Here is a 72,089-nt window from a genome sequence, read left to right on the forward strand (position 1 = left end):
TAACTGCATTTGAAAGTCACAGGCATATTGAACAATAAACAATTTATGGAAGGAGCCCAGAAAAAATGTTTTTTAAAAAATTGAAAAGCATAGCTTCTGACAAGTATTCTTTATTCATGAGTACAGTAGGATTTTCAACAAACACAAAAATACAAAATAAAATGCCAGTTTGACATACACATTTCTCTTTGAGGCTTAGCCAAAAAAAAAAAATCAAGGTAGATATAAGGTTAATTGTAAAGTTCAATTCTATGATCGTTTCTACACTAACTGAGAGAGCAGAAGTCAGGATTCTGTGAAACTGTACACGATCCAAAATCACTGACAGTTGACTAGGGAAGTGTTTTGGCCTGACTTGAACAGAGGTGAGCACAGGGCTGTAGCGTTTCAATTTTCAAAAAGCTAAGGAAGTGACGTCAGTCCAGGTGCCCAAGCTTGGAAGCTTCTCTTGTCCCTCTTCCCTCGTGGCTCCTCTCTACCTGTCCTGAGCTGCTGCTGGGCCACACTCCCCAGACCAGACCTGGGCTCACTTTCAGCTGCCTACGCAGACCACCTCAGTACTCCCTGACCTGTTCCCTTAGAACTCCTGTGAGTTTACAAATGTGCGCGTGTGGGGCCGAGGTGGCGCAGGACAGGGTCGGGGTGGGAAGAAGGTCAGCCCCAGAAGTGTTTGCCGCTGTAGCACAGCCCCAGACCTAACAGACCCCCAACTGCTTGGCTCCGCCCAAAACAAAAGTGCCACCTCTCTAACCATCTGTCTGGTCCCAAGGCAAACGGGAATATGAATTGTTTCCAGGGATTCTATGCCTGCAAAGTGAATCGCAGCAGTCAACGCTACAGTGAGGGGGATGGGGTGCCACCGGCGAACCTGAAGTAAGGATTTGCCTGGGAGCAGCACATTGCGTCCTATCTCTTCCCTCCCCCTCTCCGCACGTGGCCTCCCTCCAGGACGATCTAGCATTTTCTCAATATAATTTTGAGTGGGAAACTCCTTACATAGCCCTTCAGAAAAACTTGGAGAAATTCGTAGACAAAATTCTCTTCTTCCTTTTCAGGTGGATGTGTTGATAATGTTTTCTTAAAATTCCTGATGAGCTTTTAGCCAGTTATCACTGTCGCCGGCCCCCCCAACCCCGGGTCCTACGCATCTACAGGACCCCGCAGTTTCATTGGCTGACGGCTGGAGCGACACAGGTGCCCCAGTGTCCTCGCCTGGCGAGGTTTGCCGCGTGCTCCTATGCACGTCCCACTGGCAGCAGCTCTCCCCCGGCTATTATTTCATTGGCCTATGGGAACACTTCAGGTCTCAATACGTGTTTTTAAATAAGAGTATGACTGGCTGTGCCCCCCAAAAGTCACTTCCCTGACTCTCACTCATAGGAATGGCTTCTGCCACAGCCTCACTCACGTCGCATCTGCTTCTGGAGGAAGCCACACTTCTGTTGAGCTGTCTCTGGTCCTGCTTCCCTAGAGATGGCTCAACACCTCTCTTCCTGAGTGAGGCTTCAAACACGTGGCCCTCGATTTCACTGCCCGCCCCCCAGGACTCTGCTGTTCTCCCCTGAACTAAATGGCATGTGCGCACCACGTGGATGGTGTTTTCACCAGAGGCAGCAGGTTCCCAGGCAGCTGTTTCCTCTCCTCTCCTCCGACTGTGTCATACCTTCTTCAAGGCAGACACAGGCCGTGTCCCTTTTCTATGGCACAGAGGTCCCCGCTCTGGATGGTGGCCGCTCACGGGTGCCAATGGCCTGATGCTTTAGGCCCCCCTCAGGCAGTCCACTGTGCCAGCTCGATGCTGGAACATCCTAAGTGCACACCCCCAGCAGTGTGTTGTCTGATGGACACAGCCACAGACAGATGAGAACCCCCGATCGTCAGTGCCCTCTGGAGAAAGGCGGGGCTGCAAAGGTGGCAGACGAGGGGCCAGAGGGCAGAGCCAGAGCTAAGAGAGGAAGACGGGGTTAGAAGGGGTGAGAAGGGGCAGGAAGGCAGAGCTGTGCAGAAGGGAAAAGCTTTTTAAAAATATGAATAACTACATTTTATGTTTACTTCTTAGAACCTAAAGGGAGCTTCGTGATACGCTGGGAAAAGTAAACGTATTTTTAAATGGCATTTAGGCTGTGCTTTGAAAGTTGAAGCCCAGCCTATGTGGGCTGAAATGCATGCCCTGTGAGTAGCTGTGAGAAACACGGAAATTACCAGAACTGACCATGATCTCCATCTCTGAATTCCAGTGCCGAGCGCCATTCTGGCAAATCTGTTCTCTGTGCCCCACAAGCTAAAAGATCTTCTGTTTGACTTTCACCATCTGCCTCCTCCTAACAAATCCAACCCAAGTTCAAAGTGAACAGGTGGATGGACGCCCTGGGGTCTGGCACTTTCCTGGGGAAAACTAGAGAAGTTCGTTATCTGTGAGCAGTTTGCAACACTTACTTACGAGTTGAACCGCACAGTCGTTCTCTGAATATGCCTTCCCAGGGTGAGAGGTATGAATATCAGACACTCAGGAAATAGGCTAATTTAGAAGGAATTCAAGTCCTTAACAAATGTTTCCTACACTTTCCGTAATGACTGCACTGTTTTTGCCATTTAAAGAAGCATGCCCCTTTCACGGTCATTAGCATGCATCTCTTTTTATTCATTGCTGCTCGGTACAGTGACAACTGTTTTTACGTGGATATCTACAGATTCAGCACCCAGAGGCTCTGCACTGAGAATTAGAACACACTCATTCAGACAACATCTCCCCAAACCAACTAAACACGAGATGCAGCAACCTCCCACATTCGGCCAAGTGCTATATAAATTCCTACACTGCCACATGTGTGTGATAAAAGAAGAATAAACTATATCAAAATGGGACATTTTGGTCAATCTCATTGTAGCTTGCTGCCATGTAACACAAGCTGAAGACTTACATGATGACTAGAGAGAATCGGGACAAAGGTGGTGTATCAGTCCGCAGAGACTGGGAGTTCGAACAACAGGAATTTATTTCCTCTCGGTTCTGGAGACTGGAAGTCCAAGGTTAAGTTGTGAACAGCGTGGGTGTCTACTGAGGCTCTCTCCTTGGGTTAATGTGGCCCCTTCTCTATGCGCACTCACGTGATTTATTTGTGTGTGCGTGGGAGAAAGGAGGGAAGGGGAGGGAGGAGAGGAAGAGACGGAGGAAGGGGAAGGGGAGAAGATGGGAGCGGAGGAAGGGAAAGGCAGAGGGAGAGATCTGGTATCTCTGCTTACGAGGATACTGACACTAATCCTATCAGATCAGGGCCCCACCCTTATGACCTCACTTCACCTTCATTCCCTCGTTATTCCAAATATAGCCCCAATGGGGGTTAGGGCTTCCACGTAAGAATTTAAGGAGGATGAGGGACACAACACACTCAGTCCATAATGGTGACATTTCAACCCATAAAACTATTAAGGTGTTTTTCACGCTTAGCCTGACGCAAGCCCTAAGGAACCCCTAAATGCTGGGAGGACCCACTGACTTTACCGGTGGTCACACAGTGGCTGCCTGACCAAGGCTGGGTTTTGGGGCCCCATGCCACTGTCCCTGCCTGTACAGTATGGTGCTCCCCACCCTCCCCTCTGCCCTGGCAAAGTGTCTGTGCTGCTTAAGTGGCTGCCGCTTTTCACGTTTTTTAGCAAAGTCTGCTGCTGTCTCGTCTTCAGAAGTATCAAAGAAAATCGAGGTTTTTCTCTCCATTCTTCTGCTTTATGTTCTGGTCCATGTTATTTTTGTTTAAATTAGTGGCACAAAATCACTACTGGTCTCCAAGGCTTCACTCTCTTTGAGCAAGACTCGACTCGCCATAACAATCCCCTTGGTTCCGGAACCGGAATCCCGAGGGGCTTGAGTCGATGTGTCCGGGCAGTCACGCCAACGGAGCTGAACCTGCAGGGCTCTTTCTCTCCAGCATGCACGCCCTGAGCCTGTTACGCACTGGGAAGAGAAAGGGTGCCAAGCCAGGGCTCAAGGCCATTGCTGTGCGCAGTGGTCAGGGTGGTATCTGCTGTAACAAAAACGACCAACATCAGTGCTTTAACACGCTGCTATTTCTTGCTCACAGCGCAGCTCGCCTTCATGGCAAGTGGTCCTTCTGAGCGTTTTCCCTCTGAGTGGTGTGTTCACAATTCAGGCTGAGGCATCTGTGGCTCTGCCGCCCGGAGGAAGGGCAGACCGTCTGCTTGAGGTCAGCAGCAGAGCAAAGATGGAAAGTACAGAAGGCCTTCAGAGTGTTCTATGGTTACTAACAAACATGGTGTCCACTCCTTCCCTCTGCCTTTACTGACCAGGACCCTGCCATAGGGCCCCAAGCTCACAGCAAGAGTGCCGGGGAAAGGCCCTCTTCCTGTGTGCCGAGGAAATGGGGCTCATTAGTGCCTGGCCAGTCTCCAACTCGGCTCAAAAAACTTTTCTGCACTGGCAAGAAACACCTTGGTGCTTAGGTGGGCTCATCTGGCTTGGTGGCACTGGGGATGGGGGAGTGGGGGTGGGAGACCACCAAATAATTCTCAGGAATTCCACTTTAGCTGTAACATGAAATGCAAACTCTTTAACAAATCCCAGGGGACATAACAGAGCAGTGCTGTATCATGGTCAAGAGCACTCTCTCGGGGGTCAGACACTCTGGATCCAGGCAGTGCTGCTGATCCCAGGATCATACACTGTGCAAGCCCAGTGCACATGGGTGCACTTCCGTGGACATGGGTGTCACTCTCCCCATCTGATGACCAGCTCCTGCAGCACCGGTCAGGGGTTAGCAACCAGACGCTGGCGTCTGCCTGGCTTTCCGTCACTGTTCCTGACTCTCCCTGAGCAAGGTACTTAAATTCCTGGGCAAGTTCGCTCATTTGAGAAGTGGAGGTAATAATGCTGATCTCAAAGGATTTCCATTTGATTATCTACAGAAAGCATTCTGTGCCTTCCCTGACACACAGGAAGCCCACAGTAAATGCTAACTCCAATTACTACAAGAAGAAAATCGGACTATGCATAGTTTGTGTCTGTACTACCACTAGCCAATGAAGATAACTGCAAAATCAAATTTTAGAGGAACAGCTTTTAGGTGATATGAGAGAGTTTAAAAAACAGCAGGTGTGGGATGCCTAAAGCGATATACAAACTGTGAGACTCTGGCCAAGGAACTCAGTGTCCTTCTCTAAAATATATGCCTATCTCCTGTGTCACAAGGCTGGTGTCATGACCTGTGTCACAAGGTAACATGTGGCGGCGTCGGGCAGAGGCCCTGGGACCCTGGGGCTCTCAGGGCACGTTGAGGAACCGCTCCTCTCTAAATGGCCCCACGCTGGAAAGCAGCATTCAAACTACACAAGTGAGAACAAGCCACCTTAGAAAGACAGGCTGTCAGAGAATACATGATTATAGTTCCAAGCAGATGCTGATTAGGGTGACCTTTGATCTGTGACCTTTGTCATTCCCCAATCCCACTTGACAACAGCTTCTCTGATGCCTCTGGCCAAACAGTAACCACCGAGAAGATTCAAGGTCTCTTCATTCAGCAACTTACAGCCCATGTCCTAATAAGCCCTAAGGAATGGAGGGCGTGGAGAGTTACCCAATACACAAACAGGCCTCTCTCCCTCCAGCTGCCCTGTCTGTCTGTGACAGGAACTGGTATTACCCTGTCAAGCAGGCCAAGCATGCTTGACTCTGAGCTGTGGTGACACACAGGAGATACAAGGAATTCCTGATTATCCAGATCAGTAGCGGTGGCCCCCGGGGACACATGCAAAACCCCGGGGTCGCAGATGGGAAGAGCCCTGTGATCAAGCAAGGAAGAAATGCGCATCGACGGAGCTTCCTGATTCTCGATGACAAAGAAACGGAGAGTTTTGCCTCCGAGATAACTGTGTGCCTGGTATCTCTCTCTTTTCACTATTTCTGGGGGCTTCACAACGACACTTGTACTAATTATTTTGCCATTCTGTACTAGACCGCCGTCTCATGTCTGTGACTGTTCCGTCAGATTCCTGGAGGCTCATCACAATAATGTTCAACAATGACGATTTCCCTGATCCGAACGTGAGAGATAATAATTACCTGAACTGCAGAGCCACTCAGCTGCCTCTCAGAGTTAAACCAACTCTAATTATTGCTTATTAGTACTGGCCAGGCTGCAGAGGAGGAGGCGGGGGTTGAAGTTCTGAGAGACATCCAGCACACATCATGGGTGGGAGGGTGGGAGAAGCCAGGGCGGCCACCGTCTTCCCTTGAGGAGGGCCCATTCCTTATTTTAAAACTGTGCCCTTCCTCTGTGGGGGTGGGGCGCAGGTGGTGTTGCAATGACATTTTTTTTATCTTAAATGGTGATAATACTAGATGATTGGCTGAAGGTATTTAATATTCTTATTTGGCAAAACCAAAAGTTATCAACCCTAAGTGCCCCCTTTCTCTGTTTTGACTAGTCCTTAAAATCTCAAAATCAGGAACTCTTCCCTGTAACACCCCAGCACAAAATTTCCAGGTGGCCAGGGCTCCTCATCATTTCACAAGGTACTGGTTCCATTTATAGAAGCTCTCGTTAAAATGTACTCATTTTATTGATCCCAAATCTGCTTTCACATATTTGCAATCCTACTTTGGTCCTCTAGTGCTGCAGGAAATAATTTGTACCCTTTGTCACAACAGCTCTTCAAACATGTCAACTAAGGTGGCGTGGCCTCCCAGGTGGCCTCTGTCCTGGGAATGCACATGGGGTGCCCATGGTTTCTACTCCATGGTGACCCCTCCCCCCGCCAATAGTCGCTCCCTCACTTAAGGGTCTGACACATCAATTTCCAACTTAGAAAGTTCACTGAATGATGGAGAGAACAAAGCCCCAACTCTTTACACTGCCTTGGCTCCCCACCACCTGCCTCCAAACCACGCTTTCTCTCCCGCGGTGTTCCCATTCGGAAAACGTGCACCGGCGCACTTCCTGGGCTCCGCTCACCCACCCACTTCCGTGGACGTGGGTGTCGCTCTCCCCATCTGACGGGGAGACTTTTCTGACCCTGGGCCTTTGCTCCTCTACATGCTGATGTCTGGCCCTCTAAGTCTGACCACTGTCCAAAGCCCACCTTCTCTACCAAACCTTGTCAAATTCAAGGCTTTGCATTATTCACTTCTCCACCCCCTAGCTTCTCATTGAATGGGCTTTCTGTTGCAACAGTGGCACTAATGACGTATCGACTTGTGTTCCCATCGGTGTCAGGAGGACATTACAAGATCTGCAATTGCAGAGACTTGCTCTTAAATACCCTATAGTGTCGCCGCAGTGCTATGGGCACAGTTTGATGTTCATTAACATTTTGCTCAGTCGAATTAAATGCACACAACCTATGACATGCCCTTTGGCCAGGATTCCCCAAGTTTGCCGACTCAAGCCCCTTCTGGATCTCTCTTGAGCTCAACCCACACTGTCCAATAAAAACAGTTACCACTACTGTCACATGGCGCTTCCGTTTCAAACTCACATGCGTGAATGTGAAATAAACTTCACCATCCAGTTTCTCGGGCTCACATTTCCTCAGCCACAGGTGACCAGGAAGGGCACAGTGGAACGTTAGCATCACTGCAGACAGTTCTGTCAGAAAACACAGGTCTAGACACTATCCCAGCAGCAAAATACCGCCGTCTGTGTGGCGTGATGAGCCACTTCCCACTGCTGGCAATCAGCAGGCGAGCCTTTGGCTAATTCAACTCCCCAGGGCTTTTTTGAATGAACAGCTTTCAGGCTAGACTTCCCTCGTACTGCACTTGGGCAACTACTCTGGGGGAGCTAAAGAGAATTTCCCCGCGTTAGACCCCAGCACATTTACTCTTCTCTACAGTAGCTCATCTGTACGGCTTATTGAGCTCTTTAATTTTTACTCTGGGCACATCTTGGGCTATGCTGTCCTCGGGTTGGGTCGCCTATGCCTGTGTATGTACTTCTGACTCCCCATTAGTTGTTGCCTAAAATGTTGTCTACAAAGCGGGTGACTATACAACTTGTCATCCAATCCAGGAGACTTTTCAGAATGAAATGAAATGCTGTAAGAAAAATATGCGAGATGCGGGCACTAACCGGGACTAAGGCTAAACCAGGATGGATGGAATTTTTTTCACAAAAGGTCACACCCAGAGCTACTGCCCATCAATAAAGAATTAAGGCTGAGCTAGGCAAAAGTCTGTTAATATGCTGATTAAAGTCTGTCTAATTTGGGGCTATGTTATTCCATTTAATTCATGGGACTATCCTGAGAAATAAATATGTTAAGTTCAAATTATCTCACTGTTTTCAACATTCAGTAATTAAACCAACATGGAATTTTTTGTATAAGAAGAAAATACAAATGAAAGTAAAATTTGTTTGTCCTATCTTATTGTTACATAAGGACTCCAGAGGGTCACGAAGAACTGCCTCAAATGTGATTGGCTAACAATGACTTCGGGCTTCACTTTAAGATTCAAACAAAAGGAAAAAACACATGTAGCAATTTTGCTTGGCAAGTTATTCAACATGTATTACTTTCTTTGTGAAAATATCAATTTGGAAGAAATCTACAGCTTACAGTAAGTATTCACTATCACTCGCCTTACATCTATGGCCACTGGGCCAACAAAATCTTGGTAAAATCCCAACCCATGGACCATAGGCCCTGTTTTTTAAAAAGAGTAAAGACAAAATCAAGTGGAGGCTTGAAGAATGAAGAAGGTGATGAAGCACCCGCAGCCCACATAAAAGTAAAATAGAGATTTACGTGGAGGTCTGTTTTCATGGATGTTAGAGAGATATATAAATAAATTTAGGCAAAAATTAGACAAAATATCCCAACGTTGCTCAAAGTGGTGGCCTAAGATGGAAGGAAAGAAATGAAGGACGAAATCAGACTGAAACCCAAGGAAAGAGACCAAGTGTGGACTCCACTTCCAACTGGCCCAGGAGCCCTGGTCAGGTCCTTCTTAAATCTGAACTTATTTCTTCATTAAGAAACAATTCTTGGCCCCAGAATGGCCTGGGGAGGAGTAGGCAGTGGCCCCACCCCTCAAATGTATGTGAGGCAGTGGAGAGACTTGAACCCAAGACTTCTCTAGTTTTAAAATTCTATAATGCTACATGTAAGTTTAGAAGTAAGTACTCAAGGCTTTTATCCATTGATAATGGAGTTCTCATATATAATTAAAATGAACTTTTTTTGGATGTGTCTTCACAATGTGTAGCAATTGTATACAATGCATCTTTTCTACCTTTAGGATGTAAGACATTTTTAGGACACTACATAAATATTATTCCATATATGCCTTATTTTTTCATGTTTTTCTCATGCAGATCCTTTTTCCTTAAACTTGAAACTAAATATCGGTAACTAGGTCTTTACAAGTGAAACATTACTACTCCAATAAAATATTCGTTTTATTAATAAATTGAAGATTATATTGTCTCTTAAAAATACTGATTTTCCTCTGCGGCCAAGATAAACAGGGAAAAACAACTTTATAATCCAGAATTTCTGGGCTGAATATGTGTTATTTTATTTTGGTCTTTATTTTAATTCCCAAGCTAATGGCAATTCACAGCCAGTTAAGAACCCCAATATGATCAATTTTCCAAGTCCTCTGTTTGTCATTAGGATGATCCTTAAGGCAGGTGGCCTTCAATTAGCTTGGTGACAGCGCTGGCTAATGTTTTAATGATCCCTAGTAAGGAAGACAAAAGAGAGAAAAAAGTCAGATGGAGGGAGATTTACAATGGTGAGGATAAGCTGGATCAGGCAGGGAGACCGTGCATAACCACCAATTAACTCTCGCCATTTCAACATCTGCGAGCTGAAAGGGGCTACCCAGGCATCCCGGCACTGCTTCCATGTCCTGGAAGTACTTGCTACAAAGAGTAGCCCCTAATCCTATATTCCCAGACACACAGGAACTTGTCAAACAGCCCAGCTATTAAACTATGGCAACATCTAATTTTTGAAGGCAGAACTACACCGAAATACTTGTGAAGTGAATGGGAAGAACATCATCCCTTTGACTGTTCTCTCTGCTTCCATCTTGCCTCTCTGCTGTGTAATTTACATACAGCAAGCAGAATGCTCTCTGGGAATGAACTAGATTATATCGCTCTTGCTTAAAACCTTCTAAAGGCTTCCTGTTGCAATTAGAATAAAATGCAAAAATTCTTTACCATGGCAAATAAACTCCCCACAATCTGGTCCCTGACCACTTACACTTCTCGCTGCATGAAGTAGAAACCCAGCTACAATAGCTTAAATGTAACACAAACAAGCAAAAGATTTAACACTTTACCCTTAACCAAATTTATTTTTTTCCCACGTAACAGTCGAGAGGTTGAGGGCTAGTACAGCTGCCCAACACAGTCATCAAGAAACCAAATGCTCTCTGGCCTCCTGCTCTGCCATCCTCAACATGTGGCTTTTGTCCTCATAGTTGCAGAATAGCTGCTCTCTCCCAGCACTATGTCTATATTCCAGGCCATCGGAAGAGAAATAACAAAGGATGAAAGCACAGCCTCAGATGTCAGCTGAGTCTACTCCTTTTAATCAGGAAAACAATTGTTTTCCCAGCATCTCCACGCAAGCAGTCTTCATCTCATTGTTGAAGACAATGCCCCAAGGCTCTTGCAGCTTGAGAAAACCAAGTGTTGCGGTTTCTTGTTACTTCATTTCCTGATCTTTCGCTCCATTCTCCAGGCTCCAGCCACCCTAGCCCCTCTGTCCCTCCAGCTCCCCTTCTTCGTTCCTACCTCTCGATCTCAGCACTTGTGGTTCCCTTTTCCTGGACCTCTTTTCCCCAAAGGGCTGCATGGATCCTGCCCTCACCTCAGTCAAGAGGCAGCTCCTAAAGACAACATATCTGTCTGCTCATCAGACACAGCCCCCATCCCATCTGCAGTCTCTCTCTACTCTTATCTCGTTCCATTTTTGTTGTTGTCTCTTTACTTTCTTCGTAGCATTTCTTCATATTTGAAATAGTTTACTGTTTCTGTGCTTTGTTCCTACCTGCGTCACCAGACTACAACCTCCTAATGCGGAGGGAAGTTCCCTGTCTTCCCTGCGACACAGGAGGGGCTGAGTTAACCCTGTGATGACGACTTGAAGGTGGATCACCGGTTTCCCTGACCTAGCCGGGGTCTGGGGCCCTCCTCCTCACTGCATTCTTCTTCACTTGTCCTTGCCTCTGAAATGACGGGCTGCTGCTTGGTTCCGTCTGAATTCTTCACTACATTTCATGTTTCCTCAAATTTCCATATCGTTTAGTCGGCTTCTATAAGCATGATTTCCTTGGTCATCGAATATATGTGAGGCAGTGATTTCCAATCATTTGACTTGCAGTCACTTACTAATTGTTGTAAATACTTGTGCCAGGAACAGTTTTTTCACGTTTTCTGCATCCTAGGGGCCATTATTCAAAATTTGTCTTGTGCCCCTTCTTTCTTAAAGTCCAAGAACATACATTAGAGAATCCCTTATGAAGTAAACTTTAAACATTCACACTCTACTGTGAGACAAATCTCTAAGTCTTTGAATACAAATATTTCTGACCATCTGGTTTTTGTTCTGATTCAAACTGGGTAGATGCAGGAGACAACCTTACTATGACTTCCCGGCTCCACCTCTGTCTTGCGTTCCCCATGATACTTTCTGCAGAGCATAATAGAAGGACTGCCTTTTCCTTAACCCTAAGATTCAACATTCATTATGCTCAAAGCGTGTACAGATTTTTTCTTGGTGTAGATTTTTTCCTTTATATTCATTTGTCCTGCTGCAGGGACAAAAAGCTAGGAGAACAAGAAAGAAAAAAGAATGCACCAGGCTTAGAAATCCTTTTCCCTTTCCCTCACGAGCATAGATGAGTCCCTTTTCATGACCAATCTTCTAAGAATTCATTTTCTTTCTTTTCTCACTGCACTGAACAAGGGTGGGGAGCATGCAGTATCTGGGTAAAGAAGTAAAAATAGTGCTAAGCCAGGATATGTCCTTCTTGAGAAGCCTGAGTCATGGTACATTTTAAAAAATCATCAAATTATGCCATCCTGGGAGGTTCTACAGAGACCGAAACATTTGGATACACCGAGGACAGTTCAATGTGTGTGAAAACAAGGGCTGTTGCCATCGGTGAACCAACACTGATCTTTCTGGCCCTGAGTTCTAGTCCCTGGTAGTCCCACGCCATCCATCCACCACTATGGCTGCTTCTATGACAGCTCAGCTGTAGGTGCTGGGCTGCCGGGACAATGCCCTGGCTTTGCTAGTGCGCCCCGACTCCATCCCTGTGCACAGGGAGACGGCAAACACCGGAAACTGTCCCTTGAGCAAGATAAACTCTTCCAATCTATTATGGAATAATCATCAGCAACATTCCAAAGAAAAGAGTGGCTGTCAAATTTTCACATATCCAAGGATCACTGGAGAGCTTGTCGAAAATGCAGTAACTCGTTCCTTCCACTCTACTTGCCCCGAATAAGGGTGACAACCTGGATTAGCTGGGTGAAGTGAACAACAGCCTACACTAAGACGGTATTCAGTAGGCGGGGTGTGGAACCTGGGAACCTTCATGTAGCAAGCTCCTCAGGTGCTTTAGATATCAACGCTCTGTGGGCTGCACTTGGAGACCAGGTGCCCCAAACTATTGGGTGAAAACGGTGGGTGTGGCTCATGCCTTGACAAATTAAGCCATTCTCCAAAATTGATAATAATAGACATTAGATTGCTGAATGGAAAAAAAGGAAAAAGCATGCACGTGTGTATGAATGAATGAATGAATGAATGTCCTGTGGACTAATGTTTACAGAGGGAACGCAAACTGAAAGAAACACAGCCCGCCCTGGAAGTGCTCCATCTCCCAAACGCTGCACAAGCAGCCACGCCCCCAGTGGTGGGCGGAGATGGAGCAGCTCAGGGCAGGCCCTGCGGAGGGTTGGGCTGATTCGCTGAACATCGTGGCGGTGCCACGTGCAGTGGAGACAGGTGGTCTGTGCTCTGCCCCGTAGTACTGAGGCCTCAGAAAGGAAATGACACTTGGAGAATGAATAAGAAAGTACCTGGTGACAAAGGGGGGAACTTTGCAGGAAGAAGGAACAGAGTGCCAAAGCACAGCTGGGCCAAAGGGTCCAGCCCTTTTCTAATTCTGTTTGTCCTGAGGGGTGTGAGGAGAGAGATGGCAGGAGACCATTTCCCGCCTCGAGTTGCCATCAAAACCGCGAATGTTTTCCTGCTCTCACAACTTTCTCCCGTGTCAGCTGCAGTTGCAGAAGTCGTACTGCGTTTGCCACACTCGTGTCAGCAATGTGGTGGTTACCACGATTTCTGCCTCAGGATTTCCAAGCACATAAATCTCAGCCTGGGTCCTCCACACTGCATCACTAAAATGGACAATTAATCTGATTACTATCCAGGTAGACTATTTCCCTGAATGTCACTAACATGCCCCATTTGGTCAGACAAATACATACTTCAATGAGTTTGCAAAAGCAACCCCCACTCACTGTTTCCCATTGCTACGTAGTTACCTGTCGTCTGGGCCAGAAGTGTGGCAGTAGCAAAGGTGGAGAAGGAGGGGTCGGGGGAGCTGGGGAAGAGGTGCCCGCACGTACTCAGGGAACCCCCATGCTTCACACATTCCAGTGCCGGCACTGCAGTGAATGAAATTTTAACCGTCTTTCTACAAGATTTTACGGTGCTTTATTTTCCATCAGTGGGGTTTTTTCCTGTAAGTTCACTTTACCAGTTTTTTTTTCTTTTCTTGATTATAGAGAAAGGGGAGGGAAGGGAGAAAGAGAGGGAGAGAAACATCGATGTGAGTAACATTTCCAGTTGCCTCCTGAACACACCCCCATTGGGGACCAAACCCAAGAACCAGGCATGTTCCCCAACCGGAATCATCCAACCTGCGACCTTTTGGTCTGCAGGACGACAGCCAGCCAAGCCACACCAGCCGGGCTACCTGATTTTGGCCTACGAATTTTATAATCTAAGTTAACAATTTTCAACCAGCAGGCTGTGGAAATTTTTATAATATGCCAAATCTGGCCTTTAGTCAGGAGCACTGGCCTCTTTTCCTTTACGTGTCAAACAAATGACAACGACCAACACAACAGCAGCCCTCTGGTGTGAATGAATGAAAATTACACCTTTTGTTGTCAGCTCGGCAAAAAAATGTATTTTTTGGTGAGCTGCAGAAATCCAGTCATCAGCTTACGCATGCTGTGAGATGAAGAAGGTGGAAAATCGCTGGTCTGAGTCAATTAGCTTCCTGAAATCCACACAGAGGTAGAATTTAACAACTATTGAGCTAAGAACAGAAAATAATAAATTTTAAAAATAGACCTTTCTGATCAGCCATTTGTTCGTTACAGTAATCAAACCAGAAGAACCCTCAGGGGCCCCCTAAGTGCCAGCTAGTACCTTTCCTTGACCAGCTAAGGGTAGAAATTGTAAGTGTTCATAAACATTTATAGCAAGTTGACAGAGAAATATTTTGTCTGTTAAATCTAAAGATGAATTTGAAATCTGGGCTTGGATTTTGAATTTTTTCCCATCTTGTTTTCTATTGTCACTTTCATTGTGTTTTATGTAGGCATCAGAATGCAATAGATTGGATAACAACGCCAGCCAATCTGTCAGCACAGATGGTTCGGCGTCCCCGGTCCGAGGTAACCCTCAGAACTGTAATAATAATCACAATATTAACTTACAGTTGCCTGGGCCTTCGTGTTTCTCAAACATCCCCTCAGCAGCATGCTCTTGGTAGCAACCTTGCTACTTATTCGTCTCCATTTCACAGAAGAAATTAGTCTCCAGAGAGGCTGGTGAGTTTCCCAAAGGTCACACACCAGTCGGAGGCAGACCCAGAGCCAGGGCCACAGCCCCTTACTCCCAGAAGGGTGTCTTCTCTCCTATCACAACTCAGAGCTCTCTCTTAAAAGTAAAATTACAGGAAATTTAAGAAAATCTACCAATATTAGGAAGAAATGTTTTAAAATTTTTCTAGGGCATGGTTCAGTCTAGTGTCTAAAAATTCTTTTCCATGTATGGATCGTTTTAATGTTGTCCATAACACACACCTCTCTCCTATTATAAAGAAGGGGGAAACGGAGACCTAAAAATATGAGTGCTATTTATCCACAAGGCCAATGCTAACTGGTGTTACATCTCAGGGCCCAGTGTCCCTTCTGCTTGTAACTACCACCTCTTATTCATTCGCTCAACACACAAGTTCACCGAGTCCCTGCTGGACGCAGAGAGCTATCTTAAGAGCTAATGATACAAACAAAATCCCAGCATCCTGCATCTAACATTCTAACGGGACAGACAAATAGATAATAAGCGTAAAAATCAGTGGATGAAACATGCACTGTGCAGATAAACAGAGAAGGGAGGGGGCATGAGAGCCAGGGCGGCAGCAACTTTTAGAGGAATCGGTACACATCACGGACTATCTTTGCTCCCATATCATTATTTCTATTACACACGCATTGTAATTTACTTATTCAAAGTTTCTCAAAAATGTCATCACTTTTAGCCAGTGATGGAGGTACTTCAGGGACAAAATCTTAGTTCAGTAACCATCACAGAAGGCGGAGCTTCTGAGGCCAGCGACTTGGAAGACTGGATGGCCCTGGAGAAGCTCTGTGTCCTGCTCCCCGTCGTCCAAGGACAGGAAGGGAGGAGAGCAGGTGCACCTTTCACGATTCATTAACGTGTGTTAATCCTGCTCTCCCGACACGCCCAGAGCTGGGCTTGAACTGCAGAGAAAACATAAAGCGGGTATTTGGCCTCGCCTTTGGGGAGTTCCCAAGCTAGCCTGTGTGATGAAAAAGAGCATACTTAAAACACCCCCAGAGTCACCTGGGAGAAGGTAAGCAGTAATGGCTGTAGGATGGAGCAGGGTTCGGGGCCCGTGGAGAAGTGTGTTTACAGAAGCCCTGAGTGTGACTCTTTATCGGACAGCATACTTTTCATGGGACCCAAAATTCTCCTACTAAGCAACTCTCCCCTCCAACAAATGATAAAGTAACAGGCATGCTACAATACCATCCTTTCCACTGTAGCTAAGTTACAGGGTGGGGCAAGGAGAGGACTCTCAACAATCAGGTCTAAGACTGAGAAAAGAGAAATACGAGGCTAGAAAAATAAAAACATATTCCTTGAACGTATTTGGTATGATTTTAACTAAGAAATGAAAAGTCATGCTTCAGTACATTTTAACTATTTTTGTTCTCTGGATGAAAGGATGCAAATTTGGATCATTTGTGTGGCTTAAAGTGATGCTTATTTTCTGGGCTTGTGCCACATGTCATGGAGAAAATACCGTATTTTGCCATGTATAATGCACTTCTGTGTATAATGTACACCCATGTTTCTGGCCCAAACTTTCAGAAAAAAATCTTTTAATTTTTTAATTCAATTTTTATTTTAGTTAGAAACAAAACCGATTATCACATTCCATAGTATTATTCTGCATATGGACATCATTATTGCTTTCTGGGGTTACACTTTTAACACATAAGTAAAAGAATTAAAAACATTTACATACAGAATTAGTACTACCCATACCTAATGTACATCCTTATTTTCCCCTCAAAAGTTTGGGGGGAAAAGTGCATATTATACATGGCAAAACATGGTAACTTACTGTGGATTTGTGAAGAAGGTCTATAAAATTTTATTTTCTTTTACTTAAAACAAGAGTCAGGGAATGCGTCCCACAGGATGGTAGTAACAGCTTCTTATTACATCAGAGCTGATGATCCCTTACGGAGGAGGAATCGGCCTTCTGTGGCGTGTACCTTCATGACCTAAATGAAATGCGATGGACCATCCTTCCCTGAGTTGTTCTGTATGTTGGTTTTTTAATAGACAGAGGAAAACCAAGTACCAGTGAAGCGCATCTTCACACAGGGTAGGGCTGCTGCCATCACACTGCACAGTGCCAAAGCGAGACTGCGTTAGAACTGAACTCCAGTCCAGCTAAGCAATGACCACCTGTAATTCAGTGAATTCCAACTTCTTAAATCCTATGTGAAATGGGTCAACTATTAGGCAAAAACAAAACAAAATAAAAACGAAAACATGCTAAAGCTAAAGCTACGGGAATGTTCTAAATAGCTAAGCTAGAGTTGAGGTTTTATACCTTGAACTTAAAACATTTAAGTTATTCTTATTCTAATTGGGAAAGAAATCCCGCTTTATTAACTAGCAAAGGCTGTGCTTCCAGAGTGCTCTGTCTCCCCTTCCAGGACATGTAACTTCCTATCTAGAAATGACTTCCTTTCACATCTGCCTCCTGCCCCAATAGATCATAAGTACGCGCCTTGTGAGCAGGATGCGTGTTTCATTCCCCTTTGCTTCGCGTGGAGAAGGTGACTGACAGCCTCTGCGAGTGAACCACCAGGGCCCTTACCCTGACTGCTGTGGAGCCTTCAGAGAGGTCTGTGGACGGAGGGCCAGCCATCCTGGCAAAAGCCGCCACTGAGCTGGGGTGCACACAGATCCCTGGGGTTCCCTCTCGGGACTGTACCACTGTCTGCCACTATATTAACTGGCCCCAGATACTAGGGGGTTTTCAGCTCCTGTTCCAAGTTTTAGCTATTCTTAATACACGGGGAAACCAGACCGGCACACCTTTTTTTTTTCCCCAGATACCTTAGCATAGTAATGGGTTTCCATGGATATTTCCAGGAGTAAAAAGGGTCCACTGACTAAAAATACGAGCTTTAATGAAAGAATTTTGTGAACTCTCTGCTGGGAGCTCAGAACCACCCTCCCTTCTTTAACTTATTTTTTGGTTCTCAAGTACAAATCAGAGAGATGAGGTTGTTGATTGTATAGTTGAGATGTTGTATTTTCCAAACCTAAACACTCTTGTCGGTGTAGTAGATTTACAGATTCCTGGAAATCGAGTCCCTTCGCAGGTAAATGTTTTCTGGGGACTCGTGGACTCGATATACTTGTAAGCTACTGAACCAGGGACAGTCACATTTCAGGGTGACACGATGTTTGGCCACACGCTTGAGATCACCCATCTGCGGTGTTTTTACAAAACAGGATTGACCTTTGAGGATGTATGTATCTAAAATGTTTAAGTATTTAAAACTTGTCAGGGGGAAAAAACTTTTTGGTACAAATATTAGAATTTTGTTGTTATAACTTGTTTTTAAAAACATCACTTTTAATACTGTATACTTTAAACCACTTATGGCTTTCATACGCACAGACTCAATAATCACGGTGACCATCCACAAATGTAGGCTACTGTGTGATCTTTAGCAATTAATCTGCAACACTAACTTCTCCACTTTCACTTGGTTCTGAAACTGGCCTCCTGAATTCTCTTATCCACGATATTATTCATTTCTTGTGTAAATGTCAGGGGCCAGCGAAAAATAAACTCACATTCTGCCGTTTGCGTGAAGCAAGGAATCTAAACCAACATCGTTAGTGGAGTCAGCATTTGTGGTGAGCACTGCAAACACTGAGGATGCTTTTGAAAGTGGAATGAAAAGGCTTGTGCTTCCCTTATGGCCTTCTGTTGACCGTTTCACGTTTCCTTCGACTTTATTAAAGTTATGTCGTGAAGAAAATTCAATGTTTGCAATATGAATGTGGCATTTTTCTCCAAGATATACATTGAAGAATTGAATATGGCCATAAAATCTTGTGTTTTTATAACAGGTATTTGATATTTTTAAAGAATACAAGCTGGTATGAGTTATAAAAATCATAGGGCTTGTATTTCCTAATTCTAAATGTGAAATTAGTCTGTAAGTAGATAGCATCTCTAGGTTACGTGTGCCTTAATTATAATTTTAAAACATTTGTTACACAGCTTATTCTAGAACAATTTGAGTGCTACCTGGAGATTTATGATATTGTGGCACAGAAACCACTTTTCATAATTTTTCTAATTTCATTCCCAGCAGCGAAACCAAGCAGAGACAGTACAACAAAATCCCTTTTTGTATGGTTGTATTTTACCTGAAAATTACCTACTAACCGTGACTTTATACAATGCTAAATTACTATGAAAAAAACCCTGGAATTACAGAGGCGTCTTGTAGGAATACAGAATGACTATTTTAGGAGGCAAACAGGCCACGACAATTTCTAATTCTGAGTAGACACGCAGGCATCCGCTGTGTGACTGAAGAGTCACTTCCAGGACTGTCATTTCAGAGAACAGGAAGAGGAAAACGGGCCTATTGTGTGCCGTAGTATAAAGGGCTCCTCTGGCCTTTTGAGAAAAGGTACACATCTGTGAAACAGTCTCTGTTATGTACAGCAAAGGAATGTCCTAAAGAGCTTGCTATTCTTAAGAAAGTGAGAAGAGAAGACGCATGACGCGTTCCTTTAAAAATGTTTTACATATTCTCTGAAGTAGCAGACAGGGAAAAATCAGCCCCAAAGTGTTGCGCCTTCAAGAGATAAAACCAGGACCAAAGGAAGCCAAGCAGAATCCCAAGGAAATCAGATTTCATACCTAAGAGAATTTAAACTCATTCATTGTATAGTGTGTCTATGGCTAAGGTAACAAATGACTACTTAGCAGCTTAAAACAACACACACTGGCTTAGGGCCTGTAGTTCAGAAGTTCTGAATGGGTCCCGTGGCCCCACACTGAGGCATCAGCAGGGCTGCAGGCGTTCCTCTCGGGAGACTCTGGAGAATGTGCTCCCTGGCCTCTTCCAGCTTCTGGAGGCCGCCTGCATCCTTGGCCCACGGCCCCTTCCACCTCCAAAGTCAGCCATGGCAGGTCCAGTCTTTCTCACACTGCATCTCCCTACGACTCTTCCGCCTCACTGTTCCACATTTAAAGGGCCTGTGTAAGTTTGCTAAGGCTGCCAAAGCCCCACAGGCTGGTGGCCTGAACAACAGCAGAAACGCAGTCTGTCAGACTGGAAGCTGTAAGTCCCAGACCCGATGTTGGCGAAGTCTGCTCCGCCAGGGCTGTGGGGAAGGATCCACTCTGGGCCCCTCTCCCCGTGTCTTCATATCACCCTCTACACCTGTCTGTATCCAAATCTCCTACTGTTTTGTTTTTTAAGTTTTTATGTATTTATTTTTAGAGAGAGAGGAAGGGAAGGAGAAAGAGAGGGAGAGAAACATCTATGTATGGTTGCCTCTCACATGCTCCCTTACTGGGGACATGGCCTGCAACCCAGGCATGTGCCCTGACTGGGAATCGAACTAGCGACCCTTGGGTTCGAAGGCCAGTGTTCAATCTATCGAGCTACACCAGCCAGGGCTAAGTCTCTTGTTATAAAGAGACTCGGCAAGTTCAGTTAGAGCACACTTTAATGACCTCATTTGAACTTCATTACCTCTGCAAAGATCCTATTTCTAAATAAGATCACATAGTGAGGTAATGGGGGGACTTCAGCATATGAATTTGGGGGGTGGGGGTGCAGGTCACTCCATAACAGGACGCTGTGATCATGTTGGGCCTACCTGAATAATCCAGGGTTCTCTCCTTAGGGCCAGCTGAGAACCACCTGAACCCCACCTGCTTCCTTACCTTCCCCTTGCATTAAAACATGCCCTGTGCTGGGGGTAAGGACCAGATGCCCGGGGGGGGGGGGGGGGTGATTTTACAGATCATGCTCACTCTCCCTTTTTTATTTATTATCAAGTGTTTATTAGGGAATCTGGTATACCAGCTAAATGTTGATGCCTCACTTATTTTAAATAATTACAAGTGGTGACCATCACAAAACTGCAATTTCGGTGAAGGATAAAGCATCTGTTCAATGTAAACAGGGGTAAAATATGTTTAGGGTTAAATAGATAATTCTAACAATTATAAAGATAGATGCCGCCCTGGCTGGTGTAGCTCAGTGGATTGAGCACGGGCCTGAGAACCACACGATCGCAGTTCAATTCCCAGTCAGGGCACATGCCTGGATTGCAGGCCAATTCCCAGCAGGGGACCCATGAGAGGCAACCATACATTGATATTTCTCTCCTTCTCTCCTTCCTTTCCTCTCTAAAGATAAATAAATAAAGTCTTTAAAAAAAAAGATAGATGTGATATAGGCAACAGACATAATACTTTTAAAAACAACTAAAAGTTTAAATGTGTGGATATAGCAAATAATCTTAGAAGATTACTTTATGTTTTATATTGATATTGTTTATATCTAAAAAGCAGACATTAAAAGAGATATTACATTAATATCACATATCATGTCTCTTAACAACAAATTAGTAACCATCTGCATTTAATGTGTAAGTACACTATTTAACAAATATTATTTCCAAAATCATTCTTGTGGGGAAGAAGGAAAACATTTCCCCGGATGACAAAAAGGAGGTAAAATTTACAACCAACATGTAGAATTTACATACAGCCATCCTGGAAAAAATAAAATAGAAACTAGTTCTTTTTCAGAAACAATAAGTTTCAAGTTAGGTGGGAGTTCTATATATACAACTTGATTTTTCCATTCTACTCATCCTGTAGAATAGCTGTGCCTCACAATTAAGAATTAAAAACCTAATTTCTACTAACTAATCATTTTACTGGAACTGAGACAGAAAATACAGTTTATAGGAAATGTTCTACAGAAACTATAATTTGGGGTTAGGATTCACACCAAAGAGCAGAGGAGAAAAGCAAAGCAGCACCACTTACTATGTGGACCTACTATGCGTGAGATAGACACATATGCTCCAAACAGCAATGCAAAATGTGGAAGCCGAGGCTCAGAGACGGTGTGGGGGTTACCCAAGCTCAAGCACCTGGCAGGGGCAGCCCTGGAATTTGAACTTGGGTTCTCTGACCGCAAACCTCATGTTGTACTTCATGCTGCTTCCCTCAGTCTGGAAAAGACAGACCACAAGGATGTCCAGTCTCTTCACTCCTAGAATATTTTTTACATGGGAGTATATAACTCTGTACAATAAACACTACATTTCCATATTCCCTTAAAAATATCCAGCTTATATGTTAATGGTTATAGGCTGAGCCTAGCAGTTTTCGGTAATATATTTTAAAAGGGATTTGTAGCCTGTGTTTCCACTTCCATTTCCGAAAGCCGTGTTACACAGGACTTGTGCTCTCAGCAGCACAGTGAAAACGTTACGGGTGCCTGATCCGCGGTTTTGTCCGCTCGCGTTTCTCAGCAAGTCCTGCGTGCTGAGGATCAACCCCACCAAGCCGCTCCTCCTGAGCCTGGTGCATCTTGTTCGCAAGGATGCTCTCAAGTTGATGGGCGGCTCACTCCCTGGCACATCCTTTTCCAAAATGGATTTCAGGTGTCATTGATTTAGTCAGTTATTCAAACTCTTTAAACGTGCGGACAACAATGCTTTAGGTCCAGGCAGATACAACCCCTACTGAATGTAGGATAATTTTCATAAGTGATGTTATATGATCACCATACCACTCCAGTGTTCTTTTTCTTCCCAGTACTGGCTACTCCAACAGTAAATCAGTGTCAAAAGTACCTTGTTTAAAAAGGATGATCATTCAACGACAGATTAATTTTTAACCTGAAAACCATAATCAAGACATTCTTTTAAAATAACAGTAGAATTTTCTCCACCTAGAAAAAAATTAGACAAAGCAGTTAGCTCCAGCAGTAATTATTGATGGGTAATAAAATGTATTAAACACCAAAACCACTGCCCTTTTAATATAATTCTTTTTTTAAAAATTTTCATTGAATGTCTTGGGGTGACAATTGGTAAATAAAATCATATAGGTTTGCTCTGGCCTGTGTGGCTCAGTGGATTAAGCACCAGCCTGTGAATCAAAAGGTCACTAGTTCAATTCCTGGTCAGGGCACATGCCTGACTTGTGGGCCAGGTCCATTGCTGGGGGTATGTGAGAGGCAACTAATAGATGTTTTTGTCCCTCCCTTCCCCTCTTTTCCCTCTCTCTAAAAATAAGTAAAATCTTTTAAAAAGCTATATAGGTTTCAAGTGTGCCACTCTACAACACATCATCTGTATATTGTATTGTGTGTTCATTATCCTAAGTCAAGTCTCCGTCGGTCACCATTCATCCCTCCCTGACCCTCTTCTCACTCCTCCCACCCCCATAGGGCTATGACCTCAGATGAGATCTTGTGGATTAAGAATAAATTTTAAGCCCTGGCTGGTGTGGCTCAGTGGATTGAGTGCTGGCCTGCAAACCAAAGGGTCAGTGGTTCAATTCCCAGTCAGAGCACATGCCTGGGTTACAGGCCAGGTCCCAGGAACGGGAAAGAGAGAAGGAACTGATTGCTATTTCTCTTGCACATTGATGTTTCTCTCCCTCTCTTTCTCTTTCCCTTCCCCTCTCTAAAAATAAATAAAATCATTTCTTTAAAAAAGGAATGAATTTTAGGACTAAGAAATATTCATTAAAAAAGAAGATCATCTTTCCTTGCATTTGTTTTCTATGTTTGAAAAAATGGAAATTAGTAACCTACAATGAACCTGTTATATTTGTGCACTTCCCACAAATCAAAGCGTTTTCCATCATAACCAAGGAGGCTGAGCATCAAGGCAATATTTCTTCATTCAGGCTACTTGGTTTGTTTTTGGTTTTTGTTTCCTACTGAAAAAATACTGACTGGCAATGAAGTGATGTCTGTCTTGTTACTGGTGTCTATTGGGATCACTCTACCCCTCTTTGAGCTTGCTCTCCATAGCACTAGAGCCTTGCATGTACTGAGTTGAGGAGGCTAGACTCAGGGAAATGAGGTCACATGTATTTCGTAATCTATTTATATGCATGGATATAACATACCTTTCCTTGGATACAAGAGGAAAAAAAACTTCTTTTTAATAGAACTAAAGAGAAAAATGAGGTATTTTCTTTCCAAAAATACCCTTGCCCTGTGTGTCGTTACACAATAATGATTGACATCCACCCAGAGGGCTTAGTCTCAGGGAAGGGTAATAAATGGCCAAAAGCAAAGAGCTCATTAGGAGTTAGAAAGCAATGACTTTTTATATCCTACAGCTAAATGTGTGACAAATATGATAATTGGCCTTACATTTTCCCAACAGTCTCCCTTCTTCCATTACCTAACAGGAATGCACACCCCTGCCAGTCAGCAGGTGTTGCAGACGGTTCCAGTAGGGGAAGGCGACCTGTAAATGGCTTGGTTGGTCAGAAAGGTACTGACTTCGAGAACAATATTTCAATCCCGGTCATTCCCTCCTCATACGTGAAGGTCATGTTCTTAAAAACCCCCGCGGGAGTAAAGTTACAGCTGAGAAACTACCACTGCAGAAAAATGAGGTTGGAGGTCACAGTCAAGAACGAATCTATAAAAGCCCTTCTCCTTCACTTATTAAATAACAGTGCACGTGCTTGTGTAAGCGGTGCACACTAAACAAAGGTAATGACGAAGATGTTTCACCCATTTCAAACTCTGAAATAACGGGAAATGTCACACTGTCAGCACCCCTGCCAGTGAAGGCTGGGCACCGGCCGCACGTCTGTATAACTGGTAACGCCCACCAGAGTGGAGCCTCTGAGAGTCGAAAGGTGGTCTGCTCCAAACAGCTCTTTCAGAGGTCATTGTTTCAGTCTGAAAAACCGTAAAGCTTTAAGTCTCATGCTTTGAACAGAAACGGTCACTAAAATTACGACTATTTACAAAAAGGTATGTAGAAGTACATTCATGTGTATTAGTATTTCACCAAATCGAACTCCTTGTTGGAGTGGAGGGTTTTCATATTCTTGGGTTCGTTTTTCAAAACACTATGAAGAGACCAATTAGCATTTTACACCAATTTATCTACCCACCCTTTTTAAAACCCATGAAAAATATTCTGTTTAAACCATTTCTAAGTCCTTTCAGGCTTTTTATAATAAATTCTTGGGAGCTTGAATACTTCGGCTTCTGGTTGTGTAATCAAGGGTTACTGTGCCCTCCCAGTTTCGGGCTGAAGTCACCAGGGTCCTGTCCACACAGAGCGAGCACCATGGGAAGACATGGGTCTTTGCATTTTGTGCAGGGTGCACTTCCCTGTCTGTCCACTCTGTGTGCATCTTATTTCATTATTTATCAGTTTTTCCCCACTGAATTTAGGTGTCTTTAGCAATACTTAGGTGATTTTAATGTAGGCCTTTGTAAAGACAGCAAACACATTAGATTAACTGGGAATGATTAAACCCATAGTACAGGATAAATACTGTATAATTTATTAACAAATATTTATAAATAAACATAAATCAAGTAATAAATAAGTTGGTCAAACCAATAAATACTTCCTTTGACTTTGTAAACTCCCTTTGTTCAACAGGAACAAGGAAATAGACTGTGGCCCCAAATCAGGCCCACAGTCAGCAGGAAGTAATTACCTGTTGACTTAAGAAAAGTACCTGTGGAAAATATGACTCACTTGATTGTTTAGGGAGCCAAAAAATGCACATAAACGTATTTTAGTTTTTGACCTGAATGCCAAATACCATACACTGATAGAGTATGTATTTTAATTCAATGAAGTTCTGGCATGCAGTTCTAGCTTGCAAATATTTTTAACAGAAGCTTCATAACAACACAGTGACAACTGCCCTCTGTCCTTAAAATAGAGTAGGGCCACCAAGACTCTGCGGGCCGATCATGAGGTGTGAAGTCAGCTCACCCCAAGACTATTCCAGTAGATCCTTTCACACCTCAAAGGAATGCTCGGATCTATACATAGCTATTTGTTCTTTATCCTGATTTGTAAGCGCAGCATATATACATATCTCGAAAATCTCCTTGGAGGTGTAGTTTTTTTATGGAGCAAATAATTTCCTTCCAGACAATTATTTGTAGAAGTGGTACTTGGTACACCCATCATATTCCACTGGAGAGAACAGAGTCTCATTGCCACATTTCACTGCAAAGGAGTGTGGGAAATGCAGTTTGAGTCTCCAACAGGGCAATCGTGTACCCAGATAAAATCTTAAGTGGACCCGGAGGAGAACAACACTGAGAGGTAACGAGCAGGTGTTCATTTGAGCACTTGCTCCTTACCTGTGTCTACACTCTGACTCTGAACCTTGAGGGAGGATCTGTTACTTCTCACCCCAGAGATCTGCACATATTAGGCCTCATACTAGGTTTTAATTAAACTGAGTCTAATCTCAACAAAAAATGGGCTAACTTATTGCACATTTTGGAAACTGAGGTCTTACTTTAAGGAAGGGTCTGAGAAAGCAGGAGTGATGTGTATCTCTTGCCAGTTTGTACCAATTGAGGATGTCCGTGTGGGGATCTGGGCACCTACTCCTTTGATACCCCTCCTTCTGTGGGGACCCTTAGGGCTACCAGAACAGAACTCTGTTTACATCAGAAAGGACGACAATGCTAAATAGTGGATTGCTCGACACGAATTTATTCTACCAGCCTCAGATTAAATACTCTCACGAGTATTCAAAATTAAATCTTGCACATTAGGATTATGAAATAGCTTCATTTTCAAAATATGTTGACATTGGTTAGCTAGTGCATCAGAGCTCTTCAGAAAAAAAGAACAGAAGGAGAGAGACAGGGACAGAGAACATGAGAAATTGCCTAAGATGGCCATGGAGACTGGGAAGTGCTGAATCTTCACCTGGCAGCCCCAACTGGGGTGGCTCAGTAGATTGAGTGAAGGCTACAAACCAAAGGGTCGCCAGTTTGATTCCCAGTCAGGGCACATGCCTGGGTTGCAGGCCAGGCCTCCAGTATGGGGTGTGCAGAAGGCAACCACACATTGATATTTCTCTCCCTTTCTTTCTCCTTCTCTTCTCTTCTCTCTAAAAATGAATGGAAATCTTTAAAATAAAATAAAATCTTCACTTGGCAAACTGGAGACCTAGCAGAACCAACAGTGTGAGCTCTAGTCTGAGTTCCAGTCTGAAGGCAGACCGACATCCCAGCTCAAAGACAGTCTGGCAGTGAGGGGAGCCCCCCCGCCTCAGTCTTTGTTCTATGCAGCCCTCAGTGGACTGGACACCAACCCACATTGGGAAAGGCCCTTAGCTTTCCTCAGTCCATGGGTTCAAATGTCAGTCTCATCTGGAAACACCTTCATAGACACCCCAGAATAATGTTTAACCACGTATCGGGCACCATGTAGTCCAGTCAATTTCACACATAAAATTAACCAGCATGGCTGATGACTGTCCTAATTCTCTTAAGTAAAACCTGTGAATTAGATCAAGTATGACAAAAATATCAGGTAGATAATGAGAAAAATAGTTGTGCTTTTTTTTACTTTCTAAAGAACTGGCATTTGTCACTTCACTTTAGGTGTGACTTGGGATATATTTTAAGGAAACAGCCACACTCCAAGCAGAATTAATATGAAACTCTCAGGGCTACTCACCAGGAATAGAATATATATGCAAATAGTCAGAGAGAGAACATGTAGCAATTTAAGAAGATCTTGGGATAAATTTGGATGGTGGCCTTTTTTTCTTCCCTCAGTAGTTTTCCCATAGTATTAAAGACTTTCTGAGGTAGCTATATGAATGTGACATAGAATAAAAATTCAGAAATAACACCCACAATTAGGTTTTTTCCTTTACAAAATAATTTGCAGGCTTTTAGGCTATGTGTCTCTTGAAATGATGTATAAAAATGATAATGATTCAAACAGTGTAACAGACAATCAGTTCAGATAATTATGGCACAAGAGCAGACATCTTTTATTCCAACTGGCTATTTTAATTGATCAGAGAAGCCTAAAAGCAATTTCTACTTAATTTTTTCTGGGTATATATAATTTTAGCAGACTTGAGGCATCATTATGCTCCCTTAAAATTTTTGTTAAGGCTCTTTGGGAAATTGTAATGTAAAAATTTTAATAGCTTTATCAAGGACAATCAAGCCTTAAAACCCCTTCATAATATTGCATTGGTTTCCCAATTTCAAGATACAGAACATACAAACTTAGCAACTTTTCTCTCTATATTATTCAGGCTCACGGTGAAGCTTAATAGGAGTAAGGAAAGACCTACAAAAATATTCTTTAGGCCCCAAAAGACAGAATGTCTGTTATGAAGTGATAGTTTCACTGCTGTAAGACATTTCCCAGGACGCCTCCCAAAGATACTAAGGTTTCAGTGTGCATTAGTAGCTAATATCAGAGGGCAAACCCAGCCTGCAAACTGGACTTGAGATTTATTTCTCTCCCTCTTCTAGGGTCTTTGTACATAAAACAGTGACCATTGGCAGGGTCCTAGTGTGACCTGCAGACAACCCAGGTTTTTGCTTAAATGAGAGTAACTATTAACTGAGAAAGCTGCCAAAGGGGAGAAGATTGCACTCGGATTTTAATGTCACGGACCACTCCCAATCAGACTCCAGGCCTTGTGTCTGCTCTCCGTCTGCTGCTGGACTGAGGCAACGAGCAAAGTGCCTCTAACGACTGCCGGCTCCCAGCCCGTGCAGGCTCGCAGCCCGTGCAGGCTCGCAGCCCGTGCAGCCAGAGCATCCTCGTCAGCATCAGTGATGCAGGCCGACAAGCGATGTTTCTCTCAGAGCATCGGTTCTGACAAGGCTGTCGATTTGGAGCTGCTGCCGCTGTGGGTTCAGGGAAGTAGGAAGTGGCTGCAGGCCAAGAAAAACCCCTACAGGGGGCTTCTGGGGAGGAGGGTCAGCGTCCTGACGACAGGTCTTCTCGGGTTTCTCCACAGTTAGCTTTGAACTTGCAAAATCTGAAGTGAAATCAAACTCTATTTCCATCACTTAGTGCCATAAAGAAGTAAACACAGCAATTTCGGGCATCGAACTGCGATCGAGGACAGAAAGGGGGGGGAGCGTGTCCCCAACTGAATGTGTGTGATAAATGCCTTGGCGACATTAATGGGGAAAGCACTGGAAAAGTGAGGCCTCTGAGGAATAGACGACAAGGTATCAGCTGCTACTGCTTTTTTGTTGTTGTTCCCACAAGTGGAAGCTAAAGTTATTTCACGTTTCACAGTGAATTTCTGCAAATTTTTTTTGGTAAGTGAGCAAGACTCAGGCTCAGGAAGAATCAGAACGGAAGTATTCCTTGGTCAGTAGCATGTATTGCCAAAGTCAGATAAACAAGTTCTGATTTTGAAAAGCAATTATTCTGAGGAAAGGATACAGCCATCCCTCTTTTCAGTGTGATGAACAATGTGTTTACTGTAAAATGCAATTAGCCTTAAAGTTATTAATGTAATTAAACTAAATTACTTTTCAAAGGAAGAAATTAAAATATCAGCGAGTTACCAGTCCTGCCAAGAGGACCTGGAGCCGCGACAGGAGGCCGAGGGGCGCAGTGGCATGTGCGCTCATCCGTGAGGCGCCGTCGGTGACTCAGGCCTCACGGGAGCAGAGCCAGGACCCCAGAGCAGGAGCTATGACCGCATCGTCTAATCTCGGGGGGCGCACCTTATGTTAAGGGCTCTCCAGAAGGATCATTTGGGCAGAGAAGAAAATGAAAAATAGTGTTGCTCTATTCACAAGTATAGAGGATTGGGGAACAGGTCTCTTCATTTTTCTCGCAGAACCTCCAAGCAATGTGGCTGGAGCAATACTGCTGCCTTGCTCTGACTGCCTTCTTCAAATACAGAGCTGTCTCTCTAGTTGTCGGGAGTAAATAAAAGTACCTTGCTACAAAGACCAAAAGCATATTAGACATTCACCAAGCACGTTCAATGCTCTTTATCAGAAAATAGGGTTCGGAGTTCTCAGCAGAGAGAAAGGAGGAAGAAGGCCTTGCCACCCCGATTCCCAACCCTCCTGTTACCGAAATTCTTTACAGTGCATGCAGCAGAAAACCCAGCCTAATGTGGATTAAGAAGAAACAGAGAACGGCTTTTCCTTTATAGCTGGACACCCTGAAGCACGACCAGCTTTAGGTGCAGTGTGGTCCAGAAGGCCCCCAACGTGTCACTGATTCACACCCCCGCGCTCTGCTCTCGTGCGGTCTGTGTCCTCGGGCCCACCCCCTCAGAGCAGCAACGATGGCTGCAGCAGCTTCAGAACCCAGAGCCACTACCACATACCCGGTAGAAGGAGAATGTCTGCAGGTCTCTGAGAAGGGCGAGGAGGTGGATCACAGGCAGGAGGCCCCTGCAAAGGTCTATGGGCATCTTACTGACTCTCATACCCTGGGCCACAGACACTCTGTGCTGCCTATGTGACTATGTTGGGCCTCCTTGAATAATCCAGGGTTCTCTCCTTAAGGCCAGCTGAGAACTACCTGAACTCCTTGGTAGCAGAATCTTGACAGTGTCTGAGTGTGGGGCAGCAGCGGGCTCGGGGAGTGGGCTGGCTCCTCGGTCCAAATCGTGAACCACAGCTGAACTAAGTCAGCCATGGTAACACGACAACTTTCCCCAGTGACTGGTTTAGGACGGAGGCAATGCTGGTGTACAGACCCTCCAGAGAAGTCTCCCGAAGGCCTGTGGAGAAGTTCTTCCTCCTTAATAACAGAGTGAAATTCAGGTGGACATCTCTATTCCGTCTCTCTGAGTCTGGATGTTGTAGAAAGAAGTGAGACTGGAAGTGTGGCAACCGCCTTGTAAACATGAGAACCTTAGAAAGGCTGACCCAGACTGTGTCGAGTCCTAGGAAAAGCTTGGAGCCACTTCTTCCAGAAATTGTGTTGAGGGACCTGGGGGGGACCACCTGTTTTTTATGACACTTTTAGCCAGATATTCTGTTACGTGCAGCCCAAAGCATCCCAGCTGACAAAATCAGTTCTGAGGGGTCAGGAGAGGGATGTGATGGTGATCTCAAGGCTTACCTATGTGGGGGCAGGGAGAGGGGGTGGACGAGCCCCAGGAGGAGAGCCCTGCTGAGAGAGCAGAGAGGGGTCCTGTGGGCGGAGGTGTGCGTGATTTCAAGAACGGCAAAGGGAAGTCTGGGCGTTGGAGAGGCAATCCAGCAAAGCCCGATGCACGTGACAACCCACCTCCACCAGAAACGCTGGTCCAGGCGCTCATGAGGAACCTTGGAGGCCCATTAACTGAAATGCAGTCAGATTGCAGACCCTCCCCGTTTGTAGATGTCTGCTGAGCCCTTCTTCCCAGATGTCCCACAAGTTCATCACAACCAAATGTTTACAATAAGACTCACCTTCCCCCTCAAAAGTCATTCCACCTTTCACATTCCCCAGCTCAGAGCATAACATCCCTCACCGATTCAAATACACCAGAAAGTGCAAAGCCAGTCTTGTCCCTTCTTTCACTGCCTTCTCCAATGAGGGTCATAACCCCTCCATACCCAGAGGGCCGGTCTCTCAGCTTCGCCTCTTGCTCAACACCCCCACTGCCTTGCCCCAGTCAGCGTCTTATGCCCACCGCAACAATGTCCTGTTGGACTTCTGGATCAGACACATGCACCTTCAATCCATCATCTCATTGCTGTGAGAATTACAAATATCACTGACTAATGTTTAAAATGACCCTTCAGAAATTTATTAAATCATTCCTAACATAAAGCTTCAGACCACTGTGTCCCCTAAATCCATACTTTGAAACACTTCTAAGTACACCAGTCACTAAGCCCTCAATAGGCAAGATTACGTAAAGAGAAACAATGTTTGCTAAATTGAAACAATGTTTGCTAACAGTGAAATACCTGGGGCCAAAGAGTGGAATGAGAGAGGGCTTTGCTAAATGAACACTGGTCACATCCTTTTACCTCTCACCGCCCACCTTCCTTCATCTACAGGGGCGGGGGGGACAGCCCCCTCTTTGAGAGCTGACAGGAACTTTAAATGAGGTAACAGCGGGTAAGTAGCTAATGTAGAATGATAGTAAAGTCTCAACAAATCACTGCTATTATTGCTCTTCTTACGAGGCACCTACAAAATACTGGATTTACTTCCTTATCCAAAATTAAGACTATTGCAGAGAGTCAAAAAAATAGAACTCCACACATTCCACTGCACATATGTACATTAAACTGAAAACAACTGAACAAACAAGACAGACAAACAAACAAAAACTAATACACACAGACAGCAGTGTGGGGGTTACCAGAGGGGAACGGGGGTAGAGGGTGGGGAGCAAATGGTACAGGAGGTCACACATATGGTGAAGGAGGGAGATTTGACTTTGGGTGGTAAACACAATGTAATATGCAGATGATGTACTGGAGATGTGTACACTCGAAACCTATACAGTTTTATGAGCCAACGTCACCCCAACAAATGTAGTTTTTAAAAGTCCGCAGATTCACGTACTAATGATCATACATTTCTCTCATAAGAGAGAACCCTGGGTTTGTACTTGGTGACGACACACAACTGTAATAAGCTTTTTTGGTCTGATTTCCCAAGTTCACATCAGATGAGCAGCAGCAAGTTGAAAGGCAGGAAGAGTGACATGATAATGGAGAAAAACAGGCGATGACAGGAGAGAAGGAGTTACGGAGGCGCCTTAACACTCAGGTGTAAGACCTCACAGTGCACAGTGCTAGGCACAGTCCCAAGCAGCCCAGAGAGGTCCGGAAGGACAGTACAGAGCAAGAGCTTCCTGCAGAGGGAGGCTGAAGGCACAGACCGTGAGCCCTGCTGCAGGGGCCCGAGCCCGGCTCTCCTGCTAGGCAGGGGATGGGTCCAAAAAAGTTTCTCAACCTCTCTGTGCCTGTTTCCTCTCTGCAAAATGAGGAGGATCACTGTGTCTATGTCACAGGTGCGTGGAAGGGCATGTAGAAGTAAATCCCTTCATGCTGCTGTAGGGCCCTTAGTGCCCGACCCACGGGAGCAGCCACAGAAGCGCTCACTTTCGTTCTGACCGCACAGTATCACCAACCGTGCTGAGAGGAAGGACTGAGTCACCCAGTATTATACCCACATCCCCCATCTTCAAAGAGAAGTGGCAATCCCTTTGAGAATTAGTTCAATCAAAAATATTACATTCTTAAAACAGTCTGGGGCTTCTGGTAGAAATGTTAGGAGTCTGAAATATGTATCTGGAATTCCACTGAGAGTAACAGGAAAATGAGATACTCCATCTAGGTTCAGAAGTTTTAAGTAGATGTTGTTTTCAGTATATTAAAAGAAGACTTTTCCCCCCTCGCCTTCAGAATTGAAGAGGGACACAGGGAGAAAGGCAAGACAGGCTCTTTTGAAAGGAGCTCCTGAGCAGGACCATGGGAGGGCCCAGCCCAAGTGGATGTTCCCCGGCTGGGAAGCCCAAGCACGATTCAGATGCTTCTAAGTGACGGAGGGGCCTCAGCCCAGGGGTGTGTGGGACTGCCAGATCTCAGAACTAGGCTCCCCACCTCGACCATAAATGTGTCACCGCGGCATCTCCATTCTGGAAGGAAACCACAAAACGAACCTCTTATTTCTCTTTCCTTAACGGAGAGAAGCAGGGGCAGTGTGGTTCTTGCCTTTTTGTAAAGAACGCATGAAAACTGCCTACTAAATTTTTGTCAGTATGTTGTCTCAGGCTAGTTGGTATCTTTACTTCAGAAATTTTTTTAAATTAGGAAATCACTCAGAAAATGCTTCACTCAATTTTCAGTCCAAAAGCAGATGAAAAGCATTTATCATCATCATTCATAACTTTGTCATTGTATCTCATCAGGAGAAAGGAATTAAGTTGTCCTGATTAATGGTCTTGATTCAATCTAATTTTGACAATTACTTAAGATGGTCTTCAATTTCAATCTTTGAAATAAATCTTCTGAAAGTGGAAAAAATGCCAGCCCTCTGCCAAAAAAAACAAAACAAAACAGAAGAGTCAGCAGCTCTCTCCAGAGTGCCATCTTTTTGCATTTAACCACTCCCACCTACTCGCAGGACATCCGACCAAGGGGTAGCTATGCCTTACTGAGATGCTGGCTTTGTTTTCTTCTAGAATCTTCAGGGTTCTCCCAGCATTCATGACTTAACTCCAAAGAAGCAATGGTTTACATTGGTGAGTTCTAGCTGGAGGATTATTAAAAGACCCACATAAATATTTATCCTTTAAAAAAATAACTAGAAGCAAATCATATTTGAGAGCACATTTGAGAATAATCCACCAAAGCCAAATACTTTATCCCATCAGTATGAGAATCTGTTAGCAGGCAAACAACAAATTCAATATGGTTTCTCAGTAGATACTAAAGACAGATTTCTTAAAAGTCTGACCTTTTCTAGACTAGTAAAAATAAATAGTTCACTGGACTGAACACCTACTATGTGCCAGGCCCATGTTCTGGTTTCAATACATCATCTCCTTCGCCCATCGCATTGCCCCATCCAGGGGATGGCATCACACAGCCCTGCTTAAAAAGTAAGGCTCAGAGGCACCAAACTTGCCGAAGACATAGTTTCCAAACCAGGACTTTAGGACCAGGACCAGTATATCAGGACTTTAATTCACCGCAGTATACTACTTTCACACCTAGTTAAAAATATATGTATATATATTTTATATATGGCAATATGTATACATATGGCAACAGTCTTACTCTGGTGAACTGTATTTACCTTAGGCCAATGGGCAGTATCATATTACTGGCAAACAAGAAACCAATGCTTAAGAACATTAAGATCCCCCTCATAAAAGACATCAACACTTTATAAAGAAAATACAAGCAGATAAGTATGTGAAAAAAGTCAACTTTACTAGCATAACTTTTAAATTTATGAAATAGCAAACACTGCAGATGTAACCCTACTTTTTGCTGTCCTGGAACGTTACTGTAGAAGGGTGACATCTAACTTCTCTGGACAGAAACTTACCAATAATTATAAAGACCCCTAGCTATTCCATACCTTTGTTGAAATCATTTCTATATCATACATTTATCCTAAGGGAACAATCAGAAATTTGGACAATATTTTTTATGAAAAGATTTTTTTTGAAATGTTATATCTTACTTTGAAAAAAATTGGAACCAGCAAAATGGTTAAATTAGTTTTAGCTACTCCCTATGACAGAATATTAAGTTAACTTCTAAGATGTTTCAACATTCACTTAACTTAAAAATGATCTGTATCAAGACATCTAAAGCATATGAAAAAGGAGAGACTGTGTATTACATGGTCCCAGGCAGGTGACTCAGTGCCGAAAGAAAAGAGGGAAATTAAATACATTGAGAGGCTGAGAGCAGCTATTCCATGTGGCGGCGAGTGGCTGGCTTTGATGCTGACCTTCCCGCGTCTCTGCACTTCCCGAAGTCTCTACATGGAGCCTGTGCCACTTTCGCACTCATAAAAAATACTGGAAAAACAAGAGGGTCTCAACCAATGGTGTCTGTAGGTGAAAAGTATGAGGCCATCTCAACTGCTCTCAGCAAAAGGCTCCACTGTTAGTGATCCGTCTCCACCCACACTTGTGTTCAGTTTTCACAAAGGAAGCCGCCCCGTCACAGTGCTGGTCCCCGGCAGGGTGAATGCACACCGGGGACCCTCGGTGTGGTCCCCACAGCAGGCGCGCCCTCCCGCTGGCCTGGAGGTCTGGAGTCGGGCTTTCCTCATGTACCACAGACCATCGGTCCTGCCAAAAGAAGCAGGAACGAGGGGTGGGGACCCGAGGCAAAAACCTGCCACGGTTTGTGCTCAGAGTGTAAGCAACACACCTTTTCCGTGTAAAGGCAAAACTGTCGCCCGCCTTCTAGCACCGACAATGTGTTCCCAACTCAACCTCTACTCACCCACTAGGAAACACCAGAATGAGGGATTGCAGATTCTGAACTCTGACTGTCTTAGGGCAATGGACCAATGAAATGATTCTTTTCCATTTTAACTTTTCTGCATTTTTCACTTATTGAGCATATATTACTTTTATAACAGAAAAATAACCCCAAACCTTTAGAGTGTGCACTATTCTCTGCCCTTGCAGAAACTAAAACCTGACAGCTCGCTACCCGACCACATACAGAGCTACAGTCGCAGCACACAGCTTTCAGGGAGCTCCCAGGGGCGGGAGAAGATGAACTTCCTCCAGGAAGGAAGAGAAGCCACGAGGCTGAGTGATCCTCACGGGCAGCAGTTGTGAAAGGGGCCTTGAAGGATGTGCAGTGTTCCTATCTCATCAAGAAAAGCACCCAAGGAGGAGGTCAGCAGGACACCCCTTGGGAGTTCGCCAGGGGCAGGGCGGCTAACCCGAGGTACCACCCTTTGCCCAGGTGGCACCCCGACCGTCACCCTCCTCTGCCCAATGATCAATCTTGATTAACTCGTAGCTCCTCAGCACCTGTTTGGGTTGAAATCGAAGTCTTACTGTGATATGTTTCATATTAAGTAAGGCACTATGCTTTATCCATCTCAATGTGAAGATTATCTTAAAATTGAAACTGATTTCAAAATTAAACAGATTTAAGTGTTCAGTCAGCTCCTTGGATTGGCATCAGAGATTTCTGTTGAGAAAATATAATGGTTCCTCAAAGCTCATTATTTATTAGCAATTTGATTAAAGGTTCTGTGATTTAGCTAATTCGGATGTAGAACAATATTCAGGAAAACATGTTCTAGTGGTTTTACGACATATGTGAAAATGCGCTCTACAATAATACACAGTAGCAGTATTTTATTTTCAGTTTTTCTTTTATTTATTTACTTTTTTATTGCTGTATCAGTGCAATTGTGTTCATTTTCACCCCACCATGCCCCCCGGACAAGGGTTTGATCTTCAAAACATATAAAGAACTCACACAACTCCACTCAGGGAAGACGAACAACCCTGTCAAAAAATGGGCAAAGGACTTGAACAGACACTTCTCCAAGGAGAACATGCAGAGGGCACAGTAGTAGCTCCCAGCAGAAATCATTTCAGAGAGTTGAACCATGGACTCCACCAAATCAACACAAAGCCAGTCAGGGGAAACCACGTGATCAAGACAGAAGGATGGCAGGACAAGGACCAGAAGATGAGCTCCAGCCCCACCCAGCCCCTCCCTTTACTGGCCCAGAGCTTACAGCCAGTGGAGGGCTCTGAACCACAGCATCTGTGAGGTAGACCCAAGAGTGCCGCACAGACCTTCCTTCACCAGACTGTTAAAATCCCACCAGAAGGCGCAGGGCACCAGTTATTGTTAAACACCTTAGGAGTCATCTTCTTAGGTTTCTCAACTTCGCTCCCAGAAGCCCCACTCTCGGGCCCCTGACAATAAGCAAGGAAGAGTGGGAACAAGACGAGGACATTGCTGCAGGGGGACAGGGGGCATGCTCACGCCCACCCCGCTTTCCGTCTGAGCGGTCCCAGACTGCCTGCTGTGCACGCTGGGCTCCAGGAAGGCTTCCGTTTGAAGCACAAGCCTAATGGTTCGAAAGAACTGAGGCCCACCGGTCTGTTCCAAGCGCCGTACTTTATACTAAGGAAGGAAAGTAAAACCCGGAGAAGTCAAATAACTTCCCCATGGAAGTTATTTGTGGCCAGACAGACAGTTAAACCCACACCCTCTGTGTCTGAGCCCAGCGCCCCGTCTCCTGTACCACATGCAACATTAAACGCTGTGCCACCAGGGAAGCGCCAAGAGGCAGTGCAGGTCCACACTGGAGACGGGGCGTCACTGGCGCAGTGGGGAGATTTGGCTCGCAACCCAAAACTGGAGTTCATTCCCATCTTGTACATTTATTCCATAAACACTCAGCGTCGGAAAAGTGCCCATTGTTCTAAGCACTGGTTTCAACATTGTACAAAATTCAGTTTCAAACAAAGAAGTTATGACACCCAAGTGTCATGATGGAATAAAGCATTCTGTTCTTGCCCGAATCAATGAATAATAGGCAGAGTATTATAAATTTAAGGGTTGCCCATCCAAAAGCACCTCTTTAATTTCAGGAGTGAGATAAACACTAATCCGCTTGTATCCAGGCCCACCCTCATCAAATTTCCTCTTTTAATCTGTCCTCCTACCCAAAGCTAACACGGTGACCTGTGTTCACGCTGCCTGTGAGGCACACCCCACCGGCTCTCACCATGAAGGATGTGGAACCTGCAGACACCGCCTTCCCTTCTGCACAGGGATTTCTCCCTTTCTGGGGGTCATTCTGCAACGCGCTCTAGCGTCTCCCATATTGAACACAGAGCAGAAACCTTCTTTGCCCCTTAACTAACTGCCACCCACTCTCCTTTCTTCATCTGAAAGCCAGTGTTTTGGGAAGTGCTGGCTACAACTTCTGTGGCCTTCCCTCCCTCACCCCACCCACATCGAGGGTCACAGGCAAGTGCACGGCCTCTCCCCTCCAGAATGCGAGACGGGGGATCCCGTCCAGCCCCGCTGGACCCCAGCACCCAGAACAGTGCCTACCACATGCTGTGTGAATAATTCATCCACAGCCATATAATGATTTCGTGAGCAACATATAGCTTGCCAATTTCACATATACATCTGAAGGACAGATCACAATATATGCTAAATTTTATTTAATCCCAAATTAAATTATTCCAACCACTGAAAAAAATCGTAATGGCTCATAATGCTATAGTTAATCTATCAATACAATTTAATCCCTACCAAAATCAAATGTTTTTTAATAACTTGGAAAAAAATCTACAATCTGTTTTGGAGAATAAATATTTTTAAAAGATTTTATTTATTTATCTTTAAAGGGGAAGGGAAGGAGAGAGGGAGAGAAACATCAATGTATGGTTGCTTCTCGTGTGCCCTGTATTGGAAACTGGCGGGCAACCCAGGCATGTGCCCTGACTGGAAATTGTGTTGCAAAATAACAGTAATTAAAACAGTGTGAATCTGGCATAGGATGAGCGATCAGAAACAAAATACGAAGTTCAAAACTGAGCTCAAATATAATTCACGATTTTGTAAATAAAAAAGACTGCATTTCAAATAAGCGAAGGAAAGATTGGTTATTCAATCAAAAGTCTTGGGACAACTGCCTAGGTACTTGCTAAATAAGAAAGTAACCCTTGCTCACTCTTCATATCAAATTCCAAATAAGTTCATAATAGAAAATAAAGTACTGGAAAAATCATGTACGGCCTTGGGAGTAAGAAAGGCCTTTTAAGTATATCAACAAAGCTAGAATCATAAAGAAGGACACTGACTAATGACAGACACAACTGCCTAAAAGTGAAAAAATATCCATGGTAGAAATAAAACAAAACACATTAGAAAACCCTGTGAAGGAGATAAAAAGGCAAACAAAAAACAATCACACATTTCTGCACTGTACACATGTGGTAAATGGCTACAAAGGAGGGATGTTAAATCAAGAGAGAAAAAACATCCCAATAGATGAATGGGCAAAGTAATTCACATATGAATAGGTATAAATGATCAGTAAATGTGAAAAGATAGCCAGTATCATTAGGAATCAAAATAACAATATTAAACCTCTTTTACCTATTATTTTAGCCAGCCAAAATTAAAAGTGTTGGCAACACACTGAGTTGGCAAGGAGACGGGGAACCAGATTCTCATGCACTATTACGAAAGAGTAAACCGATGCGAAGTTCCTGGGAGTTCGCTGGCACCTCATGTAAAGTACCCATTAAGGGAACAGCCAAACATAAAGGGTGTTCTTTGCAGAGTCACTTATAACGGAAAAACAAGGTTCGTCAATAGGAGATTATTGAATATGTCATCATGGATCTCTACAGGGATCTATGGAGACCTCATTATGTAGACCTACATTTTTGAAATACAGAAAGATCTCCACTATATGTCAAGTGGGAAGAGCAGATTGCAGAACTATTCCAGCTCCTAAATATTTAAATCACTCCTATCTTTCCCCTTCATCATTACTCTGGCACAAGCTCACATCCTCTCCTCCTTGGCCCTGGCTTCCTCCAGGTCCTTCCTCCAGTGGAACTGCATCCGCAGGACAGTGTCAGAATGCACAGACCTGATTCTGAACCCTTACCACCAGAGCTGGCCCCTGCTTGAGCGCCCAGCGCTCTCCAGCTCGGTGCAGGTTTCCCCAGCCACGGGGACTCCCTTCGGTTCTGTTCCTCCACTGTGGCAGCCTCAGTCCCTGGTCCCCAACCAGAGCCTTCCTGCCCGGCCCGCACTCCATCCCCATACTGTGCCTGCCCATGCCTCTGCTTCTTACACTCTTGGCTAAGACACCGTTTTCTCAGAAAAGTCTCCCCTGACCACACCCCCGAGGTCGGCGCCCCCTCTGTACACCTCCACAGGTGTGCTCTGTGTAGTCTGGACACCTCTCTCCTTGACCACTCTGTCGTAACTTGTGATTACACTCGTGGCTACATCACTACGACCCATGTCTCTCCACAGGCTGAGGACAGGACCATGCCCGTTTCACTCATCACTATATATCACATGCACATTACACGCAATTTACAGACAGCCATGTGGCACGCACTGAAATACCGCATGAGCGAAGGGAGGGAGGGCAGACAGAAGGGAGAGGACGCAGATTCAGGACTCTGCTACTTGAACATCAATAACAAGACCAGGCACTAAAATAACTTCTTGATTATTACAATAAATAATGTGTGTATATCTGCAGATTCTGAACCACAGTAAACAGACTTCCCCCCAAGATGATATACAGCAGGCAAACAGGCACACGAAAAGCTGTTCCACAGCACATGCCACGAGGGAAGAGCAAGTGAAGACCACAAGGAGACACCACTGCACACTACCAGAGTGGCCGAAATCCCGCACACTGACCCGCCGTATGCCGACGGGGCATGCAGAGCAACAGAGCGCGTTCGCTGCTGGCAAGGATGTGAGATGGAGCCGCCACCTGGAAGACAGTTTGGTGGTTTCTTCACACTAAATATTCTCCAATCATATGATCTATCATTTGCCCTCCTTCATAGTTACCAAAAAAGTTGAAACTTTGGTCCAAACAGAAACCTGCACACAGATGTTTATAACAGCATTGTTCAGGATTGTCAAAAGTTGGAAGCAACCACAATGTCTTTCAGTAGGTGATGGATAAACTGTGGTTTGTCCAGATAATATAATATTATTCGGCACTAAAAAGAAATGTGCTGTCAAGCCATAAAAAGACACTATAGAAACTTAAATGCATATTATGAATGAAAGAATCCAGTCTGGAAAGGCTGCGTACTGTCTGATTCTAACTCCGTACCTGACATTCTGGAAAAGGCAAAACTATGAACACATGTGGCTGTAAAGTTTGGGGAGGGGAGCCCAGGGGATTCCCAGAGCAGTAAAACTCTTCCATACGACACTCTAATGATGGATACGTGCTATTATACATTTGTCCGTATAACGTACAAAACTAAGAGTGAACCTGAACTTAGATTACGGACTTGAGCTGATAATTATGTGTCACTGTAGGTTCATCAATTATAGCAAATTCACCACTCTGGTGAAGAATAGTGGGGGAGGCTATGTATGGGTGGAGGCAGGAGGTATATGGGAAATGCCAGAACTCTGATCAACATCGTTGTGAACTTAAAACTGCTCTAAAACACCACACCTGTCAGAATGGCCATCATCAATAAATCAACAAACAGCAAGTGCTGGTGAGGTTGTGGAGAAAAGGGAGCCCTAGTGCACTGTTGGTGGGAATACAGACTGCAGCCACTGTGGAAAGCAGGATGGAATGTCCTCAGAAAAGCAAAAGCGGAACTGCCTTGTGACCCTGTGATTCTGCTGCTGGGAATATACTGCAAGAATCGTGAATCAGCAATTCAAAAGAACCCATTCATAGCAGCACTATTTACAATAGCCAAGTGCTGGGAATAGCCTAAGTGCTCACCAATAGGTGCGTGGCTCAAAAACCTGGTACATTTACACAATGGGACACCATGCAGCAGAAAGAAAGAAGGAGCTCTACCTTCTGCAACAGCATGGATGGAACTGGAGAGCATTGTGCTAAGTGAAATAAGCCAGGCAGTGAAAGACAAATACATGACCTCACCTATAAGAGGAATCTAAGAAACAAAATGAACTAACGAACAAAATAGAACCAGAGGCATGGAAATATGGAACAGACTGACAGTGGCCAGAGGTGAGGGGGGAGGGGAATACCAGTGGAAAGGAGGGGAAGGGTCTAGTCAAGGAACATGTGTGAATGACCCACGGACACGGACAACAGGGTGGGAATTGACTGCGGGAGCAGGGGGTGGGATAGGCAGAGGGCAGAGGGGAAAACTGGGGCAACTGTAACAGAATAACAAAAAATGATTAAAATAGCCTCTAAAAAGGGGGTAGTGAGATATTTTTTCTACTGTTTATCCTTCCCAACTCAGAGGGTCAGTGGTGCCTTGTCCAGTCATTGTTCCTCCCTGCCACACACGAGGTGGCAGCTTCACCTCCGGGGGCGGGGCCACAGTCTGATGCCAAGAATCAAACATGCCTCTAAGCCAGAGCTGATTTCATATTGTCAGTATAACAAAGCCAGTTCCATTTTCTATTTGCATATAGTAAATCAGAAATTCTGTTAAACTGATGAGTCACACCTTCTACTTCTCACTCCTTCTACAGTCCCTAAGACAGTTCCACTTTTGGGGGAAATTTCACGGTAAACCAAAAGCGGGGAGACTCCCTTGCTCTTCATCCCCTCTCTCTTCTTCCGGCTCCCCCACACCAGACACCGCAGTGCCACCCAGTCCGCCCCCACTGCCTGCGCAACTCAAGACAGACACTCTGCTCCCCACGCTTATCGAGTTCCGTTCCCTGAATTCGGACTCAGCACTGGATTGTTCACATTTGGAGCTGCATCAGCAATAATCGGTGTTAGTCCGTCAGTGCAGCGGAGCATCCGGCCAATGAGTGCAGCCCAGCCCACTTCTCCACTAGGCAACCCGACCTCTCACAGGAAGACGAAAGACGCTAAGGGAGAAGACGACCGTGGTTCGAGGTGGCGAGTGGTTTCACTTCTAAAGCAGTCAAGAAATTCTGTGCATTTTGGCATCAAATTTAAAATGTGTACAACTGCAGATCGGCACCTGAGGATGGTGGGTGGTTGAAGATTTAAAGTCAATATTTAGTCAACAGCTCAATCACTTTGTTAGATATAAATGTCTCTGGCTTCTTTCAAACATCATTTTCCACTGTGTTCACAAGCTCATGTGATCTTTTTCCTGACCAGTTATGTAGAAGTAATTTTTAACTAATACGTTTCAAAGACATTTGACATAGTAGAAACGAGGTCTGCAAGTGTGTTTACATATGCTGAGTAATTGCACGAGGGGACTTACAGTTGGCAGACCTTCGGCAGATCATTTGACATCACTGGAAATGAGATTCCTGACCTGTATAATTAAAAAAAAAGTAATTAGCCCCAAGGTCCCACTCCCCTTTTCAAATGATCTCTGCGTTTATGTGACAGTCTGCTCGTGTCCCACAGCACTGTCAGATCCTACCTGTGTTTTAGATACCTGAATTGTCTGTACTCTCTCCACTCCTACACACCCAGTCCGCGAAGCCAGGCATTTTATTTTGTTCATCTGTGTATTGCTATACCTAATAATGCCCAGGTGCTCAGGACAGATATTGAGTTAAATGGGAGTGGTCAGGAGAGGGCAGGACTTCAGAACTTGCTTGGAAATAGGGCTGTTACAGATACAATTAGTTAAGATGAGCTCATACTGGAACAGGTTGGCTCCCATCCAATTTGACTGCTATCCTTATAAAAAGGGGTAAATCCGTACACACACACAGAGGACAGGAGGTGAAGATGAAGGCAGTATCAGGGCCATGCTTCTACACATCAAGAAACACCAAAGACTGCCAACGGAACACCAGAGGCTCAGGGAGAGTCACGGAACAGTCTCCCTCGCGGCCCTCGGAAGGAAGCAACTTGGCCAACATCTCGATCCTGAATTTCTCGCCTCCAGAGCTGTGAGACAATACAACAACTTTCTGTTGGGTAGGCCATCGGGTTTCTGGTCCTCATCAGGGCAGCCCGGGCAAACCAGTACACTCACCGGCTGTTGGGGAAACAACCCCCGCACCGGGGCCTCCATAGGTGTTCACACCAATTGCCACCAGAAGCCCAGGGTCACTTGGCCATTGTCACCAACATCCTCCTCTTCACACAGATTGTGCCTCTGACCACGCCCCCGCCGGCCTGTCCGCCCCCTCTCACTAGGCTGCAGGCTTCAGTGTGCTTCACCTCTGCCCAGAAGGCTGCTTCCACCTCCTCGATGTGATGGAAACCCAAGCTCTCTCAGGAGGAAAACTGCTCTCTGGAGCCTGCAACCACCTCAAGTGGAGGTGGTTCTGTGATTCACATCCCTCATGACTCAAGGCCAAGACTTTTTATCCAAGTCTAATTCTTCCTTCCTCCAGGCAGACCCTCCTGCTTCTTTAAGGGCCACACCACACCCACTAGCTTCCGGTAGCTGCTGTCATTGCCCTGCTCACTGATTCAGCAGAGCGAGCTGGTCTGAGGAGGAGGTGCCGGGCCAGCTGCCTGGGGCTGAGAACCAGCTCTGACACCAGCAACGCCCTGGCGGCAAGCTGCTCCAGCTCTGTGGGCCCCATTTTCTACCCCTGTGAAACGGGAGTGATGATAATGCGTAAAAGCTCTTAGAATAGCACCAGGCCGTTCTAAGTGCTGATTAAATACTAGCTAGTGTTTCATCAGTTTTAACTCAAGGGATAGCTCATGAAAGGATCTGCAAATCTCTCTGCTGACTGAAGTTTTTCAATGTTCAAAAACAAAACCAGCCCTGGCTGGTGTGGTTCAGTGGATTGAGCACCAGAATGTGAACCAAATGGTCGCCAGTCCAATTCCCAGTCAGGGCACATGCCTGGGTTGAGGGCCAGGTCCTCAGCAGGGGCCACTCAAGAGGCAACCACACATTGATATTTCTCTCCCTCTCTTTCTCTCTCCATTCCCCTGTCCAAAAAATAAATAAAATCTTTTTTAAAAAGTAAAGAAAAAGCAGAAATGTATTAAGAAGATATAAAATGATGCTTAAAGATGAGCCACTGCTATGAATTTAAGATTAGCTGCCATATCTACAAAGCATTCTTGTACTGCTTGCTTCGTGGGCTTTAAGGCTCCTGCATATGTACTTTTCGCTTTGCTTTGCTAACCCTCTATCCACTTCAGGTCGCTATAAAGAACTCACTGGCATGGGGAGCTGGCCCAGCACTACTCAAATGGAAAAGAGATTATTCTGTTAGAAAATGGAAATGAGTTAGAAGGCTGTGCTTGGTATGGGGAGATCCAGCCTACACTGGTGTGTCCTCGGTGGCCGCACTCCCCATCCCAGGAGGGCAAGAAGGCCTCCTTGGCTTCCTGACGGGGGAGAAGTACCATTTCCTGAGACCCCATCCGTTATCAGCTCTTGAGGAGAGCGGGGCTGTCAATGGGCTACTGAGAATCCATTTACTTGTGTGTTTATACAGTGCATCTGCAACTTAGTCAAGCCGGGGGGATATGAAGCTTCTATCCACACAGCCAATGGAATGAATACAGAACACAGATGCATTTTGTTATGACCAACCAGTCAGAGCCCGGCCCTGTAATCATTCAGCACTCACTGTTAATTCCTGTTGGGTCCTCAACAAGATTCACCAGGAGACGCATCCTATGCAGTAGAGCACCTGAGGCGTCTTTGGTGATTGATGTGCCTAACGTCCACAGAGCCCGCTGGATGCCATGACATACTCAAGGAGCCTAACTTCTAACACCTCCCTCTTTTCTGCTTTCCTTGGGTCCCTGCCCCAATTTAAAAGTTTCTATGGCTATAGGGCCATGTATAGAAATGCTATCTCCCTGTCACACTTGATTTTGTCCCAATACCATAATTCGTCTCATACAGGCAGCTCAATCCAGCATTTCCTCACCAGCCCAAAATTTCATCGGGTTTTCTTCAGCTCACTGGATCAAAAATATATTGCCACATCATTTTCTCCACTGGAAAACATACTATCATTATTTTCCTGATGGAAATCGGGCTTCCTCCCTTGCACACCGCTCATCTGTCCTAGCGATGCCGCTCTGAGCCTGCCTAAAATTGCTCCTCATTCCAATAAACTGATATATTGAAATGGGAAAAGATTGGTTTCAGTCTCAAAGATCAATTTATGATAATCTTAAATAAGCCTTGTTCAAATTGAGTCTACTGAAAATTGCATACTTTGGTTTATGCTGTAAGGAATACAATTAAGCTAAGGCAAAGCTGGTTATGACTCACGTATAACGAAATGAAAATAGCATCATCATTAAACACCAAATAAAGCTATTGATTCTGAGTCTTATTCTGTCAGTTTTCATTGAACTGTATTTTCCCCCCTTAAGTTCTTAATTATGCAGTTCATGCTGAATGTTTATTTGTATGCGCAGAATGGGATAATGTTCTCTTCCTCCTTACCTTAGTGTCTAAAAATAATAAGCCTATTGAGAACAGAAAAGTCTTTGTTGGTCTTAATTAAGGCAAAACACCTGCTTTTATCCTGGGAGCTGTATGTGTTGCTGCACTGTGAATTACCAAGTGAGGGGACAACAGGGCCACTTCCTGTTGCATGTCCCTGTCCCCAACCTGTGGTCTCAGCCTCTTTCCAAATCCTATCAGAGGAGGGAAGCGTGACATCACACCACCCAACAGAGAAGACCCAGGGGCCTCTCCAGCCTGCTAATGAGCATTAACTCCGCCTAGATGGTCAAGTCCAGACAGGACAAAGGGAAGTAGTTGCTATTTAGCACGGGGATGGCGTGGGGGGATACCGTTAGTGAGATAATAGTCTAAAAAATTCCTTCTTCAGTTACCTTGTGAAAGATTTCAAGGCCAAAGTCAGACTCTCTTTCCTGATATGTGCCACATAACTCAGAGTCTGTGCAAGTGGAAACGAACCCAGACACAGAGTGAAGCGTAGGAGGCTAGAGGTAGAGGGAACCTGCTACCCTAATGCAACTCCTTTATTTCAAAACAAGCAAAGCAAACAAAGCCTCTCCTATTCTCTCTTCCCATAAGGCCATTTCTAAAGTGTTTTTGCTGGATTCACTCATCACTCTAATACCAATACCATTGTACTTCTAAGATAGTTTTGTTCAGAAGTTATCAAATGATAATGGGCAAAGAGCAAGTTACTTACCTTGGAGCAAAGGATTAAAGCAAAAGCATGTGTTTTCAGCTAGGAAGATAGCCCAGTGGAAACCTAGCCTGGTGCAGAAATTCGGGGATTGAGAATCGGGATGTCCTGGGCTCAGTCACTGATGCCCCAGTGACATTCCAAACGAGTTGGGGGAATGAAGACTAAAAGTTAATCATCACCATTCGGAAGCCCAGAGTCCAGGGCCCGAGTCAGGGGAACAGAAGTGGCTGCCATCTGAGGAACTAGCCTTGGGCTGAGGACATCTGTCAGCCCGGAGGAGCGGCTGGCCCTCCCTGGACTGCCTCCTAACTCTGGCAGGTCGGACTTGGACTTGGCTTCCCCTGCAGCTGTGTCTCCACTGCCCGAGCTAAGAGAGAAACTGTCCTGGAATCAGAAGAGGCACTTACCATTCTTGTACCCGTCTTACCCACGCTGCAACTCACCTGCCAATATTTCCTGGTACAGTGTGCTGCCAGGCATTCTAATACGCTTACTCCCATTCCGTTTCCTCTTTACTCCCAACCTCTCCTTCCACAGAAGACAGGGGAAAAGAAATGCCCAAGAAATGAGAAGGGGGAAGCAGGATGGGCCGAGGACACTCACATGCATTGAGCTCCTTCTATGTTATAGGCACTGCTTGGTATTTTACATACCAAGTAGTATTTTTTTTTGTAAAACACCTTGGTATTTTACAGTGACTGGTTCTGTTTTGTTTTTGTTTTTCACATCAGTGATCGGGATTTTTTGTTTTGTTTTTACTATTGGTTTATATTTAGGATTATGGGGAAACAGGGCAATGTTGTTGAGATACTAGACAACCAAGAGTTAAATATAAATGCAGGGACATGGGTCCACACATTTTATAACATTCCTGACTCAGATTCTATAGTAAAAGGGAACTACTAAGTCTATAAATAACATTGATTTTCTATGTTCATTTTTCTTATTGTTACAAACTAATGCTTATGCCACAGTAACATCTATTTCAAATCAATTTCTTGCAAATGTCTTACACAATTATATATTTTAAATTAATATATTAAACAGCATGTTTGGGCAATCTATTTTTTTCATTCCACACAAATCTGTAGAGACCCAAGAAGTTTATGAAGGAGATAAAACTGTCATTTATGGAGCTTCTCCTTCAGAGGGCCTAGGAAACTTTTCCTTCCCTGTTCCAAATGGGAAACCACAAAACAAGAACATTATAACAATCCTTGGCAAAAATTCACACGAAAACTGCCTGCCAACATTTTCATTAAGGAGAACAGGTTGGCCTGTCAAACGTAATTGAGAGAATATTGACCGAAGTTTGGTTTGTCTAAGGGGCCGTCGACGGAACGTGACGAGGCCTTCTAGACGAGGCCTCTCCCGTTGCCCCCTGGGTACCCTGTGAAGAGGAACATCCTCCCTCACCTTGCCTGCCGAGAGCTGAAGCAGTTCAACCAAAACACCGGGCTGGATCTGACCGCCATGCTCCATGGAAGCGAAAGCTGCTGGTGTTGAAGGAACTTTTGAAGACAGACACTAAAGAGATCGCCATGCCTCTGGGGACCCAGCAGGATGCCCCTGCTGGAGAATGGGATCAGGCCTCACCCTGGCAGTAGCTCAGGCTTCAACAAAAGCTTGGATAAGATTTGCTGAAGTACTTCCTAATGAAGGAAGACAGAAGTTTACCTGCCAGCACACAGGTAACTGACTTCCTGAGATTAAAAACCAACATATATTCAAGAAAAAAAAGCAGAACTCAGCTCACCAAAATATCCATGAACCACATCCCTTGATTCCTTAACATCCTCCTCTTCATGAGCCAGGTTTGCTTGTGGCCTAGACTCCCTGACTGCAGAATAAGTGCCACACGAGCAACCTGCTCAACAGTACTCCAGTGATGTAAGGTTCATTTGAACTGTTAACAGACAATAGGAGTCCAGCTACCTGTCTAGGTAATGGTCCAGGAAGAGTACCATTAGCAAATGATTTAGCAAATCCTGTTTATCTCTTATAAGAAAGAAGTAATGCGTGTGACAGAGGAGTGGAAACCAATGACGAACTGCATGTGAAAAGAATGTACCCCTCGGGCTGGGGTATTCTATGTTTCGATATTGAAAGGTGAACACTCTTTGCATCAGAAAAGTTATTCTTAGTTGTTGGCAGAGTAAATCCATGCTATCCTGCATCCTGAAGCAGTTCGGCTGAATCTAATTAGAACATCTGCAGATTGATGCAGCGTTCTGTATATTAAAGTCCCTACCCATGTGAAATAAGTATTTCTCCCCAAACCTTTATTCTTACCCATCTTAGCGTTAATCAGACTAATATGGTAGAAATTTTAACAACCACTTTTATGATCCTAGGATGAATGGTACAATACAAATCTAAAATACCAAGACCTTCTAAATAGTGTCCGTGTGCACTGGATTTCAGAGCCTTCCTACTGGCCATCAATTCTGGCTTAGAGAAACAGAAGCAACTATGAAGTCAGTCATTTGCTTCCTGTTACTAGTTTTTCAGAGCTCTCCGAGGTGATGCACACATTCCTGGGACGTTGAGGAAAAGCTCTTTGGTCTGGACGTCTCTTGACAGAGAAGTCACTGACTCATTAGGCAATTAGACCAAAAAAAAAGTCAATTTGTTTATGCAACTTAGAAAAATTACTCAGTTACTCAGACTCATAGAAAATGGGTGTTTTTGCTAAAGTTAACTTTCATATACTCCCACCCTCATGGTGAGCAATCCCACCCCCTCCCTTGGGTAACAATGCACCTAGATGCTTAAATTCACATAAGGACTGTTGTACCTGAACCAGCTTCTACGTCAGATCGGGCTCACCTCAAGCTGATGAGTCATTTCCACCTTAGCCTTATAACAGCCCAGGGTGTCACCAGTTGGTCCTAAAATCCACTTGAATTTTCTCAGGCTGAGAGGCAGCAGAGTTGTCAAGTGGCCGAACCCTGGACTCAGGCAGCCCCGCTGGCGCTGCAGCCTCCTCGCTCTCCTGGTGTGGGCAGTTATCAGGCCTCCTTGAAGTTTAAACTCTTCTTGCGTAATATGAAGATACTAATATTTATCTTTGCACGTGATTATACAGACTAAATGAATAGCGTGACTAACAGATGTCAATAAGAAGAGCTGAAATATAGAGATGGGGACATGAGACAGGAGTGTGCAAAAGACAGACCCTTTTTCTTGGTAATTCAAAAAATGTAGTATTTGTTTAATTTTAGAAAGAAGGCATTGGCCACACTCAAAATACTGTTAGAAACTAACTCCATCATCTTCCAGTCCCACGACCCCTTAAAGCAGTGAGTCCCCACGCGCATGCCTGGGCCAGCAGCAGCCACAGCGGCTCCTGTGCCCCACCCCGGGCCCACTAGACCAGAAGCTCGGAGGGTGGGGCCCAGACCCCCGTGTAAAGCAAGCCCTCCANATTCAAAAAATGTAGTATTTGTTTAATTTTAGAAAGAAGGCATTGGCCACACTCAAAATACTGTTAGAAACTAACTCCATCATCTTCCAGTCCCACGACCCCTTAAAGCAGTGAGTCCCCACGCGCATGCCTGGGCCAGCAGCAGCCACAGCGGCTCCTGTGCCCCACCCCGGGCCCACTAGACCAGAAGCTCGGAGGGTGGGCCCCAGAGACCCCTGTGAAGCAAGCCCTCCAACAGGGGCTCAGGTTTGAGAAACACTGTTGTCGGCCTCCCTTCCAAGGTCAGCATAACCCTGAGGCCTCCTCTGTGACCATGTGAAGTTCACAGCAGATTTGCTAAATGATCCCAATCCCCACTCCTGCTCTTTCGGCAGGACCAGCCAATGTCCACCTGGTCAGCTAGTCAATGCTACAATTCAGATGGCCCCAGTGTGTGCAGAATTAACAGGAAAGGTTTCCTGAAATATTTGAGTATTCTTTTAAAAACACTGCAGATTCTCCTATTTGGAAAAACAAGTATTTGCACCAATTTTTATTCAAGTGTGAAGGTGTACTGAATTCATATACTGCTTCCTCCATATAATTTTATGTTCATTAAATACAAACACTACTAAAACTAGTTTAAGACTTTTACAAGTTGAAGAGCAATGTGGTAAAATCAGATGTGTGCATATGAATATATGTATATGCGTAATATGTGTGTGTATTTATTTACAGATACATGTGTGTATACATCTTCTTTACAAAGCTATCCTAACCACTGATCATGTCTATCTCATTCATCCATTCACTTGCTCATTCCACAAATACGGATCAAGCACCTCTGAGGCTCCAGGCACTGTTCTAAACGTGGGTGGTTGAGCTGCAAACAGAACAGATACGCAGAGAGGTGGAGGAGTAGTCTCTTCCCCCTTGAGTTTGCACTGCAATGGAGGGAAACGCCCTATTTAAAAAAAGTCAACAGCCCTGGCAGGTGTAGCTCAATGGACTGAGCACCCGTCTGTGAACCAAAGGGTCACCAGTTTGATTCCCAGTCAGGGCACGTGCCTGGGTTGTAGGCCAGATATGTCCCCACAACCCCAGGTAGGGGGCATGCAAGAGGCAACCACACACTGATATTTCTCTCCCTCTCTTTCTCCCTCCCTTCTCTCTCTAAAAATAAATAAATAAAATATTTTTTAAAAACTCAAAAAATCAGTAAATACAATAATTACAGATCGTGTTAAGTACTCTGCAAGATATAAACAGGCTGACGTGATCAAGATGCCCTGGAAAGGGTGGCTTCCTTAGACAAGGCAGAGCACGGCCCCTTTAGGGAGATTATATCTGAGCTCCCTCTAGAAGACTGGAGGGAACCTCTGACATGAAGAAGGGGAGGAAGTTGGAGCGTTTCGGGCTGAGGCTAGTTACAGTAAGTAACAGCTTGGTGTTGTTCACGGCATGAAAGACAGCTGTAGGGAGCCAGTGGAGCATGAATGTTGGGGAAATACAGGGACCAGCACAAAGAGCGCCCTTTTTATTACAAAATCTTTTACTACAAAATCATACGCATGTACTTCTGTAACATAACAATATCACACTCAAGCACACTGTGTGACGTTTTGGGTAAAATGTTCAATTAAAACGGTAAATTACTACATCCATATTACTACCCTACCAACCACATTCAAACAAGCCCTACTTCTTCCAGACCCCATATAATTAAAAACAAAATCTTCTCCGGATCCAGAAAGCTCTCCACAAACACAGGAGAGAAAGAAAACAATTTTATTGTTGAATAAGCATTAAGCCAGATGCGCTACCCACTACAGGCAATCCCTTGAGAGAACAAAGACCGAAAGACACCTTGCCCTCTTCTATAGCCAAGCAGGCACAGCCCTGTGCTACGATCAACAGTAACCAGTCAACTAAGAGGACCTGACAGACCATTTGTCTCACACAGTTTCTCCTGAATTTACTTAGTTGTTGGGGTGACCACCTGGGTTAGCTCATTGGCTTTTTCCAAAAGAAAAATAACCTTCTCTTTCCGACAAGCTTGGAGTGAGGCCCCGCTGAAATGAAGCTCCTCCCCTCCCACAGAGACCGGGAGGGACGGGCTCTGTCCTCCTTGGAGAGACAGGTCCCAGTCCTTGAGAAAGACATTCTAGGTCCTAAAGCTGACAAGAGTATTTAAGAGTATTCAGTACACATCATTTTAAAAGACAGTAATTGCAATCTGTCCCTTCCCAGGCAAGGATGCCTTTTCAGGGAGACAAAATGCTACTGCTTTTCACTATAAACTCATGCAATGCCCTCAAAGTGCTTTGAGCGTTTTGAAATAATTGCTTGGAAATGTTTCATCAGTACATGATTTTGTCATCAAAAACAATGCAAGTCTCCCTCACGCTTCTCACTATGGGGACGTGAGGTCCCACGGTGCTTCTGAGACAGCCCTCTCTCCCCTGCGCTTCCCCAGATGTGAGGAGTTTGACTTTTAGTCCCATTTGTTTATTTTCTTTTATCCCCTTGCTCAAGCAGATATATCAGAAAAAATATATATACCTAAGAGAATGGTCAGATTTTACTGCCTACATTTTCTTCTAGGAGTTTTACGGCTTCAAGTCTTACATTTGTCTTTACCACATTTTGAATTTATTCTTGAATGTGGAGTACGAAGGTGGTCTAGTTTTGTATTTTTTGCATATAGCTGTCCAATTTCCCCAATGCCATTTACTGCCTAGACGGTCCTTACCCCACTGTATGTTCTTCCCTTCTTTGTCATGCATTAACTGACCATAAAGGCGTGGGTTTATTTCTGGGCTCTCTATTCTGTTCCATTGATCTATGTCTGTTTTCATGCAAGTACCAGGCTGTTTTGATTATTATAGTCTTGTAGTATAGTTTGATATCAGGTAGCATGATTCCTTCAACTTTGTTCTTCATTCTCAAGATCACTGTGGCTAAGAGCCTGACTTTTAGAGGAACAGGCAACTCATTCTGTCTTTGCTGGCCTGACCCTAGGGAAGACTGCTTTAGTATGTGGCTGTGCTGAGGAGAGGACAGCAGATGCACAAGACCCTTTAAGGAAGCATTTGGACTCAGCAGTCACATTGTCTGGATTCGCAGCCTGGTCCAGCCACTCACTAGCTATATGGACTTGGCCAAGTTGTGCACCTCCTCGAGCCCCGGCTTTTCATTAGAGAGTAGGGGTTGACCAGAGCCTCCCCAATAGTGGTGCTGAGGGGATTTAATGAGCCAAGGAACAGCGAGCTTCCAGAACAGAGCTGAATACAGGCTGGCTCCCGCTATCCTGTTCTCCTAGTGGTGGGAAGTTCCTTAGTCCCTGGTTTCAGAATTGTCCTGCTCCTGGGTCACCCGTTATGTTGTCCTTCGTTAAGGCAGGAGTTGTCACTGAAACATGCATATCTCCTAATATTAGCACATTAAACCGAACTGAAAAGAAAATAATTGCGGAACTGAGTAACTGTATGAAAAGAGTTCAGCCTTACCAGTAACCAAAGACATGTACAATAAAGTTTATCAAAGACTATTTTTCACCTATCAAGTAGAAAACATACAAACTATATATATATGAAATGTATATTTATGAGTACTAGTAAGCTAAAGTAAAATAGTCATTTGTATAAACTAGTAAGAGTGTAAATTGGTCCAGTCTTCCTGAGACCTTAGAACTATGCATAAAATTTGACCATTATAATAACTTCACTTGAGGAAGTAAGTAATGTCCTTTTCTTCATTCCAGATGCAAGACAAGTTATAAGGCATAACAATTAAAATGGCATATTACTGAATATGGAATGAATATAGAAAGACATTGAAATAGATATGACCGTTTGGTATATTAATTTAGTATTTAAAATAAATGACAAAAGGCTGTATTGAAAAGAAAAGAAAAGGTTGGTAACAGCTGGATATTTTGGGAGGAAAAGAAATAAGTTAGATCCCTTCCTTATACCATTAAGCAAAAACTAATTTCAAGTAGATTAAACATCTAAACAGAAAAGCTCTGGAAGAAAACCTAGAAAATTATTTTATAACCTTTGAGAAGACCTTTCTTAGCCGAGGCATAAAGCCTAGAACACATTTTAAAATGACTAAACTTTGTACTACAATTAAAAATATTTGTATGGCAAAAGAAAAAGAGTAAAAGTAAAAGATAAATAATGTGTTAAAACAACACATTTGCCAGGTATATAAAAAACAAAGGGTTAAAAGTTTCTATAAATCAATTAAAAAGATATAATTTAGTAGAATATTGACTCACAAATGATTCAAACAGAAAATGATTCACTGAAATTGAAATACATATAATACACAATAAACACTGAAAAGATGCTTAATTTTTTAAATCACTAAGGCAATGGAAATTAAGTTATATGTGGACTTTTGCTTATAAGATTGGTAAAATTTTGTGATTTATAATGTTCAAGAACATGGGAACTCACCCTGTTGTTGGGGGTGTAAATTAGTACAACTTTTTAACAACATTTTGGCAATATCCACTAAAAATTTTTCAAAAGCCACACATCGCATTACTCGCACATTTCTTTTCCCAGAAGCAACATTATGTGAATGTTCAACAGGTGCACAGATACAGGTCAAAGGGTGACGTGGCAGTTTGGTTGAGACAAACAGGAAACAGGTTTAGAAAAAGCAACAAACAGGAAAGCCTAAGGACACATCAGCTGGGGAGTACGGGTGGGGCAGAGACACAGTGACTCATCTGAAAGGGGGTGTTATCTTTAAAAAATTAAAATACAAATAAACAAAAAATAAAGAAAACATAAGTGTCATAATCAAGCTCTTGCTTTAAAACAATGGTTCCTCTCTAACGAAATACTTTGCAGTCATTAATAGTGATGTTTTAGCATATGTACCTGAAGAGGAAGAAGTTCATGGCGTGCTGACTAGAATGAGGCTGTATGTGCAGTGTGACCTGTTTCTGCAACATGTGTGCTCAAAGGAGAAAACCACCCAACATGCTAATAACGGACATCTCTGGGTGGGGGAAGGAAGGGTGTTCCAAGGTAACTTAGTGTATTCCTTTTATTTCCATTTTCCAATTCCTTTAACAATCACAACCAATTTCTACAGTTGGGGAAGTAAAAATTTAACAAGAACAACAAAATGAAGAGTTGGGGGAGGGTGAAGAATTCCTAACTAAGGCAGAAGTACTTTACTTTCTTTCTCCCTAAATCCCAACCACCCAAAATGAAAGTTTCATGCTTATTTAATGCAACTAAATGCAAACTGTTTTAATTTAATCTCCAAAGCATCCATCATGCCATCCACATTTCTGTCAATCCCTTATTTGGGACGGGGAGGAGGGAATTTCTATGGCAGGATCTATTAAATCCACATTCTGCTGTCAATCTTAACACAAGGGGTTTAGAAAATGGCACGAATGAAATGTGCTAACCCTGGCCTGGGGGTACCATCACTCCACGAAATGCATTTATTTTTTATCTTTTAATCAAAGAACAAATATGTGTTTAAGCTGCTGTATTCACTTTTCAATACGAAAACTCAGCTGCAATGGGAAGAGAATGTAATGCACTGTAAGAAAAATGTAAAGTTACAAGCTCGTGTTGCTGTGCAAAGAAACTCCTACCAACAGTGGCCATCCGAGGGTTTCTCTGTGAATGGGCCTTTTATCCCCGAGACTTGGCTCCGTGAAAGATGCCCTGCATTGTTCTGACATCACACCAGGGAGAAAACACACAGTGCCGCCGACACCACCACAATGCACCACAATAAACGTTTGTATCCTCAGTGGGTGTTCTGAAAGGGCCCATTGGTAGAAATGTTTTTCAAGAAATTTCAGGGAAATCCATGCAATAAACAGTAGAGAAGCATTTCAAATTCCTAGGAAAACCCAGAGCCTACTCAGAAGCGTGACAGTAACATTAAGCATACAAATAGAAAGGAATTTCAAACGGATCGTATAAAACACTTTTCCCGTGTCACAGTTCATTATGCAAACTCCATACATCTTAGGGTAATGTGGTATGCTTAAGAAAGTTAGTTTATCAGGCTACTTACTCAAAATAAACCTCAGCAGATCAAGAGAAACTTAATTTTGAGGTAGACATGGTTTTATCTCTCATTCTGCTCTGTGTTCTCATGTCTCCTGGTCTTAACCAAAATTACCTTTATTGGAATTCTGATAAATGAGTCTTCTTGTGGACTTCACGGACACTCCATCAAATTCTAGAAACTACAGTATTATTAGATGCAGGCATGCATGGTAATATGCATACTGTGGGGTGAAATTAAACCAGTGGGGAACCAGACAAGTTAGGAACAGACGCAAAGTGTGGACTCCAGTGGGTCTTTGATACTGAATATTCAAGTGTAAGAAGAGCTCAAAATCAGGTTACATGCAGCCAGACTCAGAAACCAGAGAAGCACAGAAGAAGCTACTCAGCAAAATCAGTGCATCTCAGCCGTAGATACACTGGCTTCCTAGGACCCTCACATTGCACAAAGCAGCAGCTCCAAAAGAATTCTTGGAATTCTTGGGAATTCCAAGAATTGAATTCCAAGAATTGGACTCTTGGGAATCAGAGTACTTAATCATTTGCTAGCTTAATTACATCTTACTTACAGATACACAGAGAGGTTAATTCAAAATATAACATACGTTATTGTGCTCAAATTGATATAGGCTCCATTGCCAAATGTCAAGATGAGTGATTCAAGGTTCTGCATGTCGTGTCTATATGCTGGTTCTATATGCTGTGTATATATGTTCTGACATGAGCATCCACGTAGTACTACAGAATAGCAATTCTGTCCAAAACTGTAGAACACCCATAAAACAGCAAAGGCATGAGTAAGAATGAGACCGGTCATTATTAAAAGCCATCTTTTGGAGGCAACTTGAGTGTTAATTTCAGTAACACATATGATTGCCAGAGAGGAGGATATAAGAATTTCTGTAATTTTGAATTTTTTAAATTTATTTTTAAAATTCCACTCTCTGTGTTCTTTTGTAAATTATTACAAAAGGGTGGGAGGTCACCACTAGTCATCCAGGAGGCGATTTTAAGTGCTACATACACACAACATTAAATAATACTGAACCACTGAACTATCAAATCATTGGGAAAACCACTACCTTTTTCAGTGCTTTGGGGGTGGGGTCAAGGAGAAAATCACTAACATTTATTAGTCCTTGCCATTTTCCTTTGTAACCAAATAAGAGAAGCTCTTGGGCTTTGAACTTCAGTTATCAACAACATATATCTATAGTTTATATCACTTTGTTTTTCTTGCATGGGTTGTAGTTACCATCTGTTTTGGGTAGTTGTGGCAAGAAATAATGGTTACCTACCCATATCCACTACTTCCCTCTTCTTTACTAAAGAAATTTCTTTGCTATTTTGGGGAAGGCTGGCCTAAAGTGAAGAATCATGAAAGGAGGTAAGATCATTGAGGTAAACTGAGGATAGGAAGAGACAAATGACCAGCTACTAAGTCAAAAAATTCTAACTTAGAATTGTGGAATGTATACCTAAAAGTGCACTTAGATATTAGCTAGCCAAAGAATCCTAAACTCACAACAGTAGGAATTATTTTAGAAATACTATTTCCCATTGAATATGATATTTCTGGAAGGACTGAGCAAAAAGCAAAACAGACTCATGGTCATAGAGAACAGTGTGTGATTGCTGAGGAGAAAGAGTATAAGGGGACTAAATGGTAGTGGAAAAAATACAATAAAAATAAAATAAATAAATGAATGAAGAAAACCTCTTTGAAAGCTAGTACCCGAGTAAGCTCCGTTTCAACCCTTGCAATGAGGATGGAGCCAATGATTGTCAACCAATTCCTTTTTAAAACAATTTTTAATCCTAGGAAATTCTTCCTCATATAGAAAATTTTTAAAGCATTCTAAGCACTGGATGGTGTGGCTCAGTGGACTAAGTGTCAGCCAGCAAACCAAAGGGTTGTGGGTTTGATTCCCACTCAGGGCATATGACTGGGCTGTGGGCCAGGTCCCCAGTAGGGACACATCAGAGGCAACCACACAGTGATGTTTCTCTCCCTCTCTTTCTCCCTCCCTTTCCCTCTCTCTAAAAATAAATAAATAAAAATCTTTAAAAACAAAATTCTAATACAACTTACCTGTTTCCTCTCTGGAACTATTTAGAAAAAAGAATTTAACATTTTTCCCATGTATAAATCTTCTAAAACTTCATTTATGTATTTGTAACTTCCACTTATTCTTGTTTCAAAAACTACTTGAACACATTTTTATGTAAATATTATAATTTATACAGAGAAAAAGCTTCTTGACCCTCCCTCAGTCCCACAGAGGGAACCATTATTATCAACTTGTTATGCATTATTCCACATCTTTATTTCTTTATGCATAGAGGAAACAGCATATATCATTTTGTATAATTTGTGCATAAATTACACTACATACACACTATATTCAACATGCTTTTTATCATTTAATCAATCTTGATGGCGTTTCGCATGTCAGAACCTATAGACCTGCCTCTTTCATGTTATCTGTTTCACAGAATCCCATAATTACAGCAAGCATACAACCCAACTATAATAAACCCTTAGGATATTCCCAAATTAGGGCAATTAACAAAACTGCTAAACACCCTCGTAAGTTTCTTTGTATGTGTACCTTTGTACAAATGCACTTATGTGCAAATTTTCTCTAACTGACTGACCTACAAACAAATGCGCATTTTAAAAAATCAGTCATTCCAAATTGCCATGCAAAATAACCACACCATTTCACACCCACTAACAATTTATGCGCATTTCCACTTCCTCACATTCTCATCAGCACCAGAGACTATCAGTATCTGTATCCTTTCCCGGTCTGAAACGTTTACATCTTGAAGTCACATGCAGTATGTCCAAAGTGTGCAATATGTCCGAGCCTAGCCCTGCAGTTTCTCCAATCCTCCTTCACAGGTCGTGGTCTTCAGACCTGCCACTCTCCCGGCTTGCCTCCTACAGACACTTCGATTTATCACTGCCACTCTTAAAATGTATCTCCAAAAGCTGATTATAAGGGTTCGACTGTACTTTAACCTGACCTGTGTACACAACAGGGCTGTTACCGACCTTATCCTGAACTGGCAGGTCTTAATATTTTGTGAGTCACTGTTCTCATTAAGAATCTAATAAAAGGTATAAACCCTTTCTGCTAAAAACAAAAGTACACATACATGCAACATGCATACAATGTCAGAGGTCCCGTGAATAACAGACACAAGGTTAATCATTTATTGATGCAGCCTCAAATCAGTTACATCTTAGTGGACACATCAATCACATTACTGCTGATTCGCATCGACTTGCAAGAACTCTCTCTCCAGTCTGACATGGGTTGTATTTTTAACCACTGGAAAATCACACCTTTGCCAGCCTGTATTTTTTCCATTTTCTGAACCAAGGTGATGAGCATCTGCATCATTCTTTTAATCCTTCACCGTTTCACTCTCCACCTCTTCCATCCATGGGCCCAACAAGCTCCTTGGAAACTGTGGTATCACCTGACTTACGAATCTTTGTTCATCTCAATGGAAAAGTGATAAGCAGGAGGGTAACAACGTGCCATATGGCTTCCTTTTGGAGGCTTTTTTTTTCAACTACTATTTTTTGAGTGACCACTGTGGGACAGGCTCTACAGTAACTAAGCTATGACCTGACACACACTTGTCCTCCCCAGAAAGGTACCATGTACCAATCAATTAATATCTTACTGAAGTCCAGGGACCCTGTATGGATAGAATCCCACACTATACCAAATGAGTAACCTAAACATAAAGTAAGAACCCGTATTTGTTTTGGTTGCCCTCGTTTGTTTGTGCATTCTTTCAAAGGATTTACTGTGTGTCCTCCGGGGACAGGCACTGTCCTCACGGTGGAACCACAACGGGGCACCTCCCCAACACCACGAGCCCACTGGTGAGGAACCGCAATGCTATGCTGGCTCCGAGTCACCCCGCACCCCTTGCTGAGCATTCAAAGCGTCTGCTGAATGATCCATTCTGCAACTGGGTGCCTACAGGAAATAAAGGGCCGGGGCATTACTTATCTTTCCAAACTTAAGAGCTAATTAGTGATTAAGTCTGGCATGATGTGATCAACAGTACGCACAGTGAGAATATCCAAATGGTGTCTAAGAAAACGTTCAACAACCTTTTTGCAAATAAATGAAGCGGAGCAGGACAGCAGGATGGCAAGGACCTTGAAACAAACCCAGAGCATTAAAAGTAGTGTCATCTAATCCACTGAACAGGAAGATAAATTTCACTTAATGAAATTCATAATACTCTCTCTAATTATCTTTGCAAATGCACTAATATCCAGAGGCATAAATCCTACTTGCACATCCCAAAAGGGAGGCCCAGGAGCTAAACTTCCACGTCTCTGGCCATCAAGCCTAGATGTTTCACCCTCTCACAGTGCCATCCACGCCTGTCCTCTACTCCTGAGCGCGCAGGTCTCTCACAAATGTTCGCTCCCGTGAGTGTTGCTTCTTCAAAGAGGACTTAGTGACACAGAATGAACAATTCCACTGGAAAAACTGAGTTTGGTTAGTTTAGTGTCAGTGAAAAAAAACAGTAGCTTTCATCTGAATGGTCTTAAATTCCAATTTCAGTGGAGTCCATATCCTAGAGCGATCTCCTTCTCCACAAGCCACCTTTCAAAAATCTATACACTACGATGCTCACTGGGCTTAGTCTCTAAAATAACAAGGAAGCCTGGTGCTGCGGGGTTCATCGGGTTTCATGTCCACGCACCATGGCCTTCGCCAGGGTAGTCATGTAAAAAAATCCGTGAAGTGCAATATTAAATTAACCCAAGTAGTTCTTTGTCTCCATGGGGGACAAACCTATATTAAAGCTGTACCTTATTTATCTTTCAAGAATATGAAACCTATATTTCACTTATCTTTCAAGAATATTCTTTTGAGCATGTCCGATACAGCATAGGGAAAAGCAGGGCGCAGCTCCCAGTCAAAACAAAAACTACTGGTTCATTCATAAGCTACTGGCACTCTTTGTCTTTCCATCTCGCCTCCTTCTGTCTTGACAGCAACTGTTCACTTCAAAATTAGTGTTTCACTGGAAAAATAATGTTTCTACAAGTTACAAAACAGCCGGATTAACAAAGATTTCTCTAAGTGCTTTCTAGTTCGCCAGGCACTTGCTGCTTCTCGCTGTGTGTCTGGGAGAAGCGGTTACCAGAGAAAACTATGTGGCTGTGACCGCAAATTACATGGTAGAGAAACCCGACCAATTTTTGCATCTCAGAGAAATATTATTACTCAGCACGGTTGCCGGGATTCTAAAAGAGATCACCACATTGGGAAACTTTTATTACTTGAGATTTAATAAAAATAATTCATAGCACACATCATAAAGAAGAACAAAACCATATATTTGTTAAATGTTCTATTTAAATATAGTAAATATGTAAATACATATTATGTATTTAAATATATTAAGTGTATCGATATACTCTACATATACAAATGTTTATGTAAATGGCCATACTTTATAAAGAGAACTCCTATGTGTGAAAGGGCCTACAACTCATTAGTGAAACTGCCCGTGACCCACCCACGTAAGAGCAGTGGGGGTTCCAACAACCACAGTATTTTGCTTTTGACTATGTTCGGATGGGAACTCTCTTTTGCACAGAGAGAAGTGAGTTTTTCTATTACTTTTGCTTATTTACTGTCCTGAGTCTTTAAACATTATCATTTAGCAAAGGAGGACATATTCCCTGTAAACTTAAAACTTTTGCAATTCTTCTTTCTCTTCCTGCTTCTAGGCAAGTTAACCTTCCTTGAAGTAAGAGGGAAAATAGAAAGGAAAAAATACAGCTGTTAATTTTGTAACTCAGGATAACTTTCTAGTTCTCCTTTAATTTTGCTGTTTTCTGTCCTTCCCTTTTTCCGACATCACAATCAGCACTGGCCACCGCACACAGTGGGTACCCACCAGGGTCCATCTTAAGCAAAATTATGAAACTGATGACCGTGTTTTCACTCTGGAGAACACGAGAGCAAGCCAAAGCTTAGCAAGCTGTTAAAATACACACATCAAGCAAGAAGGGTGTCGGGGGCTGTGTCCACTGAGAGAAACAGGAACAAGAGCAAACCCTGAAGAGGTCGAGAATCACACAAGAGGGGACCAGGAAAGGTGTGGTCATCATGCTCAGGTCAGCATCAAAGAAACAGAGGGAGGAGAGGTTTGGGAAGGAGTCCCTGTCCCCCAGGGGTGTCCCTTATCAGCTGCGCCAGGACAAACCCCATCGGAGTCCTCAGTGCAGTAGTCCCACAACCCGGATCTCCCGTCATCATGAGCTTCTCTGAGTGTGACCGAGGGCTCAGCCGTTGGTGCAGAGCATCCACGATACTGACCTACATCCAGCAGCGCAACCCCAGGCATCCGTGTCAGTGATCCCTGCTTCACAGGCCAGGGCCAAGGCCCTGTCTCCCTCCTGCCCTGGCTCTCCTGATACAATGCATCACAAGGCTGAGGATCCCCTAAGTCCACAGAGATTCTCTCCAGAAACTTCTTTTACTTTTTAACAGATCTATGCTTCATTATACCATCTAAACAGTAAGATCGGCTGCTGTTTAATCATGATGTGTTTAAGACTTCCGTCCCTGCTCCTCCCCATCTATCTCTCCATCAAAATCCCTAAATTCAAGGCATTGTAATCGAATTCTATAAATATGAAGTTCTGCAAATTCTTTTTCCTAATATAAGTTGTATATATGTCACTTCCAAATGCCAGAAAATGGGTTGCCTATGTTTCACTTCCAAATGCTTTTGTTTCCTAAAGCATCGGTGTTTTTGTTTCCTAAAATATCAAAAGTAAAGGATGTAGCACATGTACAGAGGTGATGATCTCATTCTCAAAGACTGTAATCATCTAAAAGTCTGTAATTTCTTCCAAGTTTATCTTTCTCCTATTCTCTGGCAGGTATGCCCTAGTTAGCCTAGCCTTCCTGGTCTCCTAGGCCTAAAACTGGTGGGCGAGACCACCGCCAGCACCACTTCCAATGCACACTCAAGGAAGGGCCAGGGTCTTCCCCCTTCACGAGCGCTGTGCTGAAGGCCCGCAAGGCTGGCCGCCGGCACGCACAGAATTTACCAAACGGGAGGCCAACTGCGAGTGCAACACCTCATCTCTCTGGGCACTGAACAGCAGGGCCGCATTGCAACTGATTATCAGTTGTGCCTAAATTAGACCGAATATGCCTTAGGAAAGAGAGGATGCCCTTCCCAGCCCCTACGGTATCTGTCTCACTAGGGGGGCTTATAAAATACAGTCATACCCGCACTCTTCTGAGATCTCATTCTTCCATACTTTTGTAACGTACTAATTTTATTTAACGTCAAATAGTATTGATTCCAGATTAGTTGATGTAGTCTGTGAAAAGAAACATTTCCCAGAATGCGTATTTTTTCACATTTGCTTTGAAGTAGCCTTCTTAGTCACTGGAAATATACTGGAATCCAACCTGATAGAAGAATCTTTAAACATCTAAGCCCTCACTAAATCTTTTTTTTTTTAAGAAATACAATATAGGGAACAAGATGTTCTAGGACATATAATTTATAAAGGGTTGAAAATGACTTTTCAAAGTTTTTGGAGGAGAATCTAGTGAGGAAAACAGTGTTCTTTATCTTCTCACAACGCAGACATTCTTAACAGGCCCAGGGAGTGGGAAGGGAGCAGGTGTCCTTCATTTATTTGCTCGCTTCGTTTTCTGACCAAACAGAAGAAAGACTCTGACTCCAGCCTCACAGGTAAACTGGCTCCTTCTCCTGGGCAGGCTCTGAGCAGAATTTAAACAGGACCCGCACGCTCAGCCATATGCCATGCTGCCTGTCGAAAGAGGCAGAGGACTGAACTCCACGTGTGTCTTGAACTTGTGTAGAGATGGACCAAAAGACGGACCTGTTTCTTCATTTCTAACCCTTCATTAACCGGTACCACAGTGAGACGATTACAAATAGGAAGTATTAGAAAAATGGGCACCAGATGGGATGTTCCTACAATGTCAAGTGGCTATGGAAGTTTCGAGATGCTCCCCATCTGCACTCTGTTGCAGGCTCATAATCCACGCTTCACGGGCCAGGACCCAGCCCACGACCACACTGTGGGCAGCACCGAGCTCATGTGTCCCCAACGCCTGCTCCGGGCTTCTAGAGGGCAAATTCTGAAAAGCTGCCCAGGTCTCCCCCTTCCCTACAGAAGTTCAATTCCTTCCAACAGACATTGAATTTAAAGCTAAATAAAGCACCCACCACAGTGCCCACTTTAGGTTGGATATCTTCACCATTTGCTGAGCATCTGCTTTATTTCTGGTGTCATATCCGTGTCAAGGACAGAAGGATAATGAACAGCTTCTGCACACACTCCGACTCCAGAAGGAAGGACAAAGGCGTACGTACATCTGATGCTACAAGACTGCCACAGGTGACGACATTTAAGAGCCAGCAGAGAGATGTTCCTTCCTCTCCTCCTGCAGCCCCTTTCAAGGAAGGAAAAGAAGGAAGCTTGTTTCCCACCTACCTCCCCACCGCCCACTTCACCAGCCAAGTATCGGATGCGAGGTGTCAGCGTGGCACATAAGTGGAATGTCCAGGCAGGTGAACGCGTTCTGGGGCTCTGTCCTCACCCATGCTACAGCAACTCTGGCCCTCTCTCACCTCAGTGTCACTACCAAAGAGGTCTGGGCAGTCCAGAAGGTACTTCATGTGTCCCCCATAACTAATCCTCTTGACACCCATGGGACATCGTGAACCGCTTTCCTCCTGTTTCCATCTGGTTCTCGGTGGTGACATCTGCATTGCACAGAGGGAAGTGACAGCTCAGCCTCTGATGGTCACCTGTCTCCTGCACCCGCTAATGATGGCCTTGCCCTAAGGCCAAAGGCCCATAAGTGCCGACACCTTGCATCTCACTATGTCATCTCCTAGGCTCCATTTGCTCTTCTGCTGTGCTCGCCCCATTTCTCTGACACAGAACTCAAGTCCCAAAGCACAGGGCTGGGGGTGGGAGGTCACTGATGGACTCTACACACAATGCCCACGCCTCTCAGACACCAGCCGATGGCTCCCTGAGACGTGCACCTCACCTCCCCCGAGCTGAAATCATCCTGTTAGTTCTCTCCAGTAGAACAGACCCACAATGGCCCACCCACCAGTCCTCCAGACATGCCTGAGAGAGGCTTAGGCAGCGATATACCCCCTCCCCTTCTCATTATTTTTAATGATCACCAGCTGTTTACACCACAGCGCCTCTCAATTTCAATAAGCCTCCACACCACCACATGCAGGAAAGTATCTTAGCCCAGCCAGTGGTGGGGACTGTTACAAGGGAATTTCCACTGGGGACAGGGCTACCCAAATCTCTGGGCGGCATGAGGGTGTGCAGAGGATCAGTCACAAGTCTGTGATCTGTTTGCTACATGCAGACACAAAGAAAAATAATTTTAGAAAATCATAAGGTGTTGGATTTTTAAAATGCTAATCAACATGTCTTTTGACTTCTGTTTCTCCATTGTTCTCCTTCCAAACACAGCATTGCGCTGGCTGTTGATTCTGTAACTACATTTGGGAATTTTGCATGGTACCACTTAACATTCTTAGAGCTCTGTTTCCTCTCAATTGTCCTAACCTACCCAAGATTGGCTTCTGAATATTTTTTGTGTCTTCTGCCCTTTTTGTTCATAATCTCTAGATAGTCACAATTACTGTTTGTTGTTTGAATAAATAGTAAGCCAATTCAACATCTCCTGTGACTTCTGCTCTGAAGGGAAATCCTGTTTTTCAAACGCAGCCACAACCTAATTTAAACTTTTTAACTTTTCCAAACTTGACTAATCTTTCCCAAACCACCTTGGAGAAGTGCAGAACACTCTCGCCTCTTCTCTCTGGCACACCTGGCCGGCCTCTCCGCCCCCGAGAATCGCCAGCACAGAAGAGTTAACCCACCTCGCAATTCTTCCCAAGTCTCAGCAACATGCTTGTCACATCGAGAGCAGAGAGCAGCTTTGGGGAGTCCACTTGAGAGGTCGCTCCTCACTAGCCCTTTGCAGGTAAACAAAGGTGATTTACAGTGGCCTCCCTTGTTTGGAATTACGGTTGCCCTTCTCTCTCCTCAGCAGACTTTGTCCTTGTGAATTTGAACAGAAGACTGTGGAATCCCTGCCCTCCCAGCCTGTGTTCCGAGTCACATATCCTCTTGTAACTGTGAGGAAACTGACTTCAGAGGTTACCTGGTGCCCTGGCAGCAGAGCTTCTCGAAGGGCTCAGTAAGGACCGGGGGTGCTCTGCTCCCAGTTACTGCCCCCTTACCCTTAGCTATCCTCCTTTTCCCCTCCCTCCCTCCCTCGCCTCCTCTCTCTGCTCTCTCTTCCTTTCTTTATATTTTTTTGAACAATGCCTGAGTTGTTTAGCGGCTTGCTTGTGCTCACAGGCACAAATCTCACGATACCTAAATTGTAAGCTCTCTGAGAGGAGGAACTTTTTTTTTCCAACAGTGGTGGGAATAAAAGGGACTCTTACAACTACCAGTTAGTTGATTTCAGAGGCAAGCCATGAATAAATTTCTTGGAAAATGTCAAGAAAACAATTCGGTTAACTGAATTTGCTGCATTCGCCCAACTTCAAATGTTTTGTTTCCCCATTAACATCAGCGACAGGTCCCCAGGCAAGACTGGATCAGAACGTCGACTCACACCTGAGCACAGGGCAGGGTGAGAGCGGCCACGTTAGGTCCGAGTCTAGGTGCTGCCCTCCTCCCACCTGGGGACCCTGCTCCTAACTCCCCAGGCCTGTGGCCCTCTTGATTGGAGACTGGACTGTTCGACCTCAAGCCTAGCTAATATTTTCAAGGTTCTTGACACATTTCACCCACTCTCCTTCCACAAGCGCACACCCACAGTGCCAGAGTGCCAGTGTCCCAGCAACCTCGCCGAAACTGAGTGTAAGGAAATGGGCGGTGGGTGGCAGACAGTTCTCACCGTTGTGATGAGAGGTAACAGATGAGCAAGGAGATGCTAGAGCGAACCACGAGGTCCTGGGTGAAAATCAGGGAAATAAGATGAACTCGTGTTTAGATTAATATGGATACAGACAGAGAAGTAATTATAGATACGGAGGTGTACACGAGTCAGCACATACACATGTATTTCCCAACTCTGTTCACTACAAGGGCCTGGGAGCGACAACAACCCAGTAGCAAGGAAATACCTAGGGCCAGATCTTGGCTTCTAACAGCATCTTCCAGTAAAAGAAACAGGGTTCCTTCAAAAGACAGCTGATTCTGGGGCTGGGCATTAAACACACAAGATGAGCCTGAAGCGACTTCGAGCACCGGAAAGTCAGAGAGTGCCCAGAAACAAACGATGTGAGCACATCGCAGGGCCTCAGAAACCAACCAGAGAAAGTTCCCGATGGGCAGAGCTGGAACATATATGAACACAAAATAAATAACAGAGTACAGGATCTTAATCCAAAGTGTAACATAACTACCCGCAAGTCCAAACTGATATAAATGAATGATTATATATAAAGAAAGAAATGAGGGAGGAAAGACAACACTGGGTGCAGAATTCCAAAGAATTTTACATAAATACTCTACCCTCGAGGAGGGGGAGCCTAGCTCCCATGCCTTCCATGTGGGATGCACAGTGCGGTAACTTCCTTCCCAAGGGTCCGGATGGGAAGGGGAGAAGAGTCACTGGCAGGGGAGAAACTGGACAGCACTGGCAGGTGGGCAAGGTTAAAGTCAACAGGAGTAAGCCACGTCAACAGTACAAATCCTGGACATGATGTGTGGAGAGTGGTACTTGGTTCTGTGGTCTCCTCCCCCAAAGAACACCCATAGCCCCTGTCTAACCGCAAGGAGAACATCAGACAAACACAAATTGAAGGACATTCTACAAAACAGCTGGCCAGTGCTCTGCAAAATTGTCAAGGTCATCAAAAACAACAAAGTCTAAGACATTAAGGAAACACGATGACCAAATGTAATGTGATCGCCAGCGTGGAATCCTAGCACAGAAAAAAGACATTAGGTAAAAACTAAGGAAACCCAAATAAAGTGTGGACTGTAGTTTACAACAATGTATCAATATTGGTACATTAGTTGTGACAAATTTACCATAGTAATAACAGAGAACACCAAATACAGGGTGTGGGGGAACTCTGTAATATTCTTGCAACTTCTCTATAAATCCAAAACTATTCTAAAATAAAATCTTTATTAAGTGTTTTTTAGACCCTAGAAAATTCCTGGCATATACAGGAGTTCAATAACTGGCAGCTCTATTAATATTTTAAATGATTTTGCAATTTTGAAAAACAAAAGAATATGTTTTGTATACATTTACTTAAATTAAATTTTTAATTTAAATTTATTTGATTACTAATCAGGCTGGACTTTTTAAAAAGTTTGTGTTTGTATTTTACATTCATGCTCTTTACGTGGTTTTGGTAGCTTCTTTATATTTCTGATTTACCTGCTTTCTCCAGGGTGACCCAACACCCCAGTTTGTCCAGGACAACCTCATTTGCGTCTGCTGTCCAAGCTGATGATAACTAGAAGCCTTAGCTGAGAGAGGTGAATCGCGCCTTCGCCCAGTGTCCCGTTGCTGCCCTTGCGCTTTCTGGGGGCTCCCCCACCTCACTGCAGCTGCTAACTCTCGCTCTGCCCACTTGCGCTGCTGGAGGCCAGCTGTTAAACAGAGTCAGTGTTTTCCTACCTAACAGTCTTCTGCCCAGAAGCTCAAAACATTTTGACAAAAGAGTACACTTCGGAGAAGACTGGTGCTCAATACAAAGCACAACAGCAGTACTCAAGTCGCCCTAGCCCGAAAGAGCACCGTGTTCTCAAAGTGGACGGTCCCTGTCCCAAGCCCTTGGGATCTGAGGCACATCTCCGTCTGCTCCTGGCCTCTGTGCTGCACTGCGTTCAATGCCACTACCACGAGGGGGCGCTAGGGTGCAGAGCTGTGCAGGGACAGCACCTCACAGCCCCGTAGGAAGACGGCCTGTTCTCTCTGCCTCTTTCCTCCCTCCTCCTTCCTTCCTCTCCTTCCCTTTCTTTCCCTTCCCTTCCCTTTTCCTTTCTTCTTTTTCTTATCTTACTTTCATTTTACTTTCCTTCTTCTTTCCTTTCTCCCTCCACTGCCTTCTGCTTTGGTAAGGGGTCGCTGTTTAATGGTTCAATTTACTTCCCCCCTTTACTTATCATGAAAATAATTTCATGATGAAAAATAGAAAATACAGACAAACTAATAGAAAACGATCCCACGGGGATGTGCCTCAGACCCAAGGATAACGGGTGTTGGCAGCTTTGTGCATTCTCCCCTCCATCTGGTGGGGGCAGCGCCCCCACGTGCAGAGTGGGCTGGAGTCAAGGGCTTCCTGTAGACACATCCTAAATGACCTCGAAGAAGTTACTGAACCTCAATAAGCCTCAGCTTCATAGCTATAAAGTAGGGGTAAATTGTTATAATTAATTATTATATCATTTGACAATATTGTTATATTTTGGCACAGTGCCAAAAAGTAAGTGCTTAACAAATGGTATGCGTTATTAGTAATATGCATTTTGTCAAACCTGAAACCACATCGACATTCCAATTTGGTGCCTGATGTTCTACTCAACAAAATACAGAGCTCCTGTAATTAAATATAGATCTGCATTATCATTTTTGGTATTTATTTCATTGTAGTACATTTTTATTTTGAAATTTAATGAGATATGTTAAAAGCAATCAATGAATATCATATCTTATGACTACTTTAGAAGCTCCCTGGGGATAACCATGTATGTCCCTACGAGCTGTCACCACACTTTTACTGTGGTCTCACACACGGAACTCGGCGACGCACTGTGAAAGGCTGGGCCAGGGCTGTCCTCGAAGCCCCTGTTCTTGTGAGCGGAGGCTCCGCAAATCCGATGCCCCCGTGGGGACTCAGGCCAAGCAAGATGCTAAGATGCTACTGAGTTCCAGGGAGCAACCTCAGCTAAACAGAGTACTGATCACCGCAGTGTGAATTGGAGGGGGTGCTTTCGTAACGTTATCTGAGCAACTGCCACTTTGAGGGTTTGCTGTTCTGTCTGGGGGGCTCTTCTTTGTTGGCCGCCATTGCTGTCACTGTTTGCATTGTTCAGGAGCGAGGTGTTGGCTTGTGTTGGCTTGTGTTGGCTTTCATAATGGAGAAACGAGAAACCAGTGTAGAGAGTGTAAGTCCTCTCTACTCTTAGACACAAATTCAGAGTCACAATCAATACAACACAAAGAGAAGGCATCAAGTTGCTCAGCATTGGACTAGATTTTCCCTGGAGAGAAGTCTGCAAGGGCTAATTATCTGGGGACACACACACACATGCATATGTACTCTCCCAGAGACCACTATGACATACTACATATTTCATAAGTAACCTGCATGTGTCTGAATATATTTTCATGTAGCATTCTGTATTAAAAGAATGACATGTATGAATCAATTAAAGGAGGCTTGATGTTATGAATCTTATCAGTTAACTGGTCCATTTCATCTATTAGAATAAGTCCCCAATAGAGACAGCTAGCACAGTCCCTGGCGTTATACGAAATGATAAATACCTGTGGAACTCATCTGACGGCAAATTGCTATAAAATGTGGTCTGGCGCTCTGAGTGTGGTTTACAGGTTACGCAGAAGGGGTCTACACAGTACCCTTCAGTACAAAGCACTTTTATTGGGGCTTACTAACAAGCACCTGACACTGTGATAAGAGTTTTGCATGCTGACCTCAGGCACCTGTGAGGGAGCTACGATGATGCCCTGACTCTCACAGGCAGGGACACTGAGGGCTACAGAGCTTACATCACCTACCACAAGGCCACACAGCTAACAGGTGGCAGAGTGAGATAGGCATGGAGCCCGCTCTTAACCTCTCTCTGCACCGCGGAGCCTGTCCTGGCGCGGCTGTGAGCAGTCACTGGGAGCCAGTCCAGGCACCCAGAGTCACCCTTCTTCTCCACGTCTCCACTGTCACAACAGCCCCTCCTGGGGCTCGCTAGCTGTGGAGCTATGACGGATGGAAGGATTAATATAACACAAATGAGCATCAGGATGTCCGTAATTTTGGCCATTAACATGAACAGTAATTCAATGTATTCCAACCTTGGTCCCATTCCACAGCTCTTTCAGAATACTTTCTCTCCCGTGTCCAAGATAAGAACTGAGAGAGAAAACAGTCGAGTTCCCTGTCTATCCCCTTCCTGTGATGGTGTCTGGGGACAGGACTTCGAGTTAAAGTAATAACATGGAAACAACAAAAACGAAGCATTTTCACCCCATTACATACAACTTTACATACATTCTCATTATCTCTTCACAATTCCTAGACGTATTATTACCCTTTTCTTACAGATAAGAAAATTGAGGGACACACAGAGGAAAGTCGACTCCCCAAATCCCCTAGCCAGGCTCACAGCCCCGCTTCCCCACTCACCACCTCTGAGACCTGGGGCAAGGCTCGCCCTCTGCCCCTCACGCAAGGCTGCCTCTTGGAGTGCCGCTGCACACCACCACCAGCCACCCGCAGGCACGGCCACCAACGTGGGCGGGATCCCTCAGCACCTCCCACTGCCCTGCACCCCATCCTCCCCCTTTTCAATGTGCTCATTTCTCCCAGATTCCCACAGGGTTCACTCATTCTGTCCAGGTTGTCCTTGGCACAGAGGACAATGCTACTGTCCTCCACAGAACAACTCACATCGTGAAG

Source organism: Sturnira hondurensis, unplaced genomic scaffold (genome assembly GCF_014824575.4).
Source record: "Sturnira hondurensis isolate 20B ecotype Veracruz unplaced genomic scaffold, ASM1482457v3 Scaffold0001872, whole genome shotgun sequence".
Classification (NCBI taxonomy): domain Eukaryota; kingdom Metazoa; phylum Chordata; class Mammalia; order Chiroptera; family Phyllostomidae; genus Sturnira; species Sturnira hondurensis.